Consider the following 56356-nt stretch of genomic DNA (forward strand, 5'->3'; position numbering starts at 1 on the left):
ATAAATTATTCATAAAAAAGTTGTCTATACGTAATGTACTTATATTGCATTCACTTTTGGTATATCCAATACTTGCATCTGTATGGCTCTTTTGCCCGTATAATTTAAATCACCCCAGTTTGCATTCAAGCTAAATCTGTTTGCTAGGTCAGGTGCCATTTTAAACTCAATCTGACAGGTGTTGACAAATGTTTTGACCGCCACACGTAAAATAATCCACCCTTCCTGCTGGAAGTACCAGTTGCAGAAGACCTGCAATGGTCAAAATACATTTATTATGTTTTATGAGTTCAAAAGAATTTGCACAAATATCTATTACATTTTTTTCCCGTTGTGCACATTTGACCATGCCTGCTCTATAACTGTACCATGTAGGTGAGTTTTTCTGATGAACTGCATTGTTCTTGCAGTAATACAAATAATACAAAGTACTTTGTATTACTGGGCTGTTTTGAATACATTGTGACCACTCACTCTTTGTGATTACATTATACAAAGCAGTAATGCTGAGCCATCCGTTTGTATAATCATGGTAGTAGTTAGATTTCATATCTATAGGATATGATTAAGTTTTGCTCATCTCCTTCGTGCATCAGAGTTTACTATTGATAAGGTATAATTGCATTGCTACTGAAGGTTTCTTATGCCTTCAACTAACCGGAATGGACCTGTTGGCATCACAAATGTATCAATGAAATGTAACTTAAGTGGAAAATATGTATTATGACACTTACATTGTCTGGTAAATTCAAAAAGTAATACAGTCTATCAATGTTTTAGTACCACAAATAATAATGGACAAAATACAAATAATAAAGCAGTGTTTTAGGGTTACATCCTGCAAAAAATACATGAATAGCTGTTTCATGCCACGTCTCCCTCAAGTTTGCGGCCTATCTTGACAAGACCATTTGCCTGAGCCATTTTGTGGTGCCAAATGGTCATGTGGCAGCTATGCATTCCCCGGACAAGCGAATCAGACACAACACAATCCGTAGTTCACTCTGGCCTTCATGAACTGGTATTAAAGAGAAAGAAAGGCTGATCTGATCGAGCCATAAAGAAATAAAACCTGACTAGGAACTTAAACTATTGTCTTTTCACAATCGGAGGTAGGCTACCACCTCTAGTCACAAAATGACCGAAATTAAGTTGGATATGCCTTAATTTCCCACTGTGGTGTTCTAGTGATAGTTTGATAATTGCGCCTTGACTGCAAAATTAGGGCTCAATTAATTCAAGGGCTCTGTTAAGTGGAATTAATGTAGATGGGAAGCAGAGGCAGAATTGCTACTGTTCAGAACATGGAGCAGGCGAAAATCATCGTTCTGTGAGGGTATTGTATACATGATGGCTTTTCATAAAGCCCAAAACGTTGACTCTGTTTTAATTCAGACAACCTTCATTTCTCTAAAATATATTCAATATATTTCTGTTAAGATATGTAAGCGATAAAATTCCAGTGAACAAGGAGTTATAAGGAGGCACTCTTCTTTCAAACTAACGATAATGATAAGCTGTAAAATGTGTCATGGTCTGACAGTAAATGGCAGTGTCTACCTGTAATTTAAATGTATAGCGCTTAATGACCATCTTTCAATCTTAATTAGCTTCGGACTCTCGAGAGATCCAGAAACAGGGCCGTTCGACAGTTTAAAAGAAAACTTTATTTGATTGAGTTTCACCAGGAATGTTGGTGGAATTAAATGAGAAGGGAATCAGGTAATGTGACTAGATGTTCTAAAGGCAAAGAGCCGCTCCAAGCCTATAAATAGTGCATTAAGTTGGAAACTAATTTCATATGCAGAACTGAGCACAGAGAAAGAACCATTTAAAGAATAGCTGCTTGACAATGAATGGAAAATGGGTTTTAATAAGACACAGCATTGAATCTCCTGTTGTTTAAGGGTAAGGGCTTCAGGAGTGTTTGTTTTACAGGGGTCACATGTATGCGGTGTAGTGCTCAGGGAAATGGATTTGGCTTAATGGAAGTATCACTTCTTTTACTGAGATATTCAGGAACCAAACCTTTAGCAAAATCGTTTTACAGATTCAGAAAGAAGTGAGATATGGCTTGGGGTTCAGCCTAGTGTGTGGCTGGCAAACCCTTGAAAACATTCCTCATAAAATCAGGTATAACCATTGCAATCAGTTTTATTCAACCCTTGCATTACATAGACATTTAACTGAAATCTACAATGCTTAAGGTTACAGTATGATGTCAGTATTTTTTTAACCACTTCTTCTTTCAGCCTGCTTTAGTGTTTTTCATTAGATCAGTGCTCTTACTTTTTCTTGGGCACATGTGTTACCGAATGACAGAAGTGCATACAAGTATGATTCACCCTGCAAAAGTAATTATGAGAACTGGATCAGTCAGGGGGAACTGATTCATAAAGTCAGAATCCAACTATTATCCAGCTCATCACTTTGCACTGAAAAACAATACAAAAGCATAAAAAACAAGTAATTTCATTCATAAAAAGATACTATCAGAACCCTTGCAGATATGGTAATATCCTTCCACCCATGTACACAATAAAATATTGAGCATTCAATCAACTTGTTTGAGAATATTTCACTCTGATAGAGTGCACTTGATTTGCTTTGGACTCATAAACTCTATTAGCGGTGAATTAACTCAGAGCTTTTTCCTGCGTATGGCTATGGTAATGATGGGCTGCATGTACTGATGTGGTAGAGTGAGTGTGCACATGTGGGGAGTTACGGTGTTCTAGTTTTTTAAATATCAGCTCATATTTATACCATCATTTTAGCATTAATCAGCCACCACAGTTGTTGTGCAGTTTTTGAGTTTTGTTTAAAAAAAGGAAGTTCGCACTCTCATATGTAGGAGGCCATTTATATATCAAAACGTGTGGATTCATTATGTAAGTGGTCAAGATTGAGTACCATTTCAGTTAGATCCACAAGAATTTTGCAATGAAACTGTTCTGATATGCATGTAGCTTTAACTGCATATCAGATTTTTATAATTATTTACTTGACATGTTCTGATGCGAAGCACAACTTAAAGTCTGATGCCGTTTTAAGCATGTGTGATTTAATAAGCAGGAGTCCCAGCTCTGAGATGAGAGTTATTGGGCATAATTAAAGAGGGCTTTGCCCTCGGCCCTCTGTATTGACAAAGTGAACATCTGACAGAAGTCTTAATTAAGTGAACACATACAGGTTTGCCTTCTGAGTTTGGCTTGGGGCCCACGTTAATTAACTTTACCAAAATTTCATCTCGTATCACAGGAACATGGAAATTTATTCCATGCAGAAAAGGTTTTCATTAAATTTAAAATTAAATGCACTCCAAAATAAAATGGTTTTAGATTTATAAAATAATAAATTACTATTACCAATTCTGTTAATACAGGCCAACTTATTATATTGACTAATAAAAATGAGGTCAGCTACTGTAGGATAACATATTTATTATTAAATCATATTTATTACCACAGATAAATCAGCTAAGTGATATGTACTCATTTTTTATAATAATATTGTGCATTTTCTGTGATTGGAAGTAAGATTTTCAGTCAAGATGCTGACCATTCAGAATGTGACATTCAATTATTTAACCAGTATCATATTATATCAGTTTCATCTTTCTAAATAGGAAATAGTGATTTAAACAAATTATACATTTTGACTAAATTGAACTTGATGTAGAAATGTCAGGTCCCAAACAATAAATAGGCTGACCATGTCTAATTGTATTCTAATAACCTCACAAAACACAAACACTGGACTCAGTAAGTAAAGTGACAAGCTTGGTTTCTGTTGTATGGACCCACACATGCATGAAATAGCTTATAGCTTCAGTCCAGGTTTCGGTCTGATTTTTAGCCTACTGGTCCTCAGAGACCAGTTGTACACAGACCAGCCTGCTAATTCAGCCAGACTTACGCGAGAGGGAGACCTCAGGGCCAGGCTCTCCATCCTGTTTCTATGTGATTTAATCTACACTCTCCTTCAGAAAGGGCAGAAATCACTTCTCCAGTGCAATTTCCCACCTAGCCTGAGGATGTGAGGCGCTATATAACCACAGCTGCTAAATAGCACTAATTCCCCCTTTTAAAATATGGCCGGAGTCGGCTGCGGCGAGCGGTTAGCAGGATGTGTATCAGGCCCGTATTTCAAAGGCTGCATTCAGAGGCCTGTCCGTTAAATTCTGCGTGACGCATTAAAAGGATAGCCGGAGACTCCCCCCGATCTGAACACTGTGATGGGTGATAGAATGAGCTCTGATTGATCGTGACAAAGAGGAACACAAAGAGGGAGGGAAGACTTCTTCCATGACTGAAATCAAGCCTCTACTTTGAGTGAAAGACTTCCAAATTACCTTCATCTCTCTCTGTCTGAATGCATTCCCTGGATGACACCAGATAACAGTCTTACGTCAAAGCATAAGACAAAGAAAATCAGGAATGAAAGCCTTTCTCCGTATAAAGCATACTGTACAATGAACGGTACGGATAAACTATCACGGTTCAGGCACTGCACTGCCTCTTAATACGTGACACGAATTCTCCTCACGCAAGAAACCATTAGGATTGTCAGTCATCGCTTATCTAATCTGCAAGAGCAGGGAAAGATCTCAGACACTGTAAATCCATTGCGCTTGAATAATGCGCTTTGTTGGAGAAATAAGAACGGGAGTTCATGCTGTGATCTGAGTGGTAAATAAAAGACCTTTGATTTTGGATGGTGTTGTGTTTCTTAAATAGTTTTAAATACACCTATAGAGGGACTGGCCTGAATTAAATCAATGGTTATCCTTAATGTTAAAGTGATTAAAAAAAGTCAAAAAGTGTGGAGGGTGGTTGCTCTCTTGCTCACTGTCGGTGAAGGAAACTAAAAAGTTAAAAAAGGTCAAAGGAAAACATTCATTGAATCCAGGTCTTTATCTTACCCAAGGCTGCAAAAATAAATATAGATTTGAATTTCATGGTTCAGTTTAAGCTGGTTCTTTGTGATGATGTGTAAGGGTGAGGTCATGTCTACCAGGCAGTTACATGACCAGGTTCTACACGCTGGTCCCTTCAGGTTGAAGAAAGTACAATAAAGGCCACACACTAAAGTTCATCAGAAATCATTTTTGTCACCTTCAACAGCCTCTCATAGGAACACCTGTTTAATTTAACCCTGAATTTTACCATTTAAATGGACAGGATAAATATTCTCAGTAGAACCTTCAATAAAAAAAGAAAATCTTCTGTCTGAAAATAATTCATATACATTTTATAAAGCTTTCTCGATTATGGAAATCTGCGAGTCTGCACATCGTATATTGTGAATGGTGGCATGGACAGGTGGTAAAATAAATTAGTTCAGTGACTTTTATGAGCTTTTCACTGCAGGTGAAAAATGCATGAAACTCAAGTTAAAGACCATTACCCAAGCTGTCCTCCAACATTTTCAAAAAAGTGCTTTATCTCTTGTGTGCAGCCAGTACTTTCCCCCAGTACACCAAGTTATTTTTCAAAGAAACATGACAAATTACTGCAGGTAGGCATACAGTCTCTGATTAAGTCAAACGGCTGCACTGAATTTTATACATTGAATAAGTGTTCATACTGAGTCAGGCTAGTCATGTTGGAGAGTGTGGTGCAGTATGTGAACTTTCTCCGATTTTCAGGAGCTGCCACTTGGTTTATCTCAATGATAAATGTTCTGTCATTGCCAAAAAGTTATTCCGCCACAAGGGCCTTTACTGCTAAGTTTCAGCTGCTTACATTTAAGAGATAAGCCTATTAGACAATGAATTCTGATGAGCCTCAATTTAATATTCATAATGACTAATGGAAATATAAGTGACTATGATAAGAGTTTATTTCTGTATAGAATCTTTCTTATCTTAATTCATTCATAACTTCTTATTTTTAGTGTGGAATCGATAAAATGTATATATTTTGAAAGCCAATGTTAGCGAATAGCATTTAATATTGCTAAATATGTGTTTAAAGGACCACTTCAGGAAGGATTGTAGTCCTTTGTCTTTTCTAGATGGGTGCTTTTTGGTGCAAACATGCATGTGCCAACGAATGAAAAATAGATTCCTAGAAAAGACCCCATTTAAAGTGTATATCAGATCATTTATGAGGTCTTGCCAACAGATACTTTGATGTATCACTTTTAATTTGTGCCTATGCATATTGAGCATGGATCATCAACAAACAATGTAGTATAGGTCTGATTCTTTGAGAATCTTTTTTCTACTTCCTGTTACATATACCCAGTGTTGCTAAATAGTACTGAATGGAAGCTTTTTAGTAGATTTGATTTTACCCTGAATTCCACCTTGTTTTTCAACTCTCTGGCTTCCTATTGCATGCACAGATTTAATATTTGTTCTTAGTGAATTTTATAACCTTTGATGATTTTTATTCAATAGTGTGTCGCATTAAACCTATGCATACATTCATTCATTCTATAGAATGTACACCATGGGAAATATAATTTACTTTTATGGCTTGCATTATGTATAGGCTCACCATATTTACAAGTGTATGAGCTTTAGAGAGGAAAAAACAACCATGATATTGATGACTCAAGAATTCAACCACTACTTTGTATACACTAAACTATAGCATCCCCTAGTGGACTTGTTGGCATCTTACACTTTCTCCTACTATCCAGGTCTAAACATTTAAACACATTGGACATCAAAGGAAACATAATTTTTATGATGTTTGCATGGTGTTTGATGTTTATATTTGTTTCCACAGTATCCTGATTAAGCTTATTCTGCCTTTAGATAAATAGACAAACAGACACACAAACGTGGTTATACACATACTGACATTTAAGTTAATAACAAATATATTTTAAAACAGCAAAATAAAACCACTACAAATCCACTGTGGTGTGAAATTAAGAAATTGAGCTCCGTATGGCGAATGCCTAATTAAGAAAGGCCCACAATTTCACATTTCTGAAAAAGAGGAATATATCACAGAGATCACAGTAGATAAGGCAGCGCATTGAATTTCTAGACTCAAACAAAGTATAGTTGCTCAGTAGATATTATGGCCAGAAATGATGTGCATCATTTTGAAACTGACATTAGGTATGTGGGATAGCATCAATAAAACATAACTGGGATAGGCAGAACCAGGAATGCAGTTGTAGTCTGAAGTTGTGTTTGTTTAAGAGTCACCGTCCAACAAAAAGATCAAAGATCGCTTTTCTCAAAAAAGGTGTGATGAGTGCCGATGGTTGCAGACAGCAGGAAAACATTTAAGAAGGTATGAAAAGGGAAGAGTTAAATGAAAGCTGATAAAGAGATTCTGTTGGAAAAAAAGAAGAGGGTATAGGATTCAGAGGGCAGATGGATTGAGAGATGGACATTCAGAGAGTCTGTGAGTGGAGAGTGGAGGGCGTAGAGATGCGACCAGGTGAGCGTAATGGTGTGGTATAGAGAAGGATCGATGTTGGAACCTTGAAGAACACCGCAAAGTCATGTGCAGTGACTGAAGAAAAACGGAAGAGGAACGGGCTGTTGTGGCAGATTAACGGGGGACATCCATAGCATAGTCATTTCTGCTGATGACTTTCCTAAACAAACAACTCCAGTTCAGTGAAAAGATTGTTTAAAAGGCAATATGGTCAAGGCACCACACTGCAGTGCATGGATGAGCCTCACAGCCTCGGATTGAATCCGGACCATGCCAACGCCGACTGCGGCCAGTGGCTCCATCGTACGATGTGTAATTGGCGATTACATCGCCCAGGGACTGGGAAGGTTCAGTTGGATAGGGTGTCATATGAATAGCTATCTAGCGACCCCTGCTGGTCAGTCAGTTGCCCATAGATTCCTGCTGTAGTCTAAAAAGAAGTAGCTGGCAACACCTAGTTCGGAGAACTGGTTGTCTACACTCTCCCAGATTGGGAGTGGGGTATGCACTTTTATGCGGCTGCAGATGATTGGCCATTACAAATTGGGATGGGAATTGAATGTGCTCAGCCCTGTAAGGAAATATAGTAGATGAAAGAGTTAGTACCTGTGGATTTTACACTGCCTGGAGTGAGGTTGCTTGAGGAGAAGTAACGGCGGTCTCGTATTTCCGCCACCTCCCCTGCTGATCGTCATGTGACTCAGCCACTCGATCCGCATTTCAGTGGGCTTCTCTGGCACGTGGCTGTCTGCTCCAGAGGCTTCCTGTATGAGTCTGACTGTCAGAGGGAAAAATCGAGGATTAATCTCAGTTAGCAGACAGGGCTTGTGGATCGTGCTGGGGTAGAAGAACAACTGTATGTTGAGCAGTAACGGAAATGACACACACATGGAAAAGTATGGAGGTGGGAGAGAGCTAGTGCAACAGGACACAGATGAATAGGAAAAGGAGTTGGTGCGGTTTGCAAACGATCTGTTCTGCTCTTCTTCCATACACTCCTGGAGGCTCAGACTCCTGCACATAGACTGCTGCAAGTAGTGTGCTGGAAATACTCTTGACTTCTGTAGGTATAGCAGACTCCCACACATAGAGTCTAATGAAGAGACCAGAAAACAGACTACTGTACATGAACTCTTTCAACTCTTGCACACCAAACAGTTACTCAGGCACCAACATAGAGGCTATCATGTAGAGCCTCCCACACAAAAACCCCAATCAAGAGGCTCCTGTGCAGAAACTATGGCACATTTTTTTTTAGATCACCTATTTTTATAGATTTACAGAGGTACAGCCATGATATGAATGTATTAGCAGTAAGCAAAATTGGTAGCAGTAAGCAAACAAAGACTCAGAGCACCTTCCCCCCAACATCTGACCAGTAAGGGCGTGTTCCAGTTTTAGAGTGTAGGGTGTATTGATTGGTTGACTTGCAAACCTCTCTGTCTTTTTTAGACAAACATATATTTCACCAAATAACTGTAAAAAGCAAAGGACATCAAACAATACAAGGGAGACAGAAAATAAACATAAGAGCAAGGAAAGCAAAAAAAGGAAAAAGAAAAAATATATAGAGTAATCTAGCAGAGTATAACACAGAAGTATAAAAAGTTCTGTAATTTCTACATGGTGAAACCAAAATATATAAAAATAACCTTTAATAAAAGCTGTGAATCTGCTCTTTAACCACATGTGAATTGTTTGATTACTTGATAGCTTGATAAAATTGTAGAGTACAGAGCCAAATTCACCCCAAACATTACGGAGGGTACTGTATATACCCTCATACACACAAAATGTACGGGGTGCTTTTATTAGTGTTTAACTACATGCTGTATGCAAATTCTATATAAGCATACCACATGTGCTATACATAGCTGCAGTGTGCTGTAGTGTATTGCAGTTCACAATACACTATAGCACACAATATGCAGATGACCCTAGTAATAAAAGATCAAATAAAATAAGGGCATTTAGTAGTAAAAAAAGACACAGGTGAACAATTTGCATCTGTGAGTGCAAGCGCTCACACTGTGCTGCACAAATGAAGTTTGAGAAGTGGCCATAGCTGTGGAAGAGGGAAGTCAATATGAAATATTTGAAGGACACCACTGTGACATGACATCTTTATTAGGCTGCTAGGGCATTGTTAGACCTGAGTAGAGACCTATACATTATGTAATACATGTCAAGCCCTCAATGCAGATGACGCACATAATTATCATAATGTGTTTATATCATTCATCACTGATGCACAGTCAAATATTTCCTCATAAGGCTATGGGTCTGCGTGAACCACGTACCTAGTTCTACTATAAATGCATGACTCACAATATCCATTTCCGAGCTTCTGGTCAGGGAAGAGAAGCATTTTTTTGTGGATACTGCAACAATATTTTGTTATTGAAAAGTGCCCGCAGCCACAACAAGCAACGCTTTCCAATGCCTTTGAAGTTCCCAGTCAGTTCACAGCTGGGCTCCCCTACTGTATATCAGCACTGATGGGGATTACTGGGAGTTTAGGCCACAGTAATGAGAGTATATAGCCATCCAATTTCACCACAGTAAAGACTTTCAATCGTACTACAGCATACTAAAGTATACTGTTGTATTTATCTTCTGACTTTTTATATGTACCATGTTTGCACATTAATAAATGCAACAAATAATAACATTTAAAATACAGACAAGAGAAGGGTCAAAATTTGTTGGAGATTCCCTTTGTACGGATGACATCTAAATTCAAATGTATTTAATGTGTTAAAATGTAATCTTTTAAATCAAAGGAATTAAACAGTGGACTAACACCTCAAATTTTAAAGACACTGTCTCCTTTTTAGCAGAAGAGAAGATGACAAAAACCCAGTATAAAATCCACCTTCTATTCCCCTCCCTTTAGTGGAATGAATAAAAGCAATATAAATGTAGTGGACAACACTGAAGGCTGCAGTATTCAAAAATATGTGGTGAATAATATGACCATTTGGCAAATTAAGTGTAATTGCCTGGAGTGCATTTTTCATTTCTCTGATAAAAGACACAAGAGAGTGTTGCTTATAACTTTCTTACATAGCCACTTTTAAAATGGCCCCGATCTTGTTCTAGTGGTATAGTAGATATGATGTTCTTCATTCCTAGGCAGTCCCTGTGCACAGCCCCTGCAGCTGTTGAGCGCTGAGCTCTGCATGGTATTATTGTAGCAATAAGGCAAATTATTGCTATTCTCCATGGCAGCTTCCGTTCCATCTTTTCAATAGCTATGATTATAAATGTCAGAGAAAAGTTCAGAACACCAGATGCACTTCTGCTTACCAATTCTGTGTGCTTTCATTACAATTAAGAGTGTCCATTTATTTGACATAATTATAGACACAGCAAGCTCTGATACCGGTTATATGTGACATGTCACTGGAGACAAGACTTGACACTCAAAGATTTAACACTTTGAGGGACAGATCCAGGGCAGCATGGTGGTGCATTGGATAGCACTGTCGTCTCACGGCAAGAAGGTCCTGGGTTTGAAGCCTTTCTGTGTGGAATTTGCATGTTCTCCCTGTTTCGGCGTGGGTTTCCTCTGGGTTCTCTGGTTTCCTCTCACAGTCCAAAGACATGCAGGTAGGCTAATTGGAGACTCTAAAAGCCCCTAGGTGTGAGAGTGTGAGTGAATAGTGTGAGTGCCCTGCGATAGATTGGCGGCCTGTCCAGGGTGTATTCCTGCCTCTCGCCCAATGTACACTAGGATAGGCTCCAGGAACCCCCACGATCCTGCCCAGGATAAGCGTGTATAGATAATGGATGCATGGATGGATAGAGGAACAGATCCACTAAGAACCAATTGTGGACAATTAATTCACTACCATTTATGTAATACTTGCATAGTTAATCCAAGTTAAATAGTGATGGTTGACATTAATAAAAAGATTACTCTGAAAGGTTGTGAAATATATATTTATTTACCGTAAATGGAGGCACCTCACACAGAAAAGAGTGGATAGTAATCTCATATAAAATGAAGACTTTGGCTGAGATGTGATTATCATCATAAGAAACAAAGAAACAATCGCAAGATTAGTTCCAAGTTTTGTAAAGAGATTTTCCAATGGAAAAAACCTACCAACATGTCTGGTGGACGTATATCGTGACACATTTTTACCGATATATAATTCTTAGCTTATTGAGGCATTTCAAAATCCCAGGGCAGTAGATGATATAGACAAATGTGAGCCTGAAATTAAAAAAATGTCGGATGTCATATCAGACTGCAGGCACGTATGGGTCCTCTTAACATGCAGTTTAAGTCCAAACACGGATGTGTACGGTGCTAATCAGCGCAGAGATCCTTTCAAAAACAAAAAGAAGTCCCAAGCCGATTCAGTCGTGGTACCTCACACAGTCAAATACATTTTCAGATGTATTCGCTACTATATAACAATGTGACTATAACTACCGGAGGAAACGAGTAAAATGAAGCATTTGATCCATTTTGAGCGTGCAGAACTTTTATGTTCACAAATTACTGTGAAACAAATGTTTGTTATTACATCTGCTGCTGCTTGCCCCTGGCACGGTGGAATGGCTTTTGAGGTGCTAATTAAGGGCCACAGATTTATTGCCCACAGAACACTCTATTTGTGCAGTGAATCGCAATTTTTCCAGCTGTTAACAAATAACCTGACTACAGTTTTCAGCATTCACATCTATCTGTCCATGAAAGTATTTAAATATTTTTGTTGTTGTTGTTGTTGTTGTTGTTGTTATTAGTAGTAATAGTAGTAGTAATAGTAGAATAAATAGTAAGCATTCATACAATGACAGCATGTTGTTTGAGCTTGTTGTATTTCAGGATGTTTGTGAGGTCACTAAAGTCAGAAGACATATCTGGAAATGGCACATGCTGTATCTGTAACAGCTGCAGATATTTGCTTTGTGCCTTTTGAAAATCTTCAGTCCTGTTTGCTGCCCTGAAGCAAAAACAGAGGTATTCCTTATAGAGTGAATTTTGAGCGTGCATTCTTTTCACATTTACTGATTCTTTATCAAGTTAACAGTGTGATAGCTTTTACTGCCCCCCAGTGGTCAGACTAATGTAGTACATCCCACTATGACATTGTTAGTAAGTGGTTTGGAATTATACATATATAGATGTCACAAAACATTAAAAGAGGAGGGTAGCGGGTTAACTAAGGTTACCTTGTGCTTCATACATGTATATAAAACAAATACAAGAAGAATCTAATTAATTGCACCCCCTCCCCTCCTCAAATTACTATATGCCTTGTTTTGCTGTTGGGGTGAATAAAAATGAGCCATCTCCTCAACCTGGCATTAAATTTCTGATCAATCTTTGAGCAAATCAAATGGCAAATCAAAATCCTGCCCAAACTGGAACCAGCTATGTAATTAATATTCTGATGACGGGTAAGGACAAGATGGACAGTATATCCAAGCTGCCATTACAAGGACATCACGTGTAAACTACGTAACTTGTCAAGAAAGAAGGATAACTAAGGGCAATGTAATTTATTGGCTTTGGAATTAGAATGAAAGTTCTGGGAAGAAAAAAAATACTTTGAGATATTTTACTTCTGTTTGTATGGTCACTCTGGAGGTACCAACATTACCCCGGTTCAGAAAAAGTTTTTTTTTTAACCTTTTTCTTTGTTTAAAAAATATGGATGCAGCTCTCTGCACTATGCATTACAACATAAACTGGTAAGGGCCCTGCTGTTTATGGATAAACGAGCAGCGCAGTCAAGGAGCAGTCAAACATGATTCTTCCATCTTTTTTGGTGCTGCATTTGTTCTGCAGCAAGTCCAGGATTCCCGCTCTAACGTCAGCGTTCAGCGACTGATGGAAATGGACCTGGTCTGTCATAAAGTCCAGAAGCTTCTCTCCCATTTCGTCTGCCTTATCGAAACACATTGTGATGTCCACAGTGTTGTGGAGGGCGTGCTCTTCGTATTTGAGTCCCAGCTCCTGAAGGCGGTCTTTGATGTCTCCGGCAGATAAGTAGTCGCTGAGAGACCTTTTACAAAGCTCTTCCTTGTAGGTCTTCCAGAGCGTGTTCCAGCCACTACTTGCTGAATATGAAAATGAATGACATATTTAATCATAATGCAGAAATACTGACATATAGACCAGTACCTAAGGACTATACGAGTTTCAATATTAATAAAAGGTAATGATACAATATGAACAATTCCTGTCTTCAAGAAGGATTTGTCACAAAAACATTACAATAAAATAACATAGAACTTCATGAATGTTATGTGTTTTATATGTCATATCATGATGCTGTTGTGCTGTGGACTACGGAGCATATTCATGATACGTTCTTTGCAACCATGCAAAACAATACTTTTTTTACCCACATTTATAACAGATAATGTCATAAATGTCAAATCGTGTAATAATTTGTCAAGTTATTACATTATTGGCTAATTTATTATGTTATAGAACTTTATTAAATTTTTGTTACATTATTAATTGTTACAAGAGCACAATCATTTTTGTATTTATAGTGAAAACAGTTCAGAATTTTTGTACTGTTTCTTACCTGCTTCATGGATAATCAAAAGCTTGCCTTTGTCTCTGAGCAGGCTATGGAAAAACTTGACGGTTGCTTTGAGGTCTGTTACATAGAACAGCATCTGTGGAAGATCATGATTGAGAGGAAAGAATACATCTTTGCTTTTTGGATCTTAGTGGAAGAGAAATGACAGCCTTTGGAAATCCAGGCATGGTCAAGATGATTGTCAAAAGCACAGGGTGCAACTTATTGCAGGCCTGGGCCCTGTCAGTTGCCAACTGACTAAGAGTCAGTAGTGGCAGGACAGTTGGTTTCATCCTTCCATGGGTAGGGTGGGATTAAGCTGGCCAGGGTTCTTCAGATTTCTGTGGCATGAGATCCTGTCTTGCATCTGCTCCTAATGACGTATCCTAATAACGTGCCCTATCACTGTATCAAAGATGTTTTTTTCTGGCCACAAACATATCTATATTCCACCAGCCTGGCTATGTGGCAATAAAAGTATCTTGTTTCTTGTACCTTGCAAATTGCAGGAAGCCCAAATTAAAGACATTTATTTATGTAGGCCCATTAAATTAAATAACATATTACCTGAATCATATGCACAAGGTCAAATCTCTTTGTTTCCTTCTTGTTTTTGACCATTGTCTCATACTCCGCACAGGTCATTGAATGCCAGTTGAAGGATAATTTCTGCAGGTTGGGAGTCTTGGCCACCAAAGCTATTAAACATGTCAGAATACAAAAACAAACCATTTGAGCTTAATTAAATAAAAAAGATATTTACGTTCATTGTGAAGAAATGCAAAAAAATAATGTGTTCATATGCATAGCCTCTATAAACACAATGTCACTGTGCAAACTGGCATAGATCAACTTGAAACTGAACTGTAACCCCTTGATGCCCCACCACCAGCCATTTTGAAGCTGACAGACTATTGGAAACTTCTAAAATATACCCCAATGCATCCAAAAACTGAAAACATATGCTAAAACTGAAAAATATTTAAAAAATCCAGAAAGTGAACTATCCCTTTGAGGACAAATCTTGACTGAGGGCTTTGTGTCTGTTTGTAACTTGTCTAACAAGTGCTACCTTTGAAGTTCTCATTCAGTTCGTGGCTGGGCTCCAGTACATCAGCATTGATGGATGTTCCTGGGACTTTTGTCTGCAGCACGGAGAGTATATGGGCATCCAGTTCACCTGAATAAAAATGTGCTTTTTTAGTTCTGAACAACATCTGCTGATGAAGAAATAGAGTGATTGGCTGCAGTGGGTGATCTCCTGTCTTACACATTTTAACAATATCACATCAGCACACGTATTATGAGAATAATGTGTATGAATTTAAGAAAATCTGCAAACGATGGTACCATTATCCTGTGAAATTATTCTTGTGTTCCGGACATTTAATCTGAAATGTATTTCCATTTTTAAGGGCATAGATAAAGATAATTTAAATTACCTCCTCCACTTCCAACACCAAGAACGTTCAGACTCTTTTTACCTTCTGCAATTCTACAAGACAAAGACATTTCGTAAAGTACGCTTTCATCATTTACAGTATCTAATTCTAAGTAAATTATGGAATTTCCAGAAATAGATTTTCCAATATTAAATATTTGTTAAATACAGGTGTTTACTATTATATTCCCTGCTACAGAAAGAAAAGTTCCCTCACACTCATCTCCCCTTTTGCCCCACATATGTAACATAGAACTTAAGTAAGCAGTTAAGAATGAAAAAGTGCACTACTGCCATTTTGAATCTAAAGAAACAGCTCAGCAACAAGACATTAATGCTCTACACATTCTAAGGCTGGAAACATACTTGAATTTTCTCGCTCTACATTTATGTGAAGTGGTTGTGTCCCAGTGGACATTGTTCACATACTCGTCTGCTTACTTTTTGTCTGACTGGAGGTTTAAAAGGTATATTCACCAGGGGGGCGGGTCAGGGCTTTCTTTTAAAAGATTCCGCCATCCTTCCTGGCTTCCTAGGATCTGTCACAGCACTAGGCACAAAATGTATACTGCCCCCACGGTTTACGCGGGGTAATGCACCTTGCAGACGAGTAAGGTTCATTTTTGAGGACGTGCACAAAGAACGCTCTGAATGACTGTAGGATACGCACGACAGCAATCTCGCGTACGCGTTTGCGTAACTTAAATCAAGCGTGATTCCAGGCTAGTACCGCAGCATAGATGTTTTCATTTACCTTGCAAATTCATCCGGGAGAATCCTGTCGATGAACTCACGTATAACCTTGTGTTCCTGAGAGCGTTGCAAGTACAACTGGAAGCCATCCACATACTGGCCTTCGTATCCCGCTTGAAGTGAATCCGTGGATGCCATGTCTGCAACTGTGAAAAACAAGAGAGAACCACCCTCTTTGAAAACCAACGTTCTCTATTCTCTGTGAACCTCTGTCTGAACCAGTGGACATACACTGCCGGGAAGGTTCCAGGAGTACACTTTAAAAATAACCTACCCACCTTTTTTTTTTAGCTGCGCAAACTGTGCTGTCCTCAGCTGCACCTCTGTCTATATAGTGGGCGTAACTAAGACTCTGATTATATAACCACAGCAAGGCGTGTCTTTTGGAGAGGTCAGCATTTTAGAATGCAAGGGAGTCACACAGCTGCTGTTTTTTTTAAGGTTTTTTTTTAGGTTGGGAAGCCCAACCCACCCCATCCATCCCAGCTCTCCTACGACCTTGGCACCATCCCAGGAGAGAAGAAAAGAAAGGAGGGGAGGGAATACAAATATTAAAGGGGGTAGGCATCTGGGGAACTCTGCTAACCAGTCTGTAGTGTCAAAAATTTTGCTGCCCTTACTCTTGATGATATTATAAGCGATTTCACAATCCTAGAAGTCTTAATAAAATCTTGCCAGTCTTAGCTCAGTCGGTTCATGCCCCCGCCACGACTCACAATAAGTGTGAGATTGTATTAAGATGGCTGCGTGTGTGCCTTTTCTTTTCTTGACCGTTCAGACAAAATCAAGCGTTTAATATAATCGTAAGCTTTTAGATTTGGCTCAAAAAGGTTTGTAAATGTCATAAACGCGATTTATAATCCTACACTTCCAACAGCCAACGAGTGCACTGTCTTTGTCTGACATCAGCACACCGGAGGAGGGCTAAGATTTAAAAAATACAAGCTTCCCGTAATATATATCACAGAACTTTCTAAGTACATCAGGCAATAACCTTACGTAGTGAGCTTTCTGAAATGTGGAGGATTAAGCTTTGCCTCCTATGCTTTACTAATGTTTACCTTTCATAAACTGGCTTTTTTTACTGTGAGCCTTTCGTAATCCTCTGTAACCTACGGTATAAATTGGAGGAGCTTCTAACATTATTGGTACATGTGCTGCTTGCCATGGACTACCAGAAAGACAAAGAAATGATGCATATTATAGCCACGCCCACAAATGTACATTGGACCACCAAAAAATTGTGCTCGCTGCTGTATGTGGCCAACCCACAGCACGTCTTGCAGGAACTTGACATTTTTTGTGCTTATAGTAAGCATGAGAAGAGACAAATGTTGCAGAGGCATACACTGTGCTGGCCACGCACTCTAATACTTGCCATAATGCATTTCATATTTTACACATTTTACTTCCTCTAAAGCTCATTTAATCTTCAAACTTTGCACACACATTCAAAATGTCATCTTGTTTCCACAGGACTCATCAAACATGGCAGGCCATCTTAACATGTGGCGCATACGCATTTTTCCTATTTCAAGCCAATCTCCTGATCTGAAGATCATATTAAGTTGACACTTTGTCAATGTTCCTAATGTTACCTTCCTACAGGTACTACACATTAAACATATCAGGTCACATGGTATGACAACTGTGGGCATGTACAGCACACTGGCCACGCCCTCTAAGATCCACCATTTTGCATTTCACATGATTTTTAGACATTCTGCTTAAACCGATGCTCATATAACCTTCAAACGATGCACATACATTCAAAACGTCTATGGTCTTTTTGCTTTTTTAATGTTTCAAAGATGTGTGGCACCTAACTTTGATTATGACTTCTGATTTCATAACTGGAGGGTTAAGAAAAGACTCATAAGACAGTCTTTGTACCCTGATGGTGTAATGCTTTTATTAAAAGAGCAATGATGAACTTTTTCTAGGTGTAGGGTCACTTTGGGAAAAGTTATCTTTGCATGCTGATAAATTAAATTTATGGGATGTTAAACTCAGATTAACAATTTATGAATTGTGCGCAACAGGCTGAATCAGGTCATGCATGGATCATGGGGAGGAAGTCCAGTGCCATCTAAAATGTATTACAGCTGAACGTGAAATTTTGTTAATGATCTTAATGTCTCTGGACATAGTGTATAATTTGAAGGTATCTGGCAAATCATATACATGAGATCATTGGCAAAATGATGCAAACCAATCAATTAACAAGTTGTTCACAGGGGTGATAATTTAAAAGGGGGGATAGATCATGTTAGGTAGAGCCAGGCCTCCAGAGCTTTTGGACCTTTGTAATGAGCTTTTTTAAAAAAAAATTCTGTGATGTCCTGAAATGTCCTTTAGATAGATTAACCTCTTTAGCAGGCAGTGAGTCTGCTACTTTGGTTGTGCAGGGAAATGATTTATCGGTGTGGTTTTGTTGCCATGTCATGAGCTTATGACTGTTTTGTACTGTATCGTACAATTTCTTGTTTTTTTATTTTTATTAGAATCTCTTGTCTGTTAAACTTGTCTGTTAAACTCAAGGTCCCACTAGCCAGGAAAAATGGGTACAAGAAGTCCTTTGTGCCCTCTGCTGTGGCCATTCTAAACAGAGACATAATAAAATAACCCCCCGGCCACCCCCCCCTCCACTGCACATGAGCATTGCTGCTGCTGAAAATGTATTTTATGTATTTTAGCTGTTTTTTTACTGTCTGTTTTTAAAAACAGCCAGAATGCTGAAGGCAAATTTCCATTTCATGTGAATGTAATGGACAATAAAGTTTTCTTGTCTTATCTTAGATAACAGGTAAAATGTGCAGATTACAGAAAGCATATAAACCCAACTACAGTATGTTGCCAGTTCAGAACTCCGATCTTTTGCCATCAATATTCATTCTATGCTGTAGAGATATTAAATCACCATGGCCACAACTGGAAACAAATCATTTGTAATTAAAGTTAAAATTAGATTTCAATTTTAAAAGTCAGATGTGAATTTATATGTTAATATATGTTAATATATTATAAAACAATTTTAGTCTGCTGCCATACAAATGCCAATGTAAAAATATTATTTTGTGTTAGTACATTCATTTTGCTTTACTCAATGTCGGTGTAGTATAATGGGTAAGGAACTGGTCTTGTCACCTAAAGGTCATGGGTTTGATTCCTGGGTAGGATGCTGACGTTGATTGGGCCCTTACCAATGAATTTGTTTTCACCTATTATTGGGTGAATTGACCCCAATATTATCGTGCATCCTAAACTATTTATCACCATTTTCACTTGTCCTTAGAGGAGCTTGCACTTGTCAACCCCTAGGTTGAGTCCATTCTTAAAGCCTCTCAAACGTACCATCTAAATAAGAACTGTGTCCTTGGATGCGCAGATATTGTGTTAATGATTACAATGGGCCTCATTCACCAACCGTTCTTAAGAAGAATTTTCTTCTTAAAACCCACTTATGCAGTTTTCACGAAGATTCTGACATTCACCAATGTTTTCTTATTTGGGACTTGTTCTTAGGTAAGAACAGAATCTACGCACACTCAAGAGCACACTTACGCACATTTGAGTGCTGTAAGTTTGTGCAAAATAATTGGTTATTGCGTTTTCTTCAATTCTGCAGTTGTATAATATTATTTTTAATATTATTTTAGGATTTAAATTACAATAATATTTTTATCATTCATAATACTTTTTAAATAATTATTTTCATGATTTTACAAAGCATTAAGGTGCCAGGTTCCGCCTCAGAAGGTGGTTGCCTCAGTGGGAGTTCATCTGTAAATAAATGATAAAAATCAAACCATTGTAGTGGCCTTTTATTTTGGGGGGTTTCAATTACGCAATGTTTTGTCTATAGTGCAAAAGCAAATGTTTAAATTTTGAATACAAACTAAGCACTTAAGTAACACTTTTTAAACACAAGGACATGTTGAAGAAGAGAACACTTATTCAGAGGCGTCACCGCACCGGGTGACACCATCAGAGGGGGGTGACACCAAAATGACTGGCAATAAATTGCAGTGTGCAGTGTTTTGTGCAGCGACGGGTTTACTCCGATGCAGTTTTCTGCCGGTCGATTTCATTAGCGGTATTAATGTGATGACAATCGCTTTGTCTTTTGAATGCATAACATGCAATTCCTTGCGCCCACTCCCACCAGCATTTTATTATTTTTTTTGTCTCAGATTTGACATCAAACCATTTTTTTTTTCTTCATCAGTTGTGCGCCCTTCTCTGGATACAGCGTTCACTAAACGAGTAATAGCATCTCATGCATCTTTTTTGTGTTATTTTATATCCACTACTGACGCTACTAAATATGACAGTTTGTTTGCTGTTCACTTCCTGCAACAATACCTCCACTTCAGAACTACTTAAGTTTTTCTTACGTTTGGACACAATGGGATTCATCAATTTAAGAACACATGTACGAACAATTCTGCGGTTTAAGAACACGTCGTGAATCTGACGTAGACTTTTCTTAGGACCTTTCTCAAGAACAAATTTAAGAAAAGACTTAATAAGATATTGGTGAATGAGGCCCAATGTATTATACAGCACTGTGAAAAAGTATTAGCCTCCTTCCTAATTTCCTCAGTTAATGTGTATTTGTCCCAGTTTCAGTTTCAGATCTTTAGACACAATGTAATATTAGACAACGGGAAACCAAATAAACACAAAACACATTTTTAAAAATGATTATTTCTTTCATTTACTGAAAAACATTTTGAAACACTCATATCACCCATGTGAAAAAAAGTAATTGCCCCTTAAAAGTAATAACTGGTTGCACCACCTTTAGCAGCAATAGCTGTGGCCAAATGTTTCATAATCAGTCTTTCACATTGCTGTGGAGAAATGTTAGCCCATTCTTCTTTGCAGAACTGCTTTATTCGTATGAAATAAAAATTGTTATGTTTTGCTGCTTGTTTCTGGTGTTGCCATAGTATCTATATTGGATTCAAGTCAGGACTTTAAAGTCAAGTCGAGTCAAATCAAGTGAAGACCCTCTTTGTCTCAGGTTCCCTTTGTCTAATATTGCGATTTGTCAAAAAATCTGAAACCATTCAGTATGACAAATATGCAATAATAGAGGAAATCTGGAAAGGGTAAATACTTTTTTTCACAGCGCTGTAGATGAGTTGTACTTTATACAGATACAGTCTGGAACTCAAGTTAATGATTGTATTGTACTTTGTAGTGCTTCTCAGGACACCGGTTCAAAGTGGAAGTATGTGGAATTCTTTAAGTAATTTAAGTTTTCAATCATAGTCTTCAATGTATATCAGCACTGTTGATTTACTGTAACTGGTAACATTGTGACATTAAAAATAAAAGTCACAGAATGCATTTGCTTGGATTATGCCTCACTATATGTATGGATTTGAGTTTTTGAGTCTTTGAGGTGACCACATATTAAGATACCGAGTGAAAGATAACATGGAAAAATTATGGGATACAGGCCCATGTGGTTTGTTTCTGTGAAACACATTTGTGCAAGACAGTTGTAACTTGTTATCTTGTTGATTGAAATAATTTGGCACACGAATAGTTTTCAATGGAATTGTATTTTTTCCCTTTTTTCCTTTTTTCTACTGATGTGCAGTACCAGTCAAAAGTTTGGACACACCTGCTTAAACCAGTTTTTTCATTAAAGCTTTTTTCATTAAAAATGCTTTAAACTGTATAAACTTGTCTATAAACACTTAATATTAATAAATGTACTTATATAAGTAGATAATCATAAGTGAATTGCATTCAAAAGTTTAATTTTTAAATTAAAATGGAAATCTTGTAAGCTCACATTCAAAATGCATGGGATTTATTCCTACATCAGTTTCACCCTTCCACCCTCCATTGGAAATATATTCTACTGCATGTTGTGCAAATGATGTAGGAATATACCCCATGCATTTTGAAATATGGCAGGTGGTCTTTATTTTTTTAAATATGAAAAATTCTACAGGTCCTGGAGCACCTGTTAAGATAGATGTGATCATGAACACCAATACATACTAAGATATTTAAATAACAAAACAATTCACCCCCCCCCCCCCAATGAGTTTACAGGATTTCCATTTTCATTTAAAAATCATTTTGAATGCAATCCACTTAAGATTATCTGCTTATATAAGTACATATATCATATAATTAAATATTAAGTGTTCATAGACAAGTTTATACAGTTTAAATCATTTTTAATCATGAAAAAACTGGTTTAAGCAAGTGTGTCCAAACTTTTGACTGGTACTGTATATAATATATGTGTTGTGTTTGTTCACGAAGTATAGACCTACACAAATCATAGTTTGTGTATTAATATGCACATACAAAAAAATGCCTGTCAAATAAACACTGAAACCAAGGTAATGAGCAAAAGTTTGTTGCACTTGGTAAAATATGACATGATAATATCTTGGCTGTTGTGGTTTAAGTAATCTCATTTTGATCCTGTTGTTAGCAACATGATAAACAAAGTGATTTGCCATTTAGATTTTTTGGAAGACATCCCAGAAAACCATATGCTGAGGAGTAGGGCCTGCTGTCGTGTGTGCCCCTCCCTAGACGAGATGGCCTGAGAGGGGGCGTACTTTCTAATTACGTCCAAGGGGGCATTGTGGGCGGGTGGGTGGGATGGGTTTGGGGGTTGTGATTGCAGACTCAGGGGGATTTCACCGACTGTCATAAATGCAATGTGTTCCATTTTTCTTTCTCCTTCCACTACTTTGCCCCCGACCCCACCACCGATATGGAGTTGCCATCTATGTTGCGTATGCCTAAATACGGCTTTGTTGAGGAGGCAACACACGAAAGCTTGATTTGTGCTGTATCATGGATAGAAGAGCTTTTTCAAAAACATTTTTCGACATCTCCCACAATACTGGTCCTCAGCATTAAGTCCTGGTCTGCAGCACTCCTATGCTTCATTTAGAACAAATAAAAGAACTGTAGCCAAATATAGCAAATCTTACTTTAATACATAACACTGAATACAAAATTGTTAAATCTGACATAAATGTGCATGTTTTCACGCATTAATATAGGTACAATTGATCCACTTCCCGTAAGATATATCCTTTATTTTCATGAGATAGAAAAGCTTAGTTCAGTGTTGCCTGAACATTTAACCTTTCCCCAAATGTTGCTCGGTCACCTGCCCTCCCCTGAAACATGTTTGGCATTGCCTGTGGAACCAGCTCCAAACCAGTTTGTGCTCTGCCCTTGGACCATGATCATTTCCACACACCCCTTTTGAAGTACAAACGTAGAGTAACTCTATCTCTCCTTATCAGTGTAATATCTATTCACAGCCCTCTGCCCTCCTCTCTCCAGTCTATCTGGACTTTCACTCGTATCCACTTGAAAGATACACATTCCTCAGTTTGCTTATTGCCTTTATTTGGACTGAACTTATTAATTCCCTCCAGATTGTATTGTGGGTCTGTGAAGACTAAATGTTGCCGGAATGTTCTTGATATTACAGCCTGAAAGACATGATTTAGAAATGAGAGAATAATGATATCTGCAAACATATTCTTAAACATTTTTATAGTGGCCCCATTTTCATTGTCCTTACATACGACTGGTGTTGGCGTCATTCCACATCAGGTGTTAAGCTACCATAAGGTATGGTCAACTGCATTCTGTTAATAAGCAATAGGTTTATACATAAGGTGGTGCCAGCATGTAATCTCTGAACTGTCACACAAACCTGTTTGCAGTTCACAGGGGCCACCTCCACAGCTCAGTCCAGTAGGGATGTGAACTACAAACAGCCACTAAACTGTTGTGCCAGAGATAATAATACAAAAGAAGCTTAGAAAGCATTTACAGAGATGGGTGTAAAATTAGCACCCATCTTTGAAAATTCTTTTGAGATGACTTAAAACCTGGTGATGGTGTGGCGCAGTCTAAAAGGCAGCTTTCATAGTTAAAAAGGGGGAAGACATCGCTAATGTGTTAGACATGCAAGAGAGTGCATCTTCCATAAATTATTCATCATTTCAGGTACACTTTATGACAAAGGCCACTGTAAACTTGCCCTCTGTAATTTGTTTTCTGCTATAATTTAAGTTGGCTATTTGCAGTCAAATATTTGGACAACTCCAGTAATCGAGTGACTTTGATAATTACCATTCATTTGTAATGGTCCAATTCTATTGATTCAGATAATGTAGTGTTCCAAGAAATGCTGAAGAGGTACAATACTGTGCAAAAGTCTTAGGCACCCTACATTTTTAAATATAATATACAGTATATATTTGGTCTTAGATGGTTATTTTTTGTTTTCTCCATTAGTGTGTCAGTAGAAAAGAGCAAATTTGAGATTTCCAAACATGAATTTTCCAAAAAATGAAATTTTACAGATACATTTTTGTATTTTGTTAAATAAAGTAATATTTTAAGTAACAGGCTACTTTTCAGATAGAAACTTGATCACGGGTCTCTGGGATTACCTGGAGAGCCAGAAGCAAGCGAAACAGCCAAAATCTGCAGAAGGATTGTGGCAAGTTCTCCAAAATGCTTGGAACAACCCACCAGCCGATTTTCTTATAAAACTGCCAGACAGTGTACCTAAGAGAATTGATGTAGTTTTAAAGGCGAAGGGTGGTCACACCAAACATTAATTTTATTTAGTTTTTAACTATTTACTGCTCTTTTTATATTATTTTTTTCTTGATATTTATAACCTTTCATTTCATTATTTTTGAAAGCATCTTAGCTGTATAGCATTTTTTTTTTTACAGGTGCCTAAGACTTTTGCACAGTACTGTATATTTGCCAGTCATTCAACCAATCTCATCAGTGGCTGAATGATTATCTTTTTTATTAGCTATTATTATTCACTCACCATTATTTATGCACTAAATTAAAAATAATCCCTTGTAAAATGGCTGAAAGGTTTCCAGTTAATGCTATTGGATTGTTGTGTGCTCAACTTCCAATCCATGTGCAAAACTAGCCTTTTGCTGTATTTGTACATTCAAAGATAACTTGACAAGTCAACATCCATTTTTGAGTTTTTAGCAAAGAAGATGTTTTGCAACTAAAAACATAACATATGATTGTACTTGTGACCTGTACTCAGTTGTGGCTGTGCAGATACTTTCGTGAATCAGTTGTTAATATTTTCTTGAATACAGTTTATAGCTATTGCCAGCTTGAACTGTACTTTTCTTAGTGGATCTACCCACTGAGTGTTAGGAGCTGCTTGAAATGTCTGCTCCACATTGACAGTTGTTGGTGTAAGGAAGTCACAGAAACAGATTTTTTTTCTCTGCACTACATAGAAAACACTTTAAACAAACAAAGATTATCACAGTCTGAATGTATGTACTATCCAGGATATGTCCGAGTTATTGCATTGTACACACACTGTACTGTAAAAAATGCAGTAAAGCTAAAAACAAATGTTATATTTGCTTTATATAATTAAGCAAACTGTGTACGTTCTCATGGTGCAACATTTATTTAAAAAATATTTATAATTTCCAAAAATGGCCCAAATATATTACCTTATTACCATAAGGAAACTGGCAGAACCTGGGTTGATTATCCTCAGCTGTGCACGTAAACCCTGCTGAGGCAACCTTTGTACTGTAGTTTTTCATAAAACGTTAATAGTACTAAGCAGAGGCTAAATATTAGCTATTGATATTTTTCATAAGACTCATCCACATATATTACCACACGTCATAAAGGCTATCCCATATTTCTAACATTTGTGCATACTTGTACATATGTATTTTTATTGTTCTAAAGACTCCAACAAAAAGCTTGAAGTTGGCATTTTGGTCATGTTTCCAAAATGGTATAAAGAGTATTAAAAAACCAAATGGTTTGATTGTTAGTGTGTGTGTTAAGCAACCATTATGACTAGGTTATAGAATTGTTTAGAATCCTGCTTGAGCATTTTATATTGATTAAATGTATGAGGGTTAAAAATAACATTAGTAAATGCTTATATTGTAAAATAGCTCCCCTGCGCATGGTACTTATCAGTTTAATTAAAAATACAAATCCACAAAGAGGTCATTCCAACATCTCCTCAGCCCACCGCTTTAACTAAAATTTTAATTGTGCTGTGGGAAATGACCACTAGATGGTGGCAATAAGTTATGGAAATTTCACCTTGGCTCACAGAAAAGATTACTCTTCCCGTTTTGCTTTGGTTTGGTTTCTAGAAGCAGTGTATGTAGTAAGCTTATAGTGAAATGGAAAACATAATATTAGTACATACCTTCAAGGCAATGCCTGCACTAAATGAACATCAATCAACTGTAATAGCAGTCTTCAATTTTATCATGTTTTTATCACTAGATAAAAATGTAAAACGGTAAAAGAAAAACGTTTTCCCCAAGAGCTGAACTGAATTGGGTGCGGAAGGACTTAATGGTTGTAAATCCCCAGGGCTTCTCCTCACCTGTACCAGGTGCCATTAAATGGGTCATTTGGAATGAGGAGATAACATTTAGGAAGGCTTCAGAGAGATAGCGTCGTCCTAGGACCCTACCTGTCCCTGGAATAGTATCAAAACACGTAAACAATTCATAATACTGGTCCACAAATAACTCTGTTGAACCAACAATGTGCAGACATTGTATGAAATATTGCTGCCCTTTGGCTGACTAACCGTCAAAGGAGCAAATGAAATACAAACCATTGTGGTTATGTGTTCTTGCTATTTACTGTGGATGGTGTGAAGGTGCCATCAAAGGGCATTGCTTATTGTGAAGCTGCAATACTTGGGATCCCATGGATCCACTTCACCAGAAGGTACTGGGGGACTAGCCAATCACCCTCATCACCCTCTGGGTCCTGACAAAAATAGGATAAGCCTTTCACTGTTTGCTGCAATGCTTTCTGGGATGCAGCAGAGGGTGCTCTAACCCTGCAAGTATTGAAGGCGTAGGGTTATTTATTGAAGTATTCAACAATTTTAAAGATTTTGTTAAGGCAATATGAACGCTATTTCAAATGGGTATTTGAATCCAAAGTGCATAGTGGAAAATGAGCAAAAACTATATATATAGTGAGCTCCATAATGTTTGGGACATAGACATTTTTTTTCTTGATTTGGCCCTCTAGTTTTAATCAAACAATTCATGTGTGGTTAAAGTACACATTCACAGCTTTTATTTAAGGTTTTTTTTTTATACTGTTTGATTTCACCATGTAGAAATTACAGCAATAGAATTGTATGTAGAATTATAAATAGTTCCCCCAGTACAGGACATCCTAATTTATTTATTTAACCTTTATTTAACCAGGTAAAAGTGATGTTGGGACTAATGTTGGCACGAATGGTGTAACAGGTGTTTCTGATTAGTCAGGTGTGTTCAATTGCTTCCATAGTGCAGTTATAAGAGTGCTTTCAGTATTTGATTGCCTTTGGAGTCTGTTACTGGCATTTGTCAACATAAGGACCAGAGCTATGCCAATGAAATTCAAGAAAGCCATTAAGCCAAGGAAAACCTCTAAGGTTGATGACCGAAGAATTCTCATCATAATGAAGACAAACTCCAAAACAACAGCTGTCCATGAGTTCAGAAAAACTCATTAGGAGGCATGTGTGGATGTGCCAGTGACTACTTTCCACAGAAAACTTCACAAACAGAAATATAGAGGCTGGGCAAGATGCAAACCACTGGTTTGCTGCCAAAACAGGATGTCCAGGTTACAGTTAGCTAAGAAGCACTTAAAATAGCCTTAAAGTTCTGGAAAAAGGTCTTGCGGATAAATGAGACATGTATCAGAGTGATGGTAAGGGTGATGAAACACTGCTGATAGCAGCAGAAGATTGAAGTGTACAGAAGAACCTTATCTGCTCAGGTTCAACCAAATGCCTCCAAATTCACAGTATTCACTGTAGAGGTCTTCCTTGGCTTACCAGGCTATTTGTCATTTCTATGCTCACCAGTGCTCTCTTTCTTAATGGTGCAAACAGTTGATTTTGGTTAGCCTAAGGGTTTGCCTACGTCACTAACTGTATTCTCTTATTTCTCAGCCTCATAATGGCTTAAAGGGTGATAAAAAGGCTGGCAAATAAAAACTAGAAACTCCAAGCTCTCTTATACCTGCACTAAGAAAATAATTGAACACACCTAACTAGCAGGAACACTTGCGACACCATTTGTCCCAACATTATAATGCCCTGACATGGCGGGACTGTTTACTGTGCTGTAATTTCTGCATGGTGAAACAAAAATGTAGAAATGTACAAATCAAAAATCGATTGGAATACAGAGCCAAATCAAGAAAAAATATGTCTTTGTCCCAAACATTATGGAGCTTACTGTATGTCTCTACAGTGGTGCAGCGACTGGATGAGGGGACCCAGGGGTAGACCTAGGACATGCTGGAGGGATTATATCCAAAGGCTGGCCTGGGATCGCCTTGGGATCCCTTGGGATGAGTTGGCGGAAGTCACTGGGGAGAGGGACGCCTGGGCTATTTAGTTTCTAATACTGCATATTGGCTTTGAAGCTGTAAGGATTTGGATTTTATCTATTTATTCACAGGGAGACAAGCAAGTTTATCTGACTCCATACATTTTCAAAACCTACAACCTGAATGTTTAGGAAATTTAGTGAAGAAAGGTGTTATGGAAATATGAGAAGTCCAGAGATAAACTGATGTGTATGCATTGCTGGGCAGCATACCTGCATCCATACCTGGCACCAGCTGACAGTGTCTCAGAGGTCTGGGACTTGTTACTTGCCTCATTACTCAGAGGTCTTGTGATTTAGATTCTAGTCCTTAATTTCAGAGGTCTTGTGATTTAGATTCTACTCCTTAATTTCAGAGGTCTTGGGACTTATTACCCATTTCAGCACTTAGTCTCAGCCTTGTGACTTAGATTCAGCTGCTAAAATGCAGAGGTCTTGGGATTTGTACCCAGCTCTGAGTGAGGCACGGGGGACCTTATTCCCAGAATCAAGTAAACATACCCCAGTGCCCAGGAAACTACACTTTAGGACATACATACTGACTCTAGTGGGCTATGCTGGTACTGTATATGCTGGGCTAAGTATTTGTGAAGCCGTTGAGTTGGAAAGGAAGATGGAGGTGAGGTAAAAAAATGATGGTTGATTAATGACTATCCACCCATCCATCCGTTATCTATACCCGCTTATCCTGGACAGGGTCGCGGTGGGTGCTGTAGCCTATCCCATCGTGCATTGGACGAGAGGCAGGAATACACCCTGGACAGGCCGCCAATCTATAGCAGGGCACACACGCCATTCTCACTCTCACACACTCATACCTATCGACCTACCTACATGTCTTTGGACCATGGGAGGAGTACCCGGAGGAAACCCACGTGGACATGGGGAGAACATGCAAACTCCACACAGAAAGGCCAAGGCCGGATTTGAACCCAGAACCTTCTTGCAGTGATTAATAACTATATAAATCCAAATAACTATCACCTGTCTGTGAGAGCAAATGTGAATACATTCAATACCTATAGCTTGAAAATCTGGCCAAGGCTAAATAAGCATGACCAAGATAACCAACAAAATATGTAACTAAATGATTCTGTATGGAAATGACAATGGTACCAAAACTGTTAAGCAGATTCTCCCCAGTTACCCAATATATCCCTTTGGACTTCCCTTAAAATACATCCTGAGCAAGCCTTCCACATTCCACAATTCCCTTAGTTTGTCATATAAGGTCTGGTCAGAACTATGGCTGTAACATAATGCCAAACTCTACTCCTCCAGGAACAGCGCATATTATACTCCCCCTCCCTGTTGGCACAGGATAACCAACAAAATCTAGAGATAGAAGTAAGATGTTTTGTATGACAGTATTTGACCTTGTGATTATAAGTATGATTTCCACAGATACTTCTCTATAAGGTGCTGGCCCCTTTCCGATCCAGACACTTATGTAAGAATATACAGTACATCTCTAATGACTCACAATCCCCCCCCTATTGAACACATTGTTTATTCCTTCCCATAAGTATCTAGTTTGCCCCCTACTATACTTTCACATGCGCCTCATTTCGATCAGTCCACATTCATTTACCTTTCCTCAATTTCTCCCTGCCCGCATTCATCATCGTTACCCAATTGTTTTATATATGCACATTTAAAAAAGTCCTTTTAGTCCATATCACTTCCCTGGACCATGGCTATAGCTATTTCAGGATCCTGTCTTGAAGTGGCCTGACACAAGGATGCCATTGGGAGGTTCTGTGGCACGGTCTATGTGTTCAATCTTGTCCTGTCCTATGCTGACCCCCCCCCCCAACCCCCCTCAGTATGTCTATGGTCTGGCATTCGAACAGGCTAGCTAGCGGGAAAGGTCATCCCAATCCCAATAAATAAATAAATGATAAATCACGAGACCCATGTTTTCGGGAGAAACCACCAGGCAGCTTTGATGACCCATGTCCTGATGGCCGCATTCCTGTTGATTGAAGCTGCAGTTTACAGCCCGTGGTATTTATGACTCCAGCAGTGTGCAGCAGTGGAATTATGAAAGTCCAGACAAACGTAATGTGGTGGTTAGAACAGCCAAAATTGCACCTTACAAAGCACAATGATTGAAAACTTGGCCTCCCACGTTCTATCGAGAATGTAATCAAGATCATACCCCAGAGAGCACCTTATTAAGAGATATGAAAAATGTGTTATTGTTTTGCTTTTTATTTGTGTCTTGGACCAAACATTGTACCCTCCAGTCAATGGTCTTTTCTCTTAGACTGTAAACAGTTGCATTGGCTGGAAGTTTTCCACAGCTCAAACTTCAACTCAACATTGTGGTAATGGTAATAATGTGCTTGTGTGTATAGTTCCAGCGGGCAGTCACACAGAGGCCTTTAAGAAGTGAAAAAATGCATTTACAGGGAATATTGCCTCAGAGATGTGTGACAGATCGCAAATCAGGGTGTGACGGGAGTTACAATTGTGCAATGAAAGGAACAGCCACAGTGATGGAAGATATAATAATAATAAAAATATAATAAAAGAATAGGCTACATCTAACTTTTTTTTAGCTTAGTTAAATTCCTGTTGAGTCACCTCAGGTAGAATGGTAACAGTGTAGGGAAGCACAGTATTTGGACAGGTGGAGTATTTGCAGTTGGTAGAGCCAGGTTAATGGGCAGAAGGGTCATGGTGTATTTCAACGATTAGCACACATGCACAGCGTTATTCAATCCATATCTATTCTTGTACATAAAAATGTGGTCATATATTAACTTCATAGAATGCATACATAATTCAGTCTTGCAATGTTTCCAGCATTTTGATTCATTATGCAACAATTGCAGTGCCATCAGATGACAGAGTCAAACAATCACATGAAAATATGTGGTATATCAGATAATTACATAATATTAGCTTATTACTATTTTGTACAGTGTTCATTAGCTTATGTTATTATTTTGCATTCACTCTGCTGCCTAGTGTAACTACTGAAAATGCATTTTTTGCTTTGAGTTTTTGCCTTAAGTACTTAGCACTTGACTTGATGACTTAGTTGACTTTACAAGAATGCATATACATGTCTAGCGCTGTAACTCTAGAGGATAGTGAAGAGGATTTCTTGCTTTTTCTTCAAGAAGTTGTAAAGCCAGTGTGTTATCTTGAGCTAGGAGAAGAAATTGCTTTACCTCAGAGAGCACAAACTAAGTTTATCAGTAATGGCCCCTCTTCAAACCAAGTTGCTTAATCATGTTGAGATATGCACATGAGATTCTGGTCAAGGAACTGAAAGTGACAGTGGCTGATGACCTGAATGATAGGTCCACCAAGAAAAGTACTCGCTAACAAAGCCAAAGTCAGAACCAAAACCACAGTATAGGCAGTTAACTTGCCAGCAATAAATGAACTGCAGATAGCTTATTGGCTGTTTCCTCTCAGGTGTTTTGTGCTATCTAATGCTACTAGTTCCACCATGAGAGAATCTTGCCATTGTGAGCGGTTACTGGCTACCACGTAATTTAAGAGCTAAAAAATGAACAATATGAGGTATGAAAAATCTATTCTTAAAGGGAAATACGTCTTTCCTCTGAACCACATAATTTCTATTGTTCTGATAAGGACACTGAACAGTGCATTATGAGATGGTAACATTCAGAAAGAGATGTTCTGGCTCATTGTGGTTATTAAAGATACCATGGCACTTCACAAACAATCACAAACAGTTGAAGTTTTCACTGGTGACCTATCAAAATTGATTTCTCAGCCTGGCCATCTATTCATCCCCCAATTTAATTGCCTCAATTAATTTCTCTTCTCTCTACCTAAGCTCATGTGTGGTCAGTGTTCTGGCACAAAATGGCTGCCATGCATCAACTTGGTGGTTGAAGTGACTCCCCTTATTTATTGAGAAGTGCTTTGAGGTCTTAAAATGTAATTTATATTAATGCTTTATTACATTAACACAACAATAGGTGTAATTATTTTTTCCAGTTTTTCCACAACTGGCTGTTTTTTTCCTTCCTGAAAACATACTCAAACCAATGTTTTGTGTTTTGTGACAATCCCAATACAATGCTAAAAATACAATTTAAAAATACAATTTACTTGACAGATTTATTTATTTTTCTCCTGTAGGTAGGGTGACCAGACCACAACAATTTTAAAATATTGGTGAGTGTGTGTGCGTGTGCTACAGATGGACACAGGGACATTCATTGGACAAAGGATTTAGAAATGGTGCAGAATAGCTGGTCAAATCATTTCCCTTTATTTATAATTGCACTGTGCCTCTTAGGTTAGAGGTCAACCAGTGTGCAAGAATTTCTCCATGCGGTCAGACAGAAAGCTCCTCTCCCTTTTTCCTTTGCGTTTAATGTCTTAGAGAGCCTCTGCTTTTTTAAAAGTAAAAGAAAAAGAAGAGAAAAAAGGACTCTTAACTTTAAAAAACCCTTAACTTTACTCCTGTGTTCGACTTTTTCTGAATCCTGTTAGCTATCTGTCAGTTTTTTGCGTAGATGGAACATGCATCAGGGACAGAATAATAATATTTTTAATCTCACCACAACCATGACCCCAAATCTTTTGGTCTACGTAATGTATAAAATGGCTGTTATGTTCCGATGATATACTTGACAGATCATAGCAGTTATAATTATCCTCATTACAACCAATATATTTACCAAATCATTTGACCACCTTGTCATCTATACAGATAAGGTGATGATCATCAGTGCCATTTGAGTTTAATGATGGAGGCATTACATAGAGGTAATAATAAAGAAACCCAATCTATGTTGTTATCACATAAAATATGCCATCTAGCTCAAGGATAGCATAATTCGTCCCTCCCCTGTATAAAATGGACTCTGCCCAGACTGTCCTGAGACTATCTTTGTATAGCTTATAACCGCTTCCAGAATAGAGTAAGGATAAATAACCTATTTAAGGTGATGCGGTCTAAAAGAATGCAACGCTATTCAATTAGCATTAAAACTTTAATCAGACAAAAGTATATGTTTATTAATCAGTGAGCATATCAGATCTCCCTACATGACAATGATGATAGTGAATATACAGCAGCCATGGTTTCTTGCACTTGTAACCAGAATAAGTCTGCAATAGGACAGCACCAAAACAAGTACACAGAAAACTCCACCTTCCCTGGCAGAAGCCAATGGAAGGAAACACAATATCCCATACCTTTAACATTTTTATAACTCCTAAGATTTAAAAAATTAACTCAAACAGAAAAGCTCTAATGGATGTGTTATCTGTAACTGTATACAATCCGGACAATCCTAACGTCCTAACACCATGGGACCAGTGTATCTACTGTAACACACACAGCTTCCCGACATAACCTCATGCCTGCAACCCTTAGTAAAGCTGATTCATAAATGCTTGGAATGTCCAACCAAACACTTTCCCTTGGTTTTATTTCCTAATGATGCTGTAATCAGTGGTCAGGCTCGAGAACTAAAACACCCAGACTGTTGTTAAATATTACCCTTCCGTCCACCTCAGTGCTGCAGTCAGGGTGGCGCAGTAGTTCCAGCAGACCTGACCTCAGATGAGGCGGAGCGGTTTTACTGAAGTCTGACACCTCCGTCAGAAAATCAAGCAACAGTTCTCCCTTCTCGTTGCCTTCCTGGAAGCACTCGGTGATGTCCATTTGAGAAGGTAGCTCGTAGTAAGTGCTTTTGATGCCCATGGCATCGAGGTAGCTCTTGATGTCCCTTGTGGTCACAGAGTAACTGACAGTATTTTCGTACATCTTAGCTTTATAATTCCACAGTTTTTCCCAAGCACTCTTCCCTGGAAATAAGATAAAGAAGATTCTAAATCAGAAATTACATAAACAGATTAATTTACTGTATTAAATTATACTTTTAAGTGTCTAAAACATAATGGCTAGTGATTTTTGGCATAGTGGGTATGGGCATATAGAGCAGAATAGAATAGAATAGAATAAGTTTATTTTATTCCAGAGGAACCTTCATGCGAAATAGCCTGCATACAAGAAATGAAGTCAACAAATTACATTTCAATAACATTAACGTAAAAATTACATTGAATTATTTGCTTTAATACTTTCTTTCATTCACAAACAGCTGAGAAATATTTAAAAATGATTCTTGCAAAAACAAAACAAAACAAAAAAAAAACAAAAAAAAAAAAAAAACCAAAAAACGCATAAACGCCTGTAAGCCATTGGCTTGCTTTCCCCCTTGGCTAAACGCCAGGTTTTCAGTGGACGGGGTTAACTGTGTGTTACATAACAAAAACGTTAAGTCAGTGAAATTCTTTCATTATGTAATATGTAAATGTGCTCTTGCCACTTTTTGTGCGGGTAAGGCAAGCTAAGTTGGAAATGCCTGAGCATTGCCTCTTCTCTGGATGTGGAGCAATATGCAATATGCTTTTTCATTTTCATAAAAATGGAGACCTATAAGAAATGGGTTGTATTTCTGTAGCCTATGGACATTGCAACATGACAATAACTGGTACAGTACAGTTGCAGTGCCCATTTTTGCCTACTGTTTGCTAGTGACAATTACATAACTAAAAACATGTGGGAGGAGAGTATGCAAATAGATGCATGCAATTCATTAAGTCTGGCTGCAGTTCAGTTCACTGCCAGGGGCAAAAAGTTGAAAAACTGGATACCACATATGGCAGGTGAGCCACAGGTAAGTCTAACCTGTCAGCTCCACTACAGGGTAGAGGGAAGGTCACCATGGCTTCCACTTGGCCTCCTCTGCCGTGGCAGCCATCTTACTGCAGTTGTGGCTATTGAATATGTGTTGTACTGGAAAGCACATTGGAAAACTGTATATGGTAAATACCAGTTTATATGCCAGTTTCAGCACAAACAAATCCACATTCCACAGCCACAAATTCAGCAAGATTGCCCAGGTAGGTATGGGTAAAAAAGAGGAATGCCCTCTATCTTCCCTGTAGTGGAGCAGAGAGGGAAGTCTCTTCCATGAGAATGGTTCAAGCAGATTTTATACACACACACAGACATGCACACACAGGCCACTTTCTGTATGCAAGCCACATGCTCTCACTGGAAGAGGTCAAAGTGTATCGCATAATGATAACAGTGGCAGACATGGCTTGGCAAACACAGCTTTTATGGTCATGAGCACATGTGTAGACGTGTCAGACCCTGCTTAAGACCAGTAAAACTAACAAATGCAAGAATAACAGAGACATAATCCCGCTCTCCCATGACCGGGGTCGCCAAGTTTTAAGTGATAAATAATGGAACCAGCCATGTGCATTGACATTATTTGGTGAAGCAATGGGAGTAACCTTAGGATATGATTTGAGAAGAGGTCAAAACCAACTTAAAATATCAAGGGCCTGATTTTGGTGACAAGGGTAGTACAAAACATTTTCTGAATGCTGAATATGTGACATATACTGATATATTGTTCATCAAAACTCAATTCTTTATATCAATATTTTTTCCCCAAATTATATTCTTTAGCAATAGTGCTGAACATATCCCTTTGTCTATTTTTTATAGTATAGAGGTTACTAATAGATGGAAAATTTACTTTTTTGCACGAGAGCATATTATTGAGAAGGCATAACTGCATTGCTCCTTTTGGTTTCTTATGGGTCTGGTTGACTGTGATGGACTTGTTGGCTGCTCAGCATCACATGTGCACCATTGAAACATAAGTCAAGTGGATCTATTTTCTCTTAAGCAGTCTGGTAAACCCATAGAGTAATACAGTCAATATATATGTTTTACTGCTACAATTCTACTTCTAGAGAAAATAGGGTCTAATGCTCTTACCAGAGACCAATATGATCAGGAGCTTCCCATTTTTGTTGAGAAGGCTCCGGAAAAATGAGACCGCAGCACCAGGATCAGCGATGTAATACAGCATCTGAAGAACATAAGAATGAAAGATCAGTATTCACCCACCAGGACTACATTCCCCCACTACAGCTAAAGCACTGAGGCATCAAAGAAAATAAATCTCTGACCAGTGATATACTTCATTAGGTAACCAATGAGCAGTGATACACTTCATAAAGTAACCTCCGACCAAGTGACATGCTTCATAAAGTAACTTCTGATCAATGCCAACTTTCATAAGGTAATAGCTGAACACTGCCTAACCTCAAGGTGACATATGACCAGAAACGCACTTCATAAAGAAACCTCTGTTTCAGAATTATTTCAAGAGAACATCTCTGACCAAGAATGTACTTCATAAGAACACATCTGACCTTAGGCATATATCTTCCCATTTAATGTATAAACCTCTGCCCAAACACACACAGTGCCCTCCAAAGAATGGAATCCATAGTGTGAAATGTATTTTTGCTATATACTTAAATCATTTGGATTTGAGATCAAAAGATAAATATGAGACCATATTCAGTCAGTCAGTAAGTTTACGGATTACTGACAGTGGCTGAAAAACAACTAATCTGTGAGGAATCTCCCCATTTTCAGATGTGTAAGTTAAAAGTAAGTTAAGGGAAGAACTTTAAAGTAAATCAAAACAAAACAAAATATTTGGTTGCATAGCCCTTAAATGCAATAACTGCATCAAGTCTCAGTCACACTGACATCACCAGTCATTTGGTGTCCTCTTTGGAAATGCCTGAAAACAGTTGCTTTCAGCTGGTCTTTGTTTTTGGTGGTTTCTGTCTTCAGTCCCCTCTTCAACAAGTGAAATGCATGCTCAGTTGGATTGGATTGTATGCTCAAGGTGACTGACTAGGCCAGCCTAATACTTTCTACTTTTCCCCCATTGATGAATGCTGTAGTTGTGAAATTTGGGTCATTGTCTTGCTGCAGGCTGAAATGCCAGCCTATAAGGTTGTACCATTTCTTTGTACTGTAAATAGCCGGACAAAATCTGTCCGTGCCCTTCCAAATTCATCCTACTGCTGCCATCCTCCATTACATCATCAATAAAGACAAGTGAGCCTGTTCCAGAAGCAGCCATACACTACACAGGCATGCCACTACCTCCTCTATGTTTCACAGATGAGAAGGGATCTTTGGCTGTTCCTTCTTTTCTCACACTTCCGACCTTCCATTGCTTTGGTAAAGGTTTATTTTCGTCTCATCTGTCCGTAAAACTTTGTTTCTTTGGCTCGTCATTCTATTTTTTGGCAATATCTAATCTGGCCTTCGATTCAGATTCTTGTTGCTGATGAGAGCTTTGTATCTTTCAGTGTAGCCTCAATAATTTCGCTCTCTGGCTTTAACTCGTGGCTTGAGATATTTTTACCCCTGCCCATGGAGACTGCTGGAGATGTTATTGACTGTATTAGTTTAAGGATTTGTCTATCCTCAACTGCAGCTGTCTTCTTTGGCTGACCCATATGGTGTTTATTTCTGAGTCCACCAGTGGTTTCTTTCTTTTCAAGACTTTCCAAACTACTGTACTTAATATACCCAGTCTTTGTTATCCTTCCTAATAAATTCCTCTGTCCTGTCAGCTAACATACATTCAACCATGGTTAGTCCTCTATTCTTTACAATGGTGTATTCCTGCAACCTCCAAAGAAAAAAAACATGGCTAAAACCAAGACTAGAGACATATTTGTGAGCAAGAAACACCTGAGCAACAATGTTTTTCCAGAACTCTGCATGCTCTTTGAGATGTAACCTGGGCATTCTGTTTTTGCAGCTGACTAGTGGTTTCCATCTTGCAGTGTAGCCTCTGTAGTTCTGCTTGTGAAGACTTCTGCGGATATTAGTCACTTGCACATCCACGACTGCCTCCCAAAGAGTGTTTCTATCCTGTTGGACATGTGTTTAGGGGTTTGTCTTCATTACGGTGAGAATGTTTCAGTCCTCAACTGTAAAGGTCTTACTTGGCCTACCAGCCCTGACGCGATTACTGAGCTCACCAGTGCTCTCTTTGATTTGCTAAACCAAAGGTTTGGCCTATGCAGCTGACATCTGTTTTCTTATTTCTCAGCCTCATAATGGCTTCCTTGACTTTCTTTGGCACAACTCTGGTCGTCATGTTCACAAATTTCAATAACAGTCAGACTCCAAATGCAATCAAAAGCCTAGAATCAAGACTAAACACTGAAAGCTCTCTTATACACCAAGGAAACATGCCTAACTAATAAGAAACCCCTGTGAAGCCATATCTTTATGGTGTCCTGAAATCAGGGGACGTATGAAGAGTGCTGTAAGTTCTACATGGTAAAAATGTATAAAAATTCATTTTGATAGAAGCTGAAAATCTGTACTTTAACCCCATGTGAATGGTTTGGTTACAAATCAAAATTGTGGAGCACAGATCCAAATCAACAAAAAAAGTCTTTGTTTCAAACATTATGGAGCTCACTGTAATTCATAAGTAAACCTCTGACCAGAAACATGTGTTATGAATTATTAAGAAAGAAAATGGCTAAAACCTGTTATTCTTTATGGAGGTTAAATTTACACTGTCAATACCAGACATTTTCAAATCAAATTACAGTGAAACAGTGAAGAGATGCCTCAGGTATTACATTTAAGCCTGTATGACATGTGTCAAAAGGTCAGTGACCTAGTAGTCTGTCCTGACTGTGAAATGCTGTGAATTGTGTCTCCAACTGAAACATATGGAACCAAAGCACATCAAAAATGTAATTTATATTTTCAGCCTTTCCTTCTGTCATGGAGGAGATGTACTGTGGTGAATGACCCTGTGACAGACCAGATCCATGTCTAGAGGGTTTACTTAAGCATAGATCAGCTCAATGCTAACTTGTATGGTTTAATGAAAAGCAAGCATGTACTGTATATACATAACTTGAATTTGTGACACTACTTTTATCATGAAAATCTGAAAACCCACTGGGTAACAAGTACACAGAAAGCCGAACTGAATTTGGATGATGTAATGTTTCTCCAGTTTTCATGATCTTTGCATGCAGCTCAAGAGCAAAAAAAAAAAAATGGAATGAGGCAGTAAGGGTAATGCCAACCTGCTGTATACAGAGCAATTACTGTAAAAGTGATGAATGGAAGTAGAACCTGGATCATGTGAATGAAGTCCATCTTTTTCGTGAAGTTCTTTTCTCTCCAGTGCTTTTCAAATTCCGAGGCAGTCATCTTATTCCAGCTGAACTTCACGTTCTCAAGGTCTGGTGTCTTTGCCACCAAATCTGCATAAGAAGTTGTCATATTTTAATTTGTAGTAAATGCATTTATACTTAACACAAAAGTTATTTAAATGTTAATATTTGATGGTAATGGTTGACATCACTTGAACACACAGTTAAAAACTACATTGAGATGAAATCAAATTATTTCAATATTCTGCATACCTATTCTTGCAACTTTATAAGGTGCCTGGTATAGAGCAATCATACAAGATTTATGAGACTACAGAGACTAAGTAATTAATTATTTTGAAAAACTTTATTCAGAAAGTTTTAAATGCAATAATAAGGTGAGTGGATTGAAAGAGGCTGCTGTACCTTTATAGTTCTCTAGCATCTCACTGCTAGGTTCCACCACCTCGCTGTGTACACTCACTCCTGGGTGCTTTAAACGCAGTTGCGAAAACATCTCCAGGTCAAGATCACCTGCAAAATTAACCAGAATTATGTTACAATCATTAAGGTGTTTCTGTGGCACTAGAACATAATTTTAATCAACTCTAAGGAATTCTAAAAATTAAAAAATAATCTTTACGGTTATCAAAATAATTTTGCAAATGTCATTAACTTCTGTTAATGCACCGAAATATTGAAAACTTCCTGTAAAATTGGTTTTAAGAGATAAAGATAAATAGCCCTAGTAGCACTGATTACAGATTTCCCCTCCCACACAGTGTTTTAATAATCTGTCTGAATTATGAATGTAGAATGAATGCATCAGCATTCAGTTCACTTCAGTCATAATGGTGCATGATGCACATTTAAAATGGTACAATTAATCAAAATGGTAATTCTAATAACTAAAGTACAGAATAAAATCAATTTAAAAATCCAAATTCCCTGTTTTAAATTAATAGTATTTTGTGGTGATGCACTTTATGGGTATGCAATAGTTGCAACACAAATTAAATAGTTTCTTTTGGATTTTGAAAAGTCTACGCAGTTGAAAGTAAATTATTGCAATTTACCACTTTTCCAAGTCACACTTCCAACACGTGCAACAGTATGGTCTAGTTGGGCAAGAAAGACTGCCTTTATAATGAATACTATCTCTGTAGATAAAGATAGTAAACTATCTAGATTTACACTTCTGTTGAATCAAGGTGAAGAGGAGGTTGTGTGTGCATGTGTGTGTGGACCCACTGTATGTTGAACTTTAAAAAGTAATCTTAGCTGAAAAAACACAGGGCCAATTTCATACTCACCGAACTTAAGTTATATACTGGTCATATATAACAAACAAAAATGTATATTAATATACAATAACCCCCACCACAGTTTTATAATATTGAAATAAAGAATTACTTTTAATTCACATGAATCTTTACATATTCAAGTAAAGGTTGAATATCAGGTTTTGATTGAAAATGTGAATATAATGATGCCCCTACTGTTAGAGTATGTGAATATAACGATGCCCCTTCTCATTTTGTTTTCCACTGATACTTGAATGCATGCAAGTTAGAAGGTCTTACCTGATCCACTGCCCACCCCCATGACATTGAGGCAGCCGTTTCCATTTCCAATACTGCAGGGAACAAATCCATTTCTTTAGAGAGGCACCTGTCCCATATTCACAACTGAGCACAACCATAATCCTATAGGATTTATTACATCATAAAACTGTGTGGAAAGCAGTTGGGATGAAACCCTTGACTTGAACTGGAACTGCAGCAAAAAAAGCTCTATATATCTAGTGTTCAGGTTCTCCACAGGGGTGGTACCACCGCTGGTGGCACATTGATGGACTTGTGTATGTGTCTGTGGGTGGGGGGGTGCTGTCACAAGAACTGACAAAGGGGCGTTAAAGTTTAAAAGGGGGGGTGTAACATACATTTTAAGACAGTTAACATAGTTTAAGACAGTCAAGACAGTTTTGCACTACATACTGTACTGTAAGAGTTCATGCACAAGTCAAATGGTCGAAATGGTTACTGCTTGCCTGCCAATGGCATAATGGGCACACCTATTTGTCAGCTTGGCTGTAACAGTACGTTCAATGCACAGCTGCTGAAAGTGAAATTTGGATCACATTTTAACATTGGCTTGCATGCTACCACCTAACAAAAACGCACAAATAAGTAGTAACACAAGAATCACATTCAAATCTTTTTTTCCAAGTGTGATTTGAGTAATTTTATAATGCACCACATATGAACAATTAGAGCAGTGAGTGAATGATTCATAATGTGTGGCTCTCTTTGGGGTAATGTGAATGTGAATCAGTTGTGTCTCATAATGAGCATGACAAATAATGAAGTTAAAAATAACAAGCCACTAGTTTCCTCTTCAACCTTGGCAAAGCCAAAATTTTGTAGCCCATCAGGGCCAAATCAGATGACAGTAATATACTGTATATAATGTACAGTCTGCTACATTATTTATTCTTCACTATGTACATTTCCGTTGGCCTGTTAGACTTGGAATGACATTATTGCTCTCTGATCAGGTAGCTAATTTCACAACAGGATTAATAAACTTACCTGAAGGATTGCTTTAATGGACACTTAGTTCAATGTAGCTATACACAATCGATGTATGCTTTACATGAATACATGAAAGCACAGGGAGACAAGCCTGCTACCAACCGTGCCAGGCTGGCATCGGGGCCATGAGAACACTGTGGCATAACGCAGCCAAACAAGACCAATTCGATGTGTTGTGAGAAAAAAACGTACTACATATTTATTTCAAGGTGTGGGAATGGATAATTTTTTCTCCCCCAAAGGCCATGCAGATACTTTCAAAAGAGAATTTACAGGCAAAATGCAGGGCATCCATGGCAGTGGCCATATAGGCACCTTGTAATTTTAACCCAAGTTTAAATAGAGTGCCATCAAAGTATCTTCCAAGAGACAGCAGGTAAGATTAAAAGCCAGTGTAATTTCAAAATACAGAAAACACAATATAAACGTACAATTAAAGTAAGGTAAAAATATGCAGTGCTTAAACAGATACCATAAAGTAATACAAAAGTCAAATCAAATTGATTAATGGCAAGTCTTAATCAATGTGTCTTTAAAACATACACGTTCTACTTAGGCTTAGCCCCTGACTACATAATTTTAAAATCAATTCTAAATACTCACACACCAAGCAACATCAAATGTCTCATGTGCACAAATTTCAGCACTGTGAGCAACTTCAGTGTTAAACATTACAGCCATAATCATAACTAGCGGTTATGTTGCATTGGTTATGGGCTGCGTTCTCTCGAGTCAATTGTTTGAATCTATTCAGTTGTAACATTGAGGTTGGAATGTGCCAAAATGTCAAATTCAGTTAAAGCCAACTTGCACTGAAATGCAGTATACCTTGTATTTAATTTTACTCTAGAGACATCACCTGGCAGCCTGAAAAATCTGCTCTGGACATTGTGCTCTGGAACTCATTACTGATCAGGTCACTGGCTGCACCAGCCATAGAATTTCATATTTGTTAAGTCAAGACAACTTTGGCCTTTGGTGAATGCTAACTTGTTAGGTCACAAGGCCAAAGATCCAGGGTGTCAAGGCAATATAGATAAATTTGCTTAATGTGTAAGCTAAAACACATACAAATTATTTTTTTAAATCATAAAAAAAGAAAGATTAATGATCAACACAGTAGATTTGTCAGAGGTAGTGTTTTCTCTAGCGGTTTTGTGATTGAACTACTAATAAACTCAACAGTATTTTTTGTGGCTGTGATATTATGACATTATATTATATAAAAAATTAACAAAAATAAATGTTAATTATTAATTAATTTTACAAAATATTTGCATGGTATTACATTTTAAGTAAAGCAATCTTTACAGTAGCTCAATACTGTAGCTTGCTTACTATGCAAAATGCTGGAAAAGTAGCATCTAAGTAAACATGTGGAAGAACTCAGACAATTTATTGACAGTAATCACTAAAATGATTCCAAGTTTGTATGTCTTAAACATATCACAATTATCAGAATGACCCCCATTTTAGAGCATGTATGGAAAGATGTTCATTATTCTATGGAATACCAATAGAATGATTTAGATTCCCTCATTAAAAGATTTAATGATGGTTACCTGGCCAGGATATCAGGGAGAATCCGTCGGATGAAGTTCTGCATGCACTGCTGTTCGGAAGAGCGCTCTCGGAACAACTGGAAGGATTTCAGGTACCTTCTGTCATCATCCATCAGACTCTTAAAAGGAGATGCCATTGCTAATGTCTGATGGAATGGTAAAACACAGAAGTTACACAGAAGATATAGCCCATATCACACACAAGATATAGCCCATATGATATAGTAAACTCCATCTATACTAAAGCACTAGACTGCTACTATTAACATTAACATCACAGCAAGGTTGAGTGAGCATTACAGTACAACAGTGCTATATGGGACACTACAAATATTTTGGGTTGATTCAGGAATATGCTGAAAGAGTAAAGCAAGATATGGACATGAATAACTAAGGGTTGAAACTGCATAACTAAGTGCAATAATCATACCACTTTGCCTTTTAAGTAGATTTACACTTGTTATTTTATGGCAAGACATGCACAAATGGCCTAAATAATTAGACCCGTTGATATTTTCTAATATTTTCTATTGCATGAGAAAATTGTGCCTTTCTGAGGTCCATCTCTCAAGCAACAAAACTGGATTAAATTCAAATGGTCAACTTTACAATTATGAATACATACAGCAGCTGTTTTGACAATGAAAGCAGGTTGATGGATGGTACCTGTAACAATTAAAGATGAGTACAAAATTGACTTACCTTTCACTGGTTTTCCGGGCTTCAATTGATACTTTGATAATTAGGCAAACTGCTGCACTGCGAGGACATGGGAAAGATGTGCCAATGTTTTGTGTAAGAAATCATTACCCCTCCTGTTGTACTTTGAACTCATTCATAAGAAAGCAGCTCTTTTTAAAGAAGCTAAGCCCTATTTATTATTCAGAGGATGACCTTTCAATTATGAAGCCTGGTCAAAGATTATATGCTCTTTATGATATATTTAATGAGCAAAGCTTACATGCATTGCAGGACTTATGGGATATCCTCTCTCCCTGGTTCTTCTTAATTTTTTTTAACATTTTCAACCCCATTCATCTATTCAAGTGAGGATGGGCAAATATACCTTTGTACGTAAGGACAAAGGTAAATTTAAACATCATAGACCTTTATGCGTCCTTGACATTGTAGATATGAAAAATGGTTCTCATTTTTTTATCTCAGAAAGTCAAATGTGTACATATAGACAAAAAACAATTGCCTTGATTCAGAAATGTTTTATCTTTTTCTAAGATTGTGCTGCGCATAAAATTAGTTTGTTTTTATGAGAAAATCATCAGAGTTTCTGACAAATTTCAGGAACAACACTCACAAATCACAAATTACAAAGTAATTTCAGTTATTTAATTTTCATTTCAGTGATTAGTCCAAACAGTATTCTAGAAATAGAAGTATCTTGTTCTCACTGTAATAAAGACTAAATGACTCATTGATGTGGTTAGGATGCATGTAAGTGTCAGGTACTCTGCAATGCTCATTCGCCTAATGGGATTGATACAATCACCACAGAACCTGAACAATGAGGAAAAGTAGCACAAAATCCCTGATCTTAATTTGGTCAGTCGAATGATATGACTATTGGCAAAGAAAACTTCAGGACCTGCAAGATAAAGTAATGGTTTGTACAATTAATTTACTGTGTGTGACGCTACAGCTGGATGCTCAGATAAGACATGCAAACACAATCACAGTCATGTCCCACATGAACGCACCCTCCATAATTGACCATAGATATATCAACGGTATAATACAGTATCTATTTTGCTTGACCACTGAACTGATATTCCCTACAGGACAGCAAAAATGTTGCAATGTTTAACTTACGCTGTTGACAGAGAGAAGGGACTTTTAACCTTTTAACATAACTTTGGTTGACTTATGAAAGAGGATTAACAGACCTTTTGAGAGGTTCAGGTGTGCGCTATGAATGTAGGTGGTTGAGTCTTGTTGGATTGACATCATTATTTAATGCAAGGAAGACCTGTGATATAATGGTAATGGATTGCCTTTATATAGCGCTTTTATCCAAAGCGCTTTACAATTGATGCCTCTCATTCACCCATTCACACACACACTCACACACCAACGGTGAAAGGCTGCCATGCAAGGTACCAATCAGCTTGTTGGGAGCAATTAGGGGTTAGGTGTCTTGCTCAGGGACACTTCGACACGCCCAGGGCGGGGGATCGAACCGGCAACCCTCCGACTGCCAGACAACCGCTCTTACCTCCTGAGCTATATAAGAGAATGATATAAATATGTATAAGAGAGTGATAGAGTGAGAGTGGTCATCTTCTGTCTGCATTATTGCATTTCCCTCCTTGTTGGACACTCTGCCACTGCCATAAACCACCCAGCAAGTTCCTGGCTGCTTTTTTCATCTACAACCTCCCCATGCTCAGCCATGTCATTCCCCTTCTTATCTCCCACCTCTGGCTACCATTATCTGCTCATATCAAATGTAACACCTATCAGGCCACTAAAGGGACAGCTCCATTATATCTTCAAAAGATCATCAGACCCTATACACCTGCCAGACCTCTCCATTTTGCTACCTCTTGGCATATGGCACCTCCCCCACATACTGGCACTTCCGGGTCAAGTCTTCTTTGGTGGACTGAATTTCCCACTACACTTGCAAAGGCAGACACTGTCCCCATTTTCCAACACAGACTGAAGACTCACTGAAAACCTGGAGAACCTGAACAGTCTTCAAGTCCATGGTTCCCCTGATCCTTTTTAGGTAGCCTTTCATTCTTTCTTTGGAGTTACTTTTTGGGATAATGGTATAGCTATGCAAAGATAGGTAATCTATCTAGTGGCACAAGTTTGTTACCATATTAATTGTTGTTTGTTAGGTTAAGACGAGACTTATTTATTATAAATGGGCATTCTCTGTCTTCTTAGTAATATCACACTTTCGTTTCTCCTGTTCTGTGAATCGTTCTGAATAAACATGTGAAGAAACATCTACTAAGTCATTGTAGTCTTCTTTCGGCTGTTCCCGTTAGGGGTTGCCACAGCGGATCAGATTTATGATCCGCATATTTTTGATTTGGCATATGTTTTTACGCCGGATGCCCTTCCTTACACAACCCTCCCATTTATCCGGGCTTGGGACCGGCACTAAGAATAGGCTGGTTTGCGCATCCCCAGAGGCTGGGTATTCTAATGTAATGCAATACAATGCAAAAAAAACACTTTGGTTCTCACAAACATTTTAAAAAATAAAAAATAAAAGAAAAGAACTACAACTAGTTTAACTCAAAATATTTACAGTGGAGAATTTAGAGTACAGTATGTTTCACAAAACATATTGCGTTTGCACAAATTTTCTGGAACAATCCATGAGTGTCAAATGATCAAAGTCCCCTAGGCCCTGTGCACTGAATAAGTAAGTCTTCTACAGAAATAATTCTAATATTCATCACTCACAATGCCAGTGTCTCACACTGCAGAGGGCATTTCAAATCAAATTTTTAATTGTGTCATTGTTAGTGAGAAAAATTCAGCTACAGCAGATGCATATCTGCAATATAACTGCACCCTGCTCCATTTATATTACCCTTCTGCAAGAAATAATTTACCAGCCCAGCATTTTCATATTCTCTGTGCTTAATTGAGCCCATAATTTCTGTAACGTCACTGTGATGCCTCCCTTCCTCGTCAGTCAAACCATATTTAGCTTTCGGAGAATGATTTGGCTGCTAATACATGATAAATTATGATTCAAATGAAGCCCGGTGTTTTCCAAGCTGTGGAGAGTCGGGCGAGAATCTTCAGAGCAGCCGTATTCCCTCTGCAGAGCTTAAATGGATGAATTAGAGGTGACATGATCACACCACTGCTGTGCTGCTGCCTTAGGTGGCAGTGACACCATCGTTTTAATTCATCTCTACCTTAACTGGAACTGACAGGCTTAACAGCGTGAATTCAATTAAAACCACTAAATCTGAATAACGGTATGTCCATTTCCTGACAAACTGGGCTTCCTGGGTGTTATCTTGATGGAGTATCAGTAGTACTTCAGTACTTGGTATGAGTGCTACTACATATAATAATCCCACATTTTAAAAATGCAGCATTAGCAAATCCCTTGCTTTGATTAGAATGATCAAATTTGATTTGTATCTAGTGTGATACAAAAAACTGGAGGCATATGCCAATTTTGACAATAATCACAATATTCAAAAACTGATATATAATAGTAATATTGTGTAAATAATCCAGCTACAATATATTGTGGAAAAAAACATTAATATCTAATGGGGACTGTAAAATCTAATGGGGTTTATTGGTTACATGTTTTTCTGAGAGTGCTTTGTGTTTATTCACATTTCTTATTTCTCCACCCAACACATACACAGAGGGTGGCCTCAATTTAAGGATCTGGCCCAACAATAAATGACGTGAATAGGCAAACCGGCCATTGGAAGGTGCAGTATGTAATTATTTAGGACACTTTTGTCCATATTTGCTTAAATTTCCTTCACATCCCGATATCAATGAATTACTAACACCGGTCACTCTGACTGCCCCAAGGCTCTGAAATCACCCTCTCTAAATTTCACTGTTCCAGAATCTAAACAACCAATCAGGACAGATCTCTGCAAGGAGGTCAAGACCAGTGTTGCCAATTTAGCGACTTTTTGACTTCCCTAGTGGCTAAAAATCCTATCTAGTGACTAGCAACAAATTTGGCGACTTATCGCAACTTTGGCAACCTCCATTCTTGTTGTCGAGCAAAAGCAAAAATCACCTTTCACCGATTTGTGACAAGGGGGGGCGGGTAGCACCCAACCCCCTCCCGCTAACACGGTGCCCCCCCACCCCCCCCGGTAACACGGTAGCACCCCCCCACCTTAACACAGTGGCACCCCCCCGCACTGGGTGACACCAACCCTAGTGACACCACTGGACGTCATCACGCAATCTAGAGACTTTTAGCGACATTTCAGAGAGCCAATAGCGACTTCTGGTGAGATTTTTTTTGGCAACACTGGTCAAGACAGCTCCATCTAGACAGCTCCCTATCTGTGAATCATGTTGAGCGTTCACAGTGCTGTAAGACCAGATATATTGCAGAGATACTGTAGTGCTATAGCTAGCTAGTTGCCTAGAAAAAAAAAGTTTCTAGTTGGCAGAGAAAAATCAGCAAAAATGACCAGTTCTTCCTTTGACAACAACAGTGTATTTGGACTAAAAAACAAAGAAAATAAAGATTGTTTATGACCAAAAAGGAATCAAATCATGCGAGAGACAAGACTCGAGTGAACATCGATTCAGCTTTTCAGCAAGAGCTTAGGGACTTGAAGGTCTGAGCCTGCAGTATTTCTGCTGGACAGACATTTATCTTGCTTGTTTTATTTCTGTTAGAATTTGAAATCACCCTGAACTGTGTAGCCAACATAGCTAGAAAATGATAACTAGTTAGCTGATGTATTTAGTCCAGTGTATAGCTTTGCTGTACATTAAGTTTTGTCTTGTAGCTTATCGGTTCTAAATGCGTTTAATGATGTTTATTTGATCAACGTTTTCCCATAACTTTGTCTGGGACGTCGATCTCTGCAGTAACTGACAGTTGTTAGCCCCTAGCTGTAAATTAAACCTAAAGCTACTGTATGTTCATTGTTTACATTCATTTTGATGACAGTATGTGTTTTATTTTTTATCAGTTAATGAGGTATGATGTGATTCACTCTCCCTACTTCACTTTTCAATGCTACTGACCTTTCTGAAGTACTCAGTTGACAGGCGTGCATGCATGGGTTTGGAGGGGGCTTTGGCGGGAGAGTTAAGGGGAGGGGGTGGAGCTTTTTACTACTGTTTCTTTAATACTTATCTTAATCACGCTCAACAAATAGACACCATATTGACAGATACAGGAGCACATTAGCAGGGCAGAATGGAGCGACATTGTAGGACAGCAGCACTGATCACTGGAAAAGTCAGTCATACCCAATCCAAGATACGGACCTCAAAATAATATTATAACAATCCTGCAGCAATGGCTTTTTGTATTCTGTCATTGTATTTTGTATACTTATATTTTTTTTTGGGGGGGGGCAGGGGGGGGGGGGATAGAGGGGAGGATTAGGAAGTAGAAAGGGAGGTCACTTTTTTTGGTGGGGTTCTTGATGAGGTCATATAAGACCTGCAACTTTGGGAGAACTGGGTTTTATTATTTTTCCTGTGGCCCTCCAACCCATTCCCATTGACTGTAAGAAATAAGGAAATGTATTTATTTGGCATGTAAAATGGCAGCTAGTTCTATCTAAGGGCATTACAATATAAAGTAAAATGTGTAATATTCTATTGTTCTTTGTATTTGATTTAACATTTTAATAAAACAGCCTCAAGTTTGCTAATATTAGCTTAGTTTACTGCTACTTACGTGTTACTACTGCTGCAATATTCCATGACCTAGGTACCATCAATATTATTGACAAGTATTGCTATGTTCTATCATCATATGATATCACTACTGCTATGCCATATATGCACACATTATATAGCCACACATAGGTTACTGCCAACATATTATTGGCATTATAAAAAGATTATATAATTACATTTAAAGTGCATTGTAATATGCAAACCACTAGAAAACAGGATGGCCAGGTTACAGTTTGCTATGTACCTAAAACAGCCTGCAGAGTTCTTGAAAAAGGTCTTGTAGGCCTATGGCGGGTGGATAAGTTCAAAAATATGGAGAGGCCAAAGGATAAGGTGAGGGCTAAGGGTAAGTAGAAGGATAAACATAAGGAGAAGAAGAAACCTAAGACTCAGGAGAAGGAGAAGGAGAAACCTACGTCTCAGGAGAAGGAGAAGGAGAAGCCAAAGTCTCAGGAGAAGAAGAAGGAGAAGCCTAAGAGTAAGGAGAAAGATAAGAAGGAGAAGGAGAAGTCTAAGAGTAAGGAGAAAGATAAGAAGGAGAAGGAGAAGCCTAAGTCTCAGGATAAGGAGAAGGAGAAGCCTAAGAATAAGGAGAAAGATAAGAAGGAGAAGGAGAAGCCTAAGAGTAAGGAGAAAGATAAGAAGGAGAAGGAGAAGCCTAAGTCTCAGGATAAGGAGAAGGAGAAGCCTAAGAATAAGGAGAAAGATAAGAAGGAGAAGGAGAAGCCTAAGAGTAAGGAGAAAGATAAGAAGGAGAAGGAGAAGCCTAAGTCTCAGGATAAGGAGAAGGAGAAGCCTAAGTCTCAGGATAAGGAGAAGGAGAAGCCTAAGAATAAGGAGAGAGTAAGGAGAAAGATAAGAAGGAGAAGGAGAAGCCTAAGTCTCAGGATAAGGAGGAGAAGCCTAAGAATAAGGAGAAAGATAAGAAGGAGAAGGAGAAGCCTAAGAGTAAGGAGAAGATAAAGGAGAAGGAGAGCCTAAGTACCAGGATAAGGAGAAGGAGAAGCCTAAGAATAAGGAGGAAAGATAAGAAGGAGAAGGAGAAGCCTAACAGGTAAGGAGAAAGAAATAGAGGAGAAGAAAAGCTAAGTAGGTAAGGAGAAGCCTAAGAATAAGGAGAAAGATAAGAAGGAGAAGGAGAAGCCTAAGAATAAGGAGAAAGATAAGAAGGAGAAGGAGAAGCCTAAGAGTAAGGAGAAAGATAAGAAGGAGAAGGAGAAGCCTAAGAATAAGGAGAAAGATAAGAAGGAGAAGGAGAAGCCTAAGTCAAAGGAAAAGGAGACACGTGGATAAGGACAAGGATAAGTCTAAGTCAGTGGTTCTCAAACTCGGTCCTGGGGGACCACTGTGTATGCTGGTTTTCATTCCAACTTCAACTGCAATCCTAGAATTTTAACAAGCTGTTAATTTTTCTTAATTAGGTGCTTTTCATGTTTTCATGTTAATTTGTATTTTTGTTAAAATTGTGTTTGCTGCTTTTCTAAGTATCTTTAATTAACAAAATATTTCTCTGGAGGATATCTTATTTGCTGTTGTATAAAGGCATACATGCAGTATTTTTCTTTTGCTGTGGTCCTGTGTTTACAATCAAAGTCTCCTCCATCCTCAACCCTGCCCACTCACCTCAGATTTATATTTCACGTCAGTAGTTATTTTTGTATCTCCGTTTTTGGATAGCTGTCATCGTCGAGGAAAAGCAGTTTCAAAGTTGACTCTGGTTTTTGAACGAGCACCGTCGGCTTGTTGTTCTCCCTCGGAAGGTGTTTAGTTCTGTCATGCCACTGAGCTTCACTCAAACCAGAAACTAGATAGACTTGTGTTCCTGGCTAAAAACGTGTAAGATCAGCTGAGCAGCCGGAGGACAAATTTGCCTTATGCAAGAGGCTGGACACACCCATGCACACCAATATAAAAGGGAATACTTATACTCAAAGAAGCCTTTTTTCTGCTGTTGTTTTGTGTGTGCTATGTGCCCAATCAGTGTGAACTATTTCTAGCTGTGCATCCCAATCCCACGGACCCCACTCAATATTTTGGATCTATTGAAAAAAAAAAAAAAAAATTGTGTACAGGGGAGAATTTTTGTTTACCTATGTAATTAAGCCAATGTGCAACAATTTATTTTCATTTAACAGTTATGCAATAGTTTTGTATGTTGCATTTGATGTGACTTGTTTGGAACAATTTGGAACAATATTTAGTGGAAACATAGGTTTGTCTGAGCACTGTTATTGTTTTATTGAGTAAGCTCCTAAAAGAGGTTGTGCACAAGTTGTGCACATCTGATTGAACTAAATATAGGCTGTTTACATTAAGCATATTTATTCACATTTAATGAGGTTCTTAGCGTTAAGAGGCTTTCGGGCAACCCACTGCAGATTACATACTTTTTTTTCGGTTTACATTACTCAATGTTTTTGAGGTTTTTCTGGTTTTACTGGATTTCCTCTAATGAAATTTCTTTAAATTGTGTGAGTTCTGATTATGATAATTAACTTAATTTAAAGGAAAGCTGACCGATTAAGTGCATTCAACAATGTACTCATTTGTGCATGCATGGTGGTCATTTTGTACTGGAAGAAGACACAGCACATGGCTCTTGAACGTGTGAAGCCCTGAAAACTTAGGTAAGAATGTGTAAAGCCATCCTATATGTACAAATACAAATTACTGGTGTAAATGTAGATGTGCTGTTAATTACTTATGAAGTTTCAGCTACATTAACATACTTATAATGAATGTCAGGTTTAAAAAAATATATTATTCATATTTTGAGTTGTGCAACTACACCAGTCATAAAACCATTATTTGAAACAAATGTAAAGAAAAAAACTAATAATGAAGTGAAATTTATCATATTTTGGGTTATCATGGAATAAAACAGTTGCACTAGGTTCATGAGGCATTTGTAAGTTATATCCTTCAAGAATTATTGGGTATTTACAATTAATTATGTAAATGGAACAAAGCATGTAGACATTAAAGGGTTAATTGCAGTGTGCTTAAATTCAAACCTTAGGTGTCTGTGTGTTTGTGTGTGGGAGAGTTACTCTGTCAATTATTCTGTCAATTAGTTTTTCAGACCACAATCTGCTTGTCGCTTTCATGAACTCATATGACCTCGTATGACCGTTATAGGGCATGTGTGACATGTCAGTGCTTGTTGAAGTGCCTAATGAAATTCAATTTCAAGGCAGTCCATGTTCCAGGGAAGTAGCTTGTAGTGACAGAAACCCTGTCCTGTAAACCATTGAAGGAAAGCAATGGGTCTGATACAGAGGAAGATGTATTTGTACTGGCAGTGATGTCCACCAGGCCTGTGACAAGTGATAAATTGGATGCAATCAGAGCAGCCACTCACCAGAATTCTGACCTCAAGATTGTTGCCAGCAATATTCACAAAGCTTGGCCAGGTGAAATGTAGCGAAAGCATTTCATGCTACCAGGGCTCACCTTTCTGAAATAGATTTACTTTTATCATATGACGACAGAATCGCCATTCCAGCCTTACAAAGGAAAAAAGTGCTAAGCCAGATACATGAAGGTCACCAGGGACTTATCAAGTGATGCAAAAAGTCCAGTGTGTCAGCAGAGTTGGGGAATAATGGAATGGCATATGAGTGATGGAATTACATATTTGAAACAAAAAAACCTGTCAAATTGTAAAAAAATAAAAAATAAAATAAAGAATCCAATATGGTTACAAATAAGAGGCTGTAATCAGAATACAGATACTTTTGAAAAAATATGATGATTACTTGGATTTCTTTAAAATTCGTTGAGGGAATAAAATTGTTATCCACTCTTGTGGAGGTATGAGAGGCTGGAGGTAAATGGGAGGCTAGATATTGATTGGCCGAGGCTGGCAACCAACTGGTTTTGCAACTGCCTTTGCTAGTCACTGACTTACCTAGCCTGGTAACCTACTGGATTGGTGACACCTTTTTCTATTGACTATTTCTGAACAAACATATCCTCTCATTTTCAGTTTCAGTCCACAGAATCTACTAGGGAGCAGTCGTTCCTTTCAAGCAAAGGATTTGACAAAATCAGTTGAGATGCATAAGTGGCTTGTAAAATTACAATATTTACATGTCAGTTTATGGCATTAAATCATAAAGGCTGAACAGTTCAAAAAGGCCAGAGGTGGGTAAACCGGCTCCCAAGAGTAAAAAGATTGACCATGTATTTGCTCCACCTACATGCACTAAACCAGCTGATTACAATAATTAGGTCTCCTATCATGCTGAAGAGTTATGCTAATTAGAATCAGCTGGTTTAGTGCATGGTGGTGGAGAAAATACATGGTCAGTCTTTTTACTCTTTGAAGCCGGGTTACCCACCTCTGAAAAAGGCATACAACTTCAGCCACATAACCTTCAGCCCTCACCATCCACAGTCAAATGGTGCTGCAAAATGAATCACTGGCACAGCAAAATGAATTATCCAACAGTCTGACCCACATCTGGATGATGAGCTACTGTGTGACCCCTATTGCAGCAACTGCTCAGAGTCATGCCCAGCTCATTACAGGTGGACAGATCAGGACCATGGTTCCTATCCTACTAAATAAGCTGCAGCCCAGCCTCCTGACTACACTAAAATGAGGAAAAAGAATCAGCTGACAAAATAACTCTATTTAATTTTTATTTATTTATTTTACAACAGATGCCATTCTGTATGTGCCTTACCTGAACTGAGAACTGTTGAAATGAGACCATGTTTTCAAGTGCATTTTATTTTCAGTAAGTCAGATGTTACATGGAAATCTTTAAAGTTGGTTTTTAAAACAAAAAAATGGGAGCTGTCATGTGATTTGATGATTAATTAAAATGTTTTATATTAGAGCAGCGGCAGTGCTCCAAGATTTTGTCCCATTCTAACCTGCCACTTACGGACAGTAGAGGTCAGTAGAGGACACAATGATGGCAGTTTGCTATTAAACTTGACAACTCCTGCATCTTTGTTAATGTAATTAAAACAAAACTTCCAAATATGTTTCCCAGAAACAAAACCCACCTTATCCCAAAGAAATGCTACCCATGGTCCCCACATAACTCCAGGTAACCTGGGCCTGTGTTTGGACACTATTTCAACCTGTGATAGGTACAATGTGCATTTCCCCTGTGGGACATGTAAATAATTATATAATAATATGACTGAATTAATTAAACAAGTGGGAAATTTTACTTGTGTCAATAACAAAAGCACATGAAGAAAGCTCACGTGACACATTTTGTACTACTTTTTGGGAAGGCACATATGTACATTCACATTTACAGAATGCCATTGTCTTCATATCGCATTAGACTGAGTGAACGCAATAGCAATAGCATAGATTGATGGCTCAATTTGACCACTGTTGTTTTGCTAAATATTACTTCAGTCCAAGAAAAATAAAAAATAAAAAATAAAAAATGTTGAGTTATAGATCAGCACTGGCCTCTAGTGGCAACATCTGTGAGCAACAAGTGAATTCATAATATATTGTACAAACCCCATGTAAATGTTTCTTCTACATACACAATTTAAGCTGTGTTTAACTTATGATCAGAAAGAGTGGGAAATGAATTAATTTAAATGCACAATTTTTTGTAGTTCTTAAACAGTTCATGTTGTTCAGTTTTGAGGTGCAAAAGCTGGATCAATGAATGCCATTGGGTTAAGCTCACATTTGAGACAACATTATTCTCACCAGTGAAAACTGGTGACTCAAAAAATTGGGGAGGACAGAAGAAAAATAAATCCACCGTGTCATGTTATTTTATGGTAGTAGGCTACTTATCTTTACTTCTTATGTTCAACAGAGAATTAAGCAGGAACAAAATTACCTAACAAAGCAAAGCAACATATATTCACTCCTGTTGTTTCCAGATTCTCCATACAGGTCTAATGCAGATGATAAAGTACTTATCAAAGGTGTAAGATGTAACAAAAAGCAAGCCAATCTTAGAGGAATATGTTCAACAACCTCATTTAAAAATGAAAACCATGTCAATATTAAGAAAAACACACACCCTGTGGGAGAGTTTCACTCACTTTGCTAGTTGGTATGATCAGATATGATACTAGTCTAAAGATTTTACTTTTATGCCAATACAGGTAGGCTTAATTTGCAGGCTACTTGATTTAGGAAATTGTTTTAGCTACACACACAAACCTGG

At 38.0% G+C, this 56356-nt stretch overlaps 2 protein-coding genes across 5 annotated transcripts; both read right to left on the bottom strand.

The window, feature by feature from the left end:
* Positions 1–12425: 12425 nt before the first annotated feature.
* Positions 12426–16539, bottom strand: LOC135250830 (histamine N-methyltransferase-like). Of its 2 annotated transcripts, XM_064327590.1 has the most exons (7): positions 16433–16539; positions 16156–16300; positions 15403–15455; positions 15033–15140; positions 14528–14658; positions 13964–14057; positions 12426–13487 (listed from the first exon to the last, which is right to left on the bottom strand). In XM_064327590.1, the coding sequence occupies exons 2-7, from the start codon at positions 16290–16292 to the stop codon at positions 13135–13137; spliced, it is 876 nt and encodes a 291-aa protein (XP_064183660.1). In that variant the 5' UTR covers positions 16293–16300; positions 16433–16539; the 3' UTR covers positions 12426–13134. The 2 variants fall into 2 exon arrangements, with proteins under 2 accessions (XP_064183660.1, XP_064183659.1); XM_064327589.1 differs by lacking the exon at positions 16433–16539 and having other exon boundaries at positions 16156–16392.
* A 17053-nt stretch (positions 16540–33592) lies between these two features.
* On the bottom strand, positions 33593–52072 carry LOC135250831 (histamine N-methyltransferase-like). Of its 3 annotated transcripts, none has more exons than XM_064327593.1 (8): positions 51816–52072; positions 44499–44550; positions 43797–43942; positions 41224–41276; positions 40067–40174; positions 39621–39751; positions 36417–36510; positions 33593–34420 (listed from the first exon to the last, which is right to left on the bottom strand). In XM_064327593.1, the coding sequence occupies exons 3-8, from the start codon at positions 43931–43933 to the stop codon at positions 34062–34064; spliced, it is 882 nt and encodes a 293-aa protein (XP_064183663.1). In that variant the 5' UTR covers positions 43934–43942; positions 44499–44550; positions 51816–52072; the 3' UTR covers positions 33593–34061. The 3 variants fall into 3 exon arrangements, with proteins under 3 accessions (XP_064183663.1, XP_064183661.1, XP_064183662.1); XM_064327591.1 differs by having other exon boundaries at positions 44499–44555; XM_064327592.1 differs by lacking the exon at positions 51816–52072 and having other exon boundaries at positions 44499–44785.
* Between the last annotated feature and the right edge of the window lie 4284 nt (positions 52073–56356).

This window comes from Anguilla rostrata, chromosome 3 (genome assembly GCF_018555375.3).
Source record: "Anguilla rostrata isolate EN2019 chromosome 3, ASM1855537v3, whole genome shotgun sequence".
Lineage (NCBI taxonomy): Eukaryota > Metazoa > Chordata > Actinopteri > Anguilliformes > Anguillidae > Anguilla > Anguilla rostrata.

What these genes read in the sequence shown, in the direction of transcription:
- LOC135250830 (XM_064327590.1), bottom strand. Translation starts at nt 16,292, where the DNA reads ATGGCATCCACGGATTCACTTCAAGCGGGATACGAAGGCCAGTATGTG. An exon ending in TGGTGTTGGAAGTGGAGGAG is followed by an intron (nt 15,141 to 15,402) that starts GTAATTTAAATT and finishes ATTTTTATTCAG; the next exon opens with GTGAACTGGATGCCCATATA. An exon ending in TTTGATTATCCATGAAGCAG is followed by an intron (nt 13,488 to 13,963) that starts GTAAGAAACAGT and finishes TTTCATATTCAG; the next exon opens with CAAGTAGTGGCTGGAACACG.
- LOC135250831 (XM_064327593.1), bottom strand. Translation starts at nt 43,933, where the DNA reads ATGGCATCTCCTTTTAAGAGTCTGATGGATGATGACAGAAGGTACCTG. An exon ending in CTCCCTGATATCCTGGCCAG is followed by an intron (nt 41,277 to 43,796) that starts GTAACCATCATT and finishes TGTTCCCTGCAG; the next exon opens with TATTGGAAATGGAAACGGCT. An exon ending in GGGGGTGGGCAGTGGATCAG is followed by an intron (nt 40,175 to 41,223) that starts GTAAGACCTTCT and finishes TTAATTTTGCAG; the next exon opens with GTGATCTTGACCTGGAGATG.